This window comes from Muntiacus reevesi, chromosome X, assembly GCF_963930625.1.
Source record: "Muntiacus reevesi chromosome X, mMunRee1.1, whole genome shotgun sequence".
In the NCBI taxonomy this organism is placed as follows: Eukaryota; Metazoa; Chordata; class Mammalia; order Artiodactyla; family Cervidae; genus Muntiacus; species Muntiacus reevesi.
Window position 1 is genome coordinate 29,190,298 of NC_089271.1, and position 72,089 is coordinate 29,262,386.

Sequence of the window (72,089 nt, forward strand, 5' to 3'; positions counted from 1 at the left end):
GGCTATCCCAATCTCTAATATAGGTAAAAGTCCTCCAAAGTTCACAGCTAAACTTTGTTTCTCCTGATTTTTAAAATCATGTATTTTTTTTTTCTGTCATGTTATAAGAATCCGTTATGTTTTCCTTTTCTGTAAGGGCTGAGTGAAACTTTAGATTTTGGGGAATGTAAAATTTAAATGTATAGTACACTTGCTACCCAGAAATTGAAGCCAATTGACCAGGCCAACCACCTGCTCCCTCCCTGTTCAATATCCGAAGGTATTGAACCCCAATGTCTTGGCCTCCCACAATGTCGTTATTCAACACATGTATCCACTTACCTTGTATGTGTATCAGCCCTAACTGTTCCTTCTAGTGTCTGTTTATGAGATGTTTCTTTCTCCAATCTAATCCAAACCCTTGTGCTATGGATTTTATATTTTCCTTCTTCCTTAGTGATCTCACTTTAGTTAATTCTCTTCTTCCTCCAGTTACTTAGATCTCTAAAAGACTATTTTTGTCTTCCATCTTTAAAACAACAAACGGAAAACGATCAAACAAGTCATCTCTTTTGGGTCCTAAGTTTTCCTCTTGTCAGTCTTAGCCTTTCTCCTTCCCTTCACTGCCAAAAATAGTTTAAAAAGTAGTCTACAGTAGATACATTTACTTTCTCACCACTTTATGGTCTGACCTATAACAACTCTTCTTTACTGAAACTGCTTTGCAGAGGTTCCCAGTGACCTCCCAGTTGCTGAAACTAAATGTTCCTCTATCTGATGTCCTCCTAACAAAAGTAAATAGTTTTACTTTCTCTCCCTTTGAAACCAACTCCACCATGTGGAGTGATATCATTTTCTTGCCTCTCTAACCATTCTGTATCAGTGTCTTTTACAGGCTTAACTCTACTCTGGCCTTAAACATTATTTTATACTACAGTCCCAATCTTCATACTCATCTAGACTTTGTATATTTTCCATGAGTTAATTCTTGCATTAACTCATGTTAATGTTCTTGTAAACGGGGCAGAGTGCCAAAGAATTGATGACTGTGAACTGCGGCGCTGGAGAAGACTCCTGAAAGTCCCTTGGACAGCAGGGAGATCAAACCAGTCAGTCTTAAGGGAAATCAACCTTGAATATTCATTGGAAGGATTGATGCTGAAACTTCAGTATTTTGGTCACCTGATGCAAACAACTGACTCATTGGAAAAGTCCCTGATGCTGTGAGAGATTGAAGGCAGGAGAAGAGGGTGTCAGAGAATGAGATGGCTAGATGGCATCACTGATGCAGTGAACATGAACTTGGGCAAACTCCGGGAGATGGTGGGGGACAGGGAGGCCTGGTGTGCTACAGTCCATGGGATTGCAAAGAGTTGGACATGGCTGGACAACTGAACAATTCTTGCATATTGTTGATCCCAGGATCTTTATATCCCACACAAATATCTTGTCCAAATTCCAGGTCTGTGTTTTCAACCTCCTTTTGTGTGTACCACGAGCACCTCAAATTCATCCTGTTGGTTCTCAAGCTATTGCCCCTGGCTACTATGTCTACCACTCTGTTGAACATGCTTGGGAAAAGATCTCTAATGCTCTCCTAGTTGAAAAGTCCAATTGACATTCTCTCCTTAAAACATCATTTTGACTTCCAGGGTTCTGTAGTCTCCTGTGTCATATACTTCTCTCTAAACATTCCTTCTCTCTCTTTTTTAAAAAATGTATTTATTTATTTGCTACTCTGAGTCTTAGCTGTGCCACATGGGATCTCCCATCTTCATTGCAGCACATGGGATCTTTAGTTGCTGCTTGCAAACTCTTAGTTGCATCGTGTGGGATCTAGTTCCCTGAGCAGGGATCAAACCCAGGCACCCCACATTGGGAGCATGGAGTCTTAGCCACTGGACCCCAGGTAAGTCCCTCTTCTCTCTTTTTTACACACTTCTCTCTTTCCAACTTGCTTTGTAGATCTTGACATTATTCCAGACTCTGGCGTGGTATAGTTAACAGTTAAGTAGCATCCTCATGCCTGGTATGATGGAGAAAGACCATGTGTAATAGAAAGAACAAGATGGTTGAATGGCATCACTGACTCAATGGACATGAGTTTGGGCAAGCTCTGGACGATGATGAAGGACAGGGAAACCTGGCGTGCTGCAGTCCATGAGGTCACAAAGAGTCAGACACGACTGTGACTGAACTGAATGGAAAGGAAGTTAAGTTCCAAGATATTAATTAAGGAAGTGGTAAGAGAATGTTGCTAGCATGACCCATGATGAAGAGATGCAGAGTTCTCTGTTTAGGTTCAGTACAAGTGAGAACATTTTTTTGAATCAAATGTAATGACTTTAAGTCAGTATCTCCAATCTTCAAGTTTTTGTTGAATCACACTAACTCACAGCTATTTAAGGAAGACTAAAGACAAGAATGAAATATATTATAATTTACTGTTTCTTTGTGAGTTACTTGAAGACAGAACTCATTCTTTCATCTCTGAATTGCTAACATTTAACACACTACCTGATCATGTTAACACAAACAAAACTTTGAAAACAAAGGAGTGACTCAGAAGCCCTCAGTGCCCAGCTAATGAGATGTTTGTACTTTTCAATCTATATAGCCTTCAGAAGTTCATTAGCAAGAGGAGAAAAATAGGGTGGTGGATACATGTGCTGATTAATCATTTGCAAGGTAGGCCCAATGGAAGGTGATGAAGTAGAACCAAAAGGGATCTTTTTAAAGAAGATGGATTGGATTCCAATGATAGAGAAAAATGTACATCTTGTAGAAACATGTATGGGGTAGGTTGTAAGATAGTAGGCTGTGATCAGATGGGAAACTTCAGAGTTTCCAATCTTGGGTGAGGGTAGTTCTGAGTAATGATAAGCCTCAATTTGTGACTATTCCAGAGTCAATTAAAGCTGTGAGGACGCGAGGTAGGGCAAAGGTCTGTGATACGAAGTGGTAGGAAACAGGGGCAATAGGGATAGGGAAGAACACTGTGATCCAAGTGCCAAAGAAAGTGAGAGAAGTTTCTATCCCTGAGAGGGAGTATGGCTCAGTGATTAGAAGTGCAGATTGTGGATTCAGAACTAAGGTTTAACTCAAACTTCTATCATTTACCAGCTATATGACCCTCAGTAAGTGACCTTGGGCACGTTTTTTGACCTAACCAAGTCTAAGTATCATCATCTGTAAAACAGAGATAATAGTATCTGTCTAATAAGGTTGTTATCTTGATTAAATGAGATAATGCAAGCAAGATACTTAACATATGGTGGCTAACATAGATTAAGCTTTCAGTAATTTTTATCTAAAACACATAGATAAGGACTTTCCTGGTGGTCTGGTGGTTAAGACTTCACGCCCCCAGTGCAGGGGCACGAGTTAGATCCCTGGTCAGGGAACTAGATCCCACATGCCGCAACTGAGACCTGGCACAGCCAAATACATACATAAACAAGTAAACAAAAAACCCCAAAACATAGACATTGGCTTTGAAGACAGGGCCATAATGATATGAGAATTGGCTTGATTTTCAAACATTGAAAAGTGAGAGTAGATACTGAAATTCTTTCTAGTCACCGAGTCCAAATAATAAATTCTTTACAGAGAGTTGAAAAACAAGATCTCTCAATGTGATCATGGAACACTTTCTAGTAATCTTTGGAGAGCAACTTAATTTAGCCTGGGTTTCACAGAAAATCAATCTTGCCAAAGCGAGAACAAGCAAGTCAAATATTTATTGTGAATACTTTATAGAGGCATGTACTCTCAAGAATCAAGAGCGAGAGAAAGGGGTGCTGAGGCACAAAGTGAAAGCAAATATTGGGTTGGCCCAAAAGTTCGTTCAGGCTTTTCTGTAAGCTGTTCTAGAACAAACTTTTTGGCCAACTCAGTGTAAAGAACATGCTACGTGATTGGGCATAGCTTCATAATAAGCTAGCTAGCTTCATCTTGACAGATGGCTTGAGGGCAGTCCTGCCCTTATCCCAGGCAGCAGAGGTTACTTGCCTTGAGCCATGTTTAATACATGGGCTTCCCGGGTGGCTCAGTGGTAAAGAATCTGCCTGCCAATGCAGGAGACATGGGTTCAATCCCTGATCTAGGAAGATCCCCTGGAGAAGGAAATGGTAACCCACTCCAGTATTCTTGCCTGGGAAATCCCATGGACAGAGGAGCCTGGCAGGCTACAGTTCATGGGGTCACAAAAGAGTCAGACACAACTGAGCAAGCTTGATGTACAACACACAGGCACAGACACACACACACACACACACACACACACACACAATTAAAGAACACATGTATGCCTGTTTCACTAGAGACAGAGCACTCAGGAATTCTGGGAGTGCCACAATTCATGTTGTAAACATCTGCTTTTGTGACTTACACCATGGAGACCCCAGGGAAATGTCTCTTGATATCTCTTGCCTTATGTTATCTGATGCCAATTACGAGTCAACCCACTGCTATAGTTGGAAATGGAGTTGTGCCCTGCTTCAGATTGCAGGGAAGATTTGAGTGGCAGAAGCACTAAGGTAAGAGAAAACACAACAATTCACTTATTGTGAATTCTTGCATTCCCTCATTAGGAAGTAGCCTGATGAATATTTTTTTTTAACTTCACCTCCGTGTTTCTACAAACACCCCCATTATCTTTCTAAAACCTCCAAGAAACTTAAAGGAAACTTTTTTACATAAGGAAAACATTATATGCTTCAGACCTTTCTTGTCTCTTATCTTCTCCAGTAGCTCATACTTTAGAGATGTGTTTCTGTTTACATGAGGCGAGTGACAGGAGCAGGTGTCTCCTCGTTTCAACATCCCCACCAGTGAGAACCTTACTGCAAATGCGTACTCAGTCATTCTGTCATGTCCAACTCTTTTGCGACCCCATGGAGTGTGGCCCAAAAGGATCCTCTGTCCACTAAATTTCCCAGCAAGAATACTGGAGTGTGTTGCCATTTCCTTCTTCAAAGGATCTTCCTGACCCAGGAATCCAACCCGCCTCTCCTGCATTGCAGGCAGATCCTTTACCACTGTGCCACCTGGCTACTTACCTTAGAAGAAAACTTACCTCGCTAAAGAAGTGCTAAACTTTTTGCCCTCTGAAGACAAGGTAAATATCTTAAAAGGAAAGCACTTTCTTCCTGTTACTATGACTCTGTTCCTAGCAGAATAATAATAGTGATAAAATAGTACTTACCAGCATTTGATCCTTCTAGAACTTGATTTATACAATAGGATCCACATCTCCTGTCTCCTGCTGTCTCACATTAGCTGTGAATGGCTCCATCACACTTACCCTGAATGGGTGGTGTCAGCCTCAAATGAATTCTTTCAGATTCCACCTCTCTAGATTGGATTGAGCCTGGTGGTCTGCACTCCATGGGGTCACGAAGAGTTGAACATGACTGAGCGACTAAGTCAGCCCAGCACAGGTTGATTGAGAAAGGAATGTGGAGGGAAATGTGAGGGGTGCAGGCTGCTGAGAGGTCATTCAATTCATTGTGCATGTGGGAAGAGAGACATAGTTGTGATTTTCTAACATTAGATAGATTTCTAAATGACCTTTGCCCAGAATTTCTATTAATTCCTAACAGTAGAGTCTCTGTCTCTCATGTTCCACACTGTTATCCCTGGCACCCAGAACAATACATGGTATGTGGGAAATGATAAAGACTGGTTAAATGAATCAGTAAATTAATGAGTAAAAACTGATTATAATTCTGTTGGAGTAACAGTATAGAAATAGAGCCAAATGTAAAGGTATAATGAGTTGTGTTGTGATCATGTGAAGTCCTCCTCAAAGGCTTAATGACTCAGTGGAGGTAATTTAGAGAAAATTTTATTAAATTATAACCATTAATACCTATTGTCCTTTTTATGTCAAAGAAATTCTTCTTAGGAAACAGAAAATAAAGTGCTACCAACATAATAGCCATATATTTTTTTCTTTTATAGTTTTCTCATTTTATGTTACCATATTTTTTGTTCATTTCTTCGTCGTGTGCACTTATTTTAATAGCATTTATCGATTACATAAACATCTTGATATAAAATAAATACACATTTCCGCAATGAATATTTTCATTTCTGTACCAGAACAGAGACCAAAACAGCATGATAGAATATATTTTATCAAGAACATCCTAGAAAAGATCCATCCTTCTGTTTTTTTTTTGTTTGTTTGTTTAAAGCAGGTACTATATCCAAATTAAATAACTGTAAATTGTTTCCATTTGGGTAAAAATAGATTTTAGATATGTGAAAACTATTCATACTTCTTAGCTACAAATGGATAAATTATTAAGAACTTCTTTATGTTCATAATTAATCTCCTTGTTCAAATAAAATCTTATAAGGTAACCCAATATATAAGATCAGTAGAAGGCATGTCACTCTGGTTGAAATAGGGGTGCAGCCCTGACAGCCACTCATTACCTCTACCACTGAGGCAGCTGATCTTGGAGGTGAATTCTAAATTCCCTAGGACTTCACTCAAAGCAGTTAATCCACATTTCTCATGGTTTCTTTTTCTGTACTGTTCCAGGGGGCTGACAAAGCAGTCAAATTTTTGAAAAGTAACTGCACTACTTTGTGACTTATCATTCAGTAGCAAGTAATTTCTTGAGGAAACAATTTAATCTTAGCAACAGAATCTAAATCATATGATTTCTAAACACTAATATCATTTTGACCCTTTTTATGAGGATAATTCTTACTGTTTAACAAACATGTTCATCTATCCTATAGTATTGTGATAATGAGATTTCTTGTAAAGAAAAAAAAAAATTCTTAAGTTCCTTAAGCCTGAAAAGAATACATGTTATTCAGGTTCAGGAATTTATTCTGTCTGCCACAGACCCTCACTGTCTCTTGCCATATAGCTAGACTAAATTATCAATTTTTATCCCTGTCTTCAAACTCTTTCCTCTACCAAACCATCCTACACTCATTACTTGAACACTCTTGAAAAACCCTTCTAATTGTATCATTTTCCTGCTGTAAACATCTGTAATGGCTACTTTTTTCCCACCAGAGTTTTAAAACTCTCAGAAATAAGTGGAAAATTCAGTCACCAACAAATGCTGATACATGACCAAACACGTCGAAGATGCCTGATCTCTGTCTGTGAATCTGTTTCTATTTTGTAAATAAGCTCATTTGTATCACTTTTTTAGACTCCAAATGAGTTATTTATATCATATGAAATTTGTCTTTCTCTGTCTGACTTACTCCACTTAGTATTAATATGATAATCTCTATGTTCATCCATGTTGTTGCAAATGGCATTGTTTTGTTCTTTTTTAAGACTGCGTAATATTCCATTGTGTATATGTACCACATTTTCTTTATCTATTCATCTGTTGATGGGCATTTAGATTGTTTTCATGTCTTGGCTATTATAAATAGTGCTTCAGTGAATATTGGGGTGCTTGTATCTTTTTGAATTAGAGTTTTCTCCAGGTATATATGCCCAGGAGTGGGATTGCTGGATCATATGGTAGTTCTATGGGCTTCTCTGGTGGCTTAGCTGTAAGTAATGTACCTACAATGCAGAAGACACAGTTTTGATCCCTGGATTAGGAAGATTCCCTGGAGAAGGAAATGGCAGCCCTCTCCAGTATTCTTGCCTGGGAAATCCCGTGGACAGAAGAACCTGGTGGGCTACAGCCCACAGGGTCACAAAAGAATTGGAGGTGACTTAGTGACTAAATAACAATGGTAGTTGTATTTTTATTTTTTAAGGGACCTTCATCGTATTTACCATAGTGGCTGCCCCAGCTTACATTTCCACCCACAGTGTAGGAGCACCCTTCCCTTTCTTAATGTCATGCTGTTCTGGATGCTTCAGTTATGTCCCAGAAATGTCTTGCTGTGGCTCTTGATCCCACATTATTTAGGCAATGCAAATTTTAGCTGGTTTACACCTGGAAATCTTTTCTCCCTGTTAGCCATAAAGTAGATCTGTTGCTTCCCACTCCCATGTTCTTTTTAATGTGGTGACCATATGACTCAGTTTGATGGATTAGTCCCAGTTATGCATGTTCTCCTGGAATAATTATTAAAACTGCCCTCTTTATGGAGCTTCAAGGAATCAGAAGGTACTAGGGGTCCTAGGGCACTAGCAGAGAGGAAGACAGTATGGAAGACATACTGTGCTCATGGAATGAAAGGCTCAATATATTAAGGATGTTAATTTTCTCTAAACTGTTCAATATTTTAAAAACAATACTAATAAAAATTCCAGCAGTATTTTTGGTAAATATAGGCAAACTGATTCTAAAGTTTCTATGAGAGTGAAAATAAACTAGAATAGATAAAATATTTTTAAAAAGAAGAATAAAATGAAAGGAATCATTTTAATAGATATTAAAAGTTACTGTATAACCAGGATAATCAGAAAAGGAGAGATACACACATAGAACAATAGAATATAGAGTCCAGAAAAAGACAAATGTAGTTATTTAGTTTTTACAAAGGTGTAAAAGAATCTAGTGGAGAAAGGATAGTCTTCTCAGCAAATGTTTTTAGAGTAATTGATCATTCAAATGCAAAAACAGACCAACACAAACTTTTAACCTACCTCACACTTTATACAAGGCTTACTTCAAAATGGATCATAGATTTAAATATATACATAAAATTATAAAACTTTTAAGAGGAAACATAGGAGAACATCTTCATGACATGAATTAAGGTGAAAAGTTCTTAGATATGATACCAAAGATACAATCTATTACAAAAAATTGATAAATCAAAGTTTATCAAAATTAAAATTTTATGCTCTGTGAAAGATGCTTTTAAGAGGGAAAGAAAGTTACCGACTGTGAGATCACATTTTCAAATCATGTATCTAGGATATATGTATACAAGGATATGTATCTAGAACACATAAAGAACTTTCAAAACTCAGCAATAAGAAAATGGAAATTTTTATTAAAAATGGGAGAGAACTTGAGCAGACAATTCACCAAAGAGGATGTAAGGATGGCTAATAAGTATATAATAAGATATAAGTATATAGTAAGATGTTCAATGTCATTAGTCATTAGGGAAGTGCAAGTCACAACCACCACCACAACTCTTAGAATGGCCAAAATAAAGAATAGTGACATTATCAAGTGCTGATGAGGATGCAAAGTAATGAGAATTCTCACATAATTCTGATGGGAATACAAAAAGGTATAGCTGCTCTGAAAAAGTGACTTGATACTTTTTTTAAAAGTTTGTTATTGTTCAGTTCCTCATAGTGTCTGACTCTTTGCAACCCCATGGACTGCAGCACACCAGGCTTCCCTGTCCTTCACCATTTCCCAGAGCTTCCTCAAACTCATGTCCATTGAGTCGGTGATGCCACCCAACCATCTCATCCTTTGTCATCCCCTTCTCCGCCTGCCTTCAATCTCTCTCAGCATCAGGGTCTTTTCTAATGAGTCACCTCTTTGCATCAGGGTGCCAAAGTATTGGAGCTTCAGCTTCAGCATCAGTCCTTCTAATGAATATTCAGGTTTGACTTCCTTTAGTGTTGACTGGTTTGATCTCCTTGCTGTCCATTATGTTTTTTAAAAATGAGTACAAATGTGTTCCAATGAAATCTAACGAAAACAGGTGGTAGAACAGATGTGATATGAATGTTCTATGTAGTTTGCTGACCCCTACCCTAAAGAAATGAAAACTTATGTTCACACAAAAACCCGTACACTACTGTTGAATGCAGCTATATTCATAATTGCCAAACATTCAAAGAACCTAAATGTCTTTCAGTATGTGAATGGGTAAGCAAACTGTAGTGTAGTCGTTCAGTGACTTACTACTCAGTAATAAAATAACTATCGATAAACTCAAGTTGGGTGGATCTCAAGGGAATTACGCTGAATATAAAAAGTCAGTATCAAGGTTACATACTTCATGATTCCATTTATATGACATTCCAAAACACAAAACTATAGTGATGAGGAACAGATCAGTTATTGACAAGGGGTTTTTGGGGCCAATATAATTATAAAGGCATAGCACAGGGAGTTTATTAAGGTGTTCTCTATACTGCTTGCAATGTTGTTAACACAAAGCTATGTGTATATTTAAGTTCAAAGAACTTTTCACATGTCAGAATTTTTAGGAAAAAAAGTCAATTTTACTTTATGGTAATTTTTTAAATTGCAGAGAAAATTAAAAGTATACCCTTCCTCTCTTAATGGGATCCTAGTTCCCCGACCAGGGATTAAACCCATGCCCCCTGCATTGGAAGGACAAAGTCTTAACTACTGGACCACCAAGGAAGTCCCCATTCTCTCTTAAGTCATCCCATCTTGGATGATAAATTATTTGGTCAACCTACTTATCGACTCTTTCACAACAGTAATATCTATCCCTAATTTTATTCCTCATTTACAGATGAGAAAACTGAGGCCCATAGTTATTTAGTTATTGGTGATTGTGCTAAGCGCTGAACCTATGAGTTCTGAATGCAAAGCTTGAGCTTTATGTATAAGATTACACAGCTTTAATCAGATGGCTGTTCACCAGGTGAGCTGCCTCTATGCAGTCGGTCTGATTACACCAGGTCATCCTTTTTGCTGAAAGTTATCAACAAGTTCCGAGATAGGGTGGGCAGAGAGGACCTTTCTGGGGAGTTAATATTTCAGGCCTGCATGAAAGGAGGAAGTGAACCATGTAAATTTCAATGATAATGTACATTACAAGTATAGGAAACATCAAGTGCAACATTAGAAACAAGATCAGATCCATGTGTTCAACTAGTAGTAAGAAGGTCATTGTGACTCGGGTAGAAGGTCATTGTGACTTGGGCAGAGAGAGTAAAAGGGGAAATAGTAGGATAAACACTCAGAGAAGTAGACATTGCCCAAATCATGTAGAGTTTAGCAAGTCATAGTGGAGACTAGATTTTAATGTAGGTATTAGGTTGGCCAAAAAGGTCATTTGAGTTTCTCTGTAACAGAGGTCAGTAAAACCTGGACAAACTTTTTGGCCAACCCAATATATTGGAAAACCAATGAAGAGTTCTAAATAAGGAAGTGATTCATCTGATTTATGTTTTTGAAATATTACTCTGCACTCTAGGGGAGCAAGCATGAAAGTGGAATGGAGGAGGATCAGTCAGGAGATTATAGCTGTATTCCAGGGTAGAAATGAGGATTGCTTCAGCTAGAGTGATAACAGAGAGTTCATGGCAAGCAGTGAGATTCAGATAGGTGTCTAAGAAAGATGTTATTCAGGTTCTGGGGTAAGCACTGTAGAAGTTTTAACTCAGTGCAGCGGAATCAATGAGAAGTGGTCAGATGGAGGATGTATTTTTGAAGAAAGATGCACAGGGCATGATAACTGACTGGAGGAAGGGTCAAAGGAAAAGGGAAGAACAAAAGTTGACTCCTAAGTTTTAAGACTGAGAAAATGGCAAAAGTGAGTTACTTATACAATAAGATAGGAAATACCAAGGAAGCAATAACTTTGGGAGGGAACTGAAATTTGTGCTTCTTAATCCAAGTGAAAATGGCAAACAATGGCAAATGGTTCCATGTATGAATCTGGTGTTTGGGAACGAAATCAGAGCAGGAAATATAAGTTTGGAGTTATCACCGCCTGGGTATTATGTAAACGTCACAGAACTGGATGAGATCACGTAGGGATAGAGTGTACACAGAAAAAAGAGGGACAAAGACTGTGCCCTAGGTCATTGTATTATTTAGACATTGGGAAAGGAAAGGTGCATTAGCAGATGAAATTGAGAAGGAGCAAGCTGACGAGGTAGGAGGAAAATCTGGAAACCCAAGTGAAGGAAAGATTTTAAGGAGGAGAGTATCATCAACTTGTGTAAAGTGTTGCTGAGAGGTCAAGGAAGGTAGGGACAGAAAACCGATCATAGGGCTTGGTGTTAAGTAGGTTGGTTACTGGTGACCTTGATAAGAACCTTTTCAGAGTAGAGGGAATAAAAGTCTGAGAGTGGGAGGTAAGAATGTGGAGACTAACTCTTGCATGTTAGTTCTCTTTTTTAAGTAAGAGTGAGCATGACTTCAAGTGGATGATTTTTAAGTGGGTCCAAATGTAATCTAGTTCACGGTTGATAAGAGTGTCTGGGTAATTACCATGTTTCAAGGACACATTGTTAGGGAGCTCTGTTGTAATTAGAGTTTTTTAAAAATCAATAAAACTTATTTTCTATCTTAAAATATAAATGTCGTATATTAAATGATGGAGCAGAACCAAGTTAATATTTAATTCAATATGAGGATAATCTTTGAGGTCAATTCCATACATTTAAATGAAGCAAAAGACTAACTCTGAAGATAGCTTAATAACTTTACATCTTTGAGAGGCATCTCTAAAATCACCATAGCTGATAAAGCTATCTTCGGAGCTAGTCATTTAATACATGGCATTGACCTACTTTCCTCTTTAATTATTTAAGAGTTAGCTGTTCAGTCGGATCTTGTCCTTGCAATGTGAAGAAAAGGACTATAATTTGTTGTACATTTTTTAGTCAAAATTACGGAGTTCATATAACAAAAGGGTCCGTTGCAAGTAAATGTAAAATAAATTATAGGATACTGAACTTGTTTTTAAAAACAGTGGTTTTTCAGTATGAGCAATTTATATTAGCATTTGATTACCATTTGTTCCCATTTCTTTTTCATGTTAGACAAATTGACTTCCAAATAATTAATTGAGTAGTAATTTACATTTCGTAGATGCATAGGCAGTTTTGAAGATTGAGATGTTTCTTTTTTTTGCTTTCCCTCAGTAAATAAAAAGTGGGGTTTATGGGGATGAACAGCAGGGCCGTGTTACCTGTCCAAATATGGTAAATCTCCTGTATGATATTAGGTGTTTTGATTTCCATATTTAAAAGCCTCATTACTTTCCTCTTCTACTCAAGATTATACACCTCTTAATTCACTGGCAGGTTATGACAAAAGCATCGCCCAAACTGCCATATTGGGTCTAGAGCAAGAGTCCCACTAGAAGCACAAGCCTCCTCTTTCCCCCTGCCCAACACTGACTCTGACTCATAAATTAGCATAATGAATGATGGATATTATTCGCAGTGAGAAACCGAGTTTTGTTAGAACCCAGGAATAAAGGAACTGATTCAAACTTTTGCAAGCCACCAGGAACACTGATCACAGAAACCACATAACAAACTTTATAAAGTTGTTTCCACTTTGGCTCTGAAGACAAAGCTAAGTAGATATGTGTTGTTTTTTTTTTTAAAAAAAGAATCATTAAAAAGCAAACAAAATCAGACTTCTCTGGAGATCCAGCGGTTAAGATTTTTAAAATGGTCCACATCATAAAAAAAGAATCTTTAAAACTCAACCCAGGACAGGTGAACAATAGTCAATTTATGATCAGCATGTCACAGACTCACAGATGTTGTGAATATTCATATTTTAAACCACTCTTGTACATTTTCCTAAGTGGTTCCTTTTCTAAAACAAACACCCACAATCTCAGCCCTATGGGACATAATTTCTTGGTAAAACTCGAGGTCTTCATAAGCATATATTTATATGAAAGTTTTATAATATCAAAATTTCTTAGTAACAGAGCAAGTATAATATTGAAATGAATAAATTAAAATCTAACAAATTATGTTTAATATTATCCTCCTTATTCTCATGTTCATCTCTAGATTTTTTTAATTTTTATTGGGGTATGATTACAATGTTGTGTTAGTTTCTGCTGTATAGCAAAGTGAACCAGCTAAATGTATACATATATCCACTCTTTTTAAAATTTCCTTCCCATTTTGGACACCACAGAGCATCGAGTAGAGTTCCCTGTACTATCCTTGAGTGCCATAGGATCCATAAGAGATCAACAATTGATATGAAATATATAGCATTTGGAAATAATTTAGAGAAAAGCAAAAATAATGATAAGAATGCGATCTTGGGGAGTCAACAGTCTGAACAAAGAATGAATGTGTTTTTCAAAAAAAGAAGACAGGGTTTTAATTAACTTTTGTTCTGCTTGCTTGTAGAAAAGAAACACGATTATAGTACCAATAGTTAGTGTTTAAAATAAGCAAGAAAATCAGCAAAGAGGGTATATAAGAAAAGAAAAAATAAGACAAAGAGATTAAAAGTAAAGTAAGCACACAGGACACAGCCCAAGAGGCTCTATATTGTATGTGCTTGCAAGAGGTGGACAACCTATTTGATTCTGTGCTTCCCCTGAAGCAAATGTAAAAATGTTAACAGAGTAAATTACATCATCATCCAGAGAAAATTTTTAGAACAACCACACCTTTTCCTAGTACTAAAACCAGACAATAAAAGCTATTGTGTTACACAATTACAGGATCCTCAACAACTGCCTTTCAATCATAAAGCAATGTATTTCATAGGACTGCTTTTTGAAGATTTTCTTAATGAATGACTAGCGTAATATCAAAGAACATTTAAGAGAAGCATTTCTAGGAGATAATAAGACAGTATACCCAGGGCTGTCGCATGGTCAGTCTGACATCATATAGAATAAGACTTTAGTGCTGAGCTGTTGAATACAGTAGCCACTAGCTACATGAGGCTACTTAGATTTAAATGTAAATTAAGTAACATTAAATTCAGTTAATAACTTCATTTCTCAGTCACACTAACCCCAATCCACGTCATCAAGTGGCCATTTGTGGCTGGTTCCACAGTGTTGGACAATGCAGATAAAAAATATTTCCATCTTTGTAGAAAGTTCTGTTGGACAGTGCTGGTTTAGGCTTATAAAAAAGAATGTACCAAATATTTTTCAGACAAGCTACTTGTTTTTTTAAAATAATATTTCACTGAAGTATAACCTTTTTTCCAGTGTTGTGTTAGTTTCTACTATGGAGCAAAGTGAATTAGTTATATGTATACATCAGTTCAGTTTAGTTGCTCAGTTGTGTCTGACTCTTTGCGACCCCATGAATCGCAGCACGCCAGGCCTCCCTGTCCATCACCAACTCCTGGAGCTTACTCAAACTCATGTCCATCGAGTCGGTGATGCCATCCAGCCATCTCATCCTCTGTCATGCCCTTCTCCTCCTGCCCACAATCCCTCCCAGCATCAGGGTCTTTTCCAACGAGTCAATTCTTTGCATGAGGTGGCCAAAGTATTGGAGTTTCAGCTTCAGCATCAGTCCTTCCAATGAACACCCAGGACTGATGTCCTTTAGGATGGACTGGTTGGATCTCCTTGCAGTCCAAGGGACTCACAAGAGTCTTCTCCAACACCACAGTTCAAAAGCATCAATTCTTCTGTGCTCAGCTTTCTTTATAGTCCAACTCTCATATCCATACATGACTACTGGAAAAACCATAGCCTTGACTAGATGGACCTTTGTTGACAATGCACTGTCTCTGCTTTTTAATATGCTGTCTAGGTTGGTCATAACTTTCCTTCCAAGGAGTAAGCGTCTTTTAATATCATGGCTGCAGTCACCATCTGCAGTGATCTTGGAGCCCCCCAAAATAAAGTCTGACACTGTTTCCACTGTTTCCCCATCTATTTCCCATGAAGTGATGGGACCAGATGCCATGATCATAGTTTTCTGAATGTTAAGCTTTAAGCCACCTTTTTCACTCTCCTCTTTCACTTTCATCAAGAGGCTTTTTAGTTCCTCTTCACTTTCTGCCATAAGGGTGGTGTCATCTGCATATCTGAGATTATTAATTTTTCTTTTGGCAATCTTGATTCCAGCCTGTGCTTCTTCTAGTCCAGTGTTTCTCATGATGTACTCTGCATATAAGTTAAATAAGTAAGGTGCCAGTATACAGTCATGACATACTCCTTTTCCTATTTGGAACCAGTCTGTTGTTCCATGTCCAGTTCTAACTGTTGCTTCCTGACCTGCATATACGTTTCTCAAGAGGCAGGTCAGATGGTCCGGTATTCCCATCTCTTTCAGAATTTTCCAGAGTTTATTGTGATCCACACAGTCAAAGACTTTGGCATAGTCAATAAAGCAGAAATAGATGTTTTTCTGGAAATCTCTTGCTTTTTCAATGATCCAGCGGATGTTGGCAATTTTATCTCTGGTTCCTCTGCCTTTTCTAAAACCAGCTTGAACATCTGGAAGTTCACGGTTCACATATTGCTGAAGCCTGGCTTGGAGAATTTTGAGCATTACTTTACTAACGTGTGAGATGAGTGCAATTGTGCAGTAGTTTGAGCATTCTTTGGGATTGTGTTTCTTTGGGATTGGAATGAAAACTTACCCTTTCCAGTCCTGTGGCCACTGCTGAGTTTTCCAAATTTGCTGGCATATTGAGTGCAGCACTTTCACAGCATCATCTTTCAAGATTTGAAATAGCTCAACTGGAATTCCATCACCTCCACTAGCTTTGTTCGTAGTGAAGCTTTCTAAAGCCCACTTGACTTCACATTACAGGATGTCTGGCTCTAGGTGAGTGATCTCACCATTGTGATTATCTGGATCCTGAAGATCTTTTCTATACAGTTCTTCTGTGTATTCTTGCCACCTCTTCTTAATATCTTCTGCTTCTGTTAGGTCCATACCATTTCTGTCCTTTATCGAACCCATCTTTGCATGAAATGTTCCCTTGGTATCTCTAATTTTCTTGAAGAGATCTCTAGTCTTTCCCATTGTGTTGTTTTCCTCTATTTCTTTGCATTGATCGCTGAGGAAGGCTTTCTTATTTCTCCTTGCTGTTCTTTGGAACTCTGCATTCAGATGGGAATATCTTTCCTTTTCTCCTTTGCTTTTTGCTTCTCTTCTTTTCATGCTATCTGTAAGGCCTCCTTAGACAACCATTTTGCCTTTTTTGCATTTCTTTTCCATGGGAATGGTCTTGATCCCTGTCTCCTGTACAATGTCACGAACCTCCATCCATAGTTCATCAGGTACTCTGTCTATCAGATCTAGTCCCTTAAATCTATTTCTCACTTCCACTGTATAGTCATAAAGGATTTGATTTAGGTCATACCTGAATGGTCTAGTGGTTTTCCCTACTTTCTTCAATTTAAGCACTGTCACAGTCTGGCGCTCTCCGTATGTATACATATATCCCCTCTCTTTTGAATTTCCTTCCCGTTTAGGTCGCCACATAGCACCGAGTCGAGGTCCCTGAGCTATACAATCGGTTCTCATTAGTTATCTATTTTACACATCGTATCAATAGTGCATGTTGTCAGTCCCAATCTCCCAATTCATCTTCCCCTCTTGGCCACCGTGTGTTTGTTCTCTATGTCCATGTCTCTATTTCTGCTTTGCAAATAAGATCATCTGTAACATTTTTCTAGATTCCACATATATGTGCTAATATATGATATTTGTTTTTACAGACAAGCTACTTGTGATAGTCACTGAGCAGTTGTGAGTTCACAGTTGTAGTATCACTGCCACCAGTAGGGCACCAATATCACATTGTTAAAGCCAGAACAATAGCTTTAATAGGCAGTGCAGACGTCTTACTAATTTCCTCCCAGAACAGAAGGAGTGGTAGTGGGCTTAATGCTTAATTGAACCAGGCTGGAGAAAGGCAGTGTATAGTAATAAAAAGATGAAGGTGGGACAATAGGAAACACTTTGAAGAGTTGGGGAGGATCCTTTATAGTTGTTCCGAGATATGAGAATGCAATGAACAATTATTTTTCAGTTTTGAATAAGTGGCCTCCTGCCCCTTGAAATGCTATGAGCTTGAAGATTTGACTATATATCTAATAATAGTTTTGAACAGTGAGCATTATCTTCACTTGTGAAAGTTTTATTATCAGCCTCAGCAAAATATCTTGGGAATATAGAAAATGATGGTCTTTGGCACCTGATTTTGTTACAAGCTCAGAATTCAGAAACCTAGATAATATTGGAAATTATTCACTTCTTCCCACACATTGCCTGCAAAACACTTTTGCAGTCCTTTTGGTATTAGCTTCATAGGCATTTTACAAAATATGTAAGCAAAAAGGGCATGGTCTCACTGCCCTTTGTTCCCCTTTGTTCCCCTGTAAATGTTCTTAATATAGGTGATCCTCTGTAAATGTAAGAACACAGCCCTCCTCCATTCAGTTTCACAATGGCTGCCATGTCACTTGGAATAAGTACTGAAGTAGTACCCTGTTACCTCCCTCACCTCCTCTCCTACCACTTGCTAGGCTCAGCAGCGCCAGCCACACTGGTGTCTCTGCTCTTTGTCAAACAAAACATGTATGATCCTTCCTCAGGGCCTCTGCTTTAGCTGGGCTGTGTGTCTAACCCATTCTCACACAAGACATTGTTTAGTTGACTCCTTCATCTTCTCCTTTAGGTTTTTGCATAATCCTCACCTTTTAAATGAGATGGTCTCCAACTACTGTATTCACTACTGCCACCTGCCCACCCCTTCCCAGCCCCCTAACCACTGCGTGTCCCATATTGCATACCTCACTCTACTTGTATTTTTCTCATTGCACTTACCCTACAGTATATTGTAGTGCTGTATAATTGATTTGATTTCTTACCTTCATTGTTAGTTATCTGTCTCATCTGTCTAGAATTCAAGTGCCACAAAGACGAAGCTCCTTATTTTGTTAATTGTATCTCTAACTCTAAGGAGATTGCCTGGCACACAGGAATTACTCAAAAAATATTTGTTGAATGAATAAATGACTTCATGAGCATATCTCTTTCTAAATACATAAAACAATAGCTCTCCAGTTTCAACACTGATTTCTGGCTGTTTCCAAATATCAGATCACTAAATTGGGCAATTTTCTAGTTGGAAAGGCCATTGACAGTAATGTAGCATAATCATGCTTGTATGTATATAAGTAAACCATGACCCAGAGAGATTAAGTGACAGTACAAGGTCAACCAAATTTACAGCAGAGCTAGAGGAATAGGGAGTCTCAATCCAACTACAAAACATGACTTTTAACACTCTTAATCGCTCAGTCATGTTCGACTCTTTGCAACCTTATGGAGTATAGCCCACCAGGCTTCTCTCTCCATGGGATTCTCCAGGCAAGAATACTGGAGTGAGTAGCCATTCCCTTCTTCAGGGAATCTTCCTGATCCAGGGATCGAACCCAGGTCCCTTGCATTGCAGACGGACGCTTTACCATCTGAGCCACCAGGGAAGCCCTATACCAGTGTCTCTCAGAGTTATACCAGAAAAGAGATGCTCACGTATTTTCAGCTACAGCCTCATCATTGAAATAAGTGTATATCCTAACGAACAGCATGAACTTGAATGAGTACATTAGAAGGACTTCAGATAACCCCCTCACCAAACTACAGTTTTTAAATATAGTGCTTTACTTGGAGTAACAATTAAGTGTTTCTAGAAAAAGAATTAGGATCTCATCATAAATACATAAATTAAACCTTGATCATTTTCCACTTCCTTTATATTTTCTGTCGCCTGGGCACTACTTTATTCCCTTGCTGACAGCTGCAGTCTTAATGTGCATCTTTGAGAAAATAGGTGCTTTTTGGTCCAAACCACTTTTATCTTTGGCTTATTAGAAGCATCCATATATCATAGCCTGGGGAAAGAAGATAAAATAGGGCATCTTTCTTGCATATAAATCATGGCTTGTGGATCATCGCTGTTAATTAAAAATCCTTGCAAGGCTAAATTCACCATGATGGAAGTTTAGGACATCCTTGCTAAAGGACAAACCTGGAAGGAAAAGTATCTTCAAATTTCTATGAGAAAGAAAATAGGGTCGGGTCTATGTCAGTCCCTCTTTGGGATTTAGGGTTAAAATTTCTTACACATACTATATGGTACCATAATTTGTTGCTGATTGGATGTGAACACACTATTCTTTGATGTAATTTGATTACTTTTTCGTCTCGGTGACGTTTGCTTGTTTTGCTAGTGTCTGGCAACAGGATAATCTTGGTATTAACTGGAGATAGGAAATACACAGCCATGATCATGTAATGTGTAAATTTCACAAGGTCAGAACAAAATAAGCAGAATTTTCAGCATCCCATTTTAGTGACATATTCAAAAAAGAGGCCCATTAACCTTGAGTCTGGTTTGCATGGTTATTTGATACCCTTAACGCCTAAAGGAGAATGGTTAGTGTAGGTGCCTTTTCAAAGTATGAACGGATGTTTATTTTAGGGTTGTGCCTGGTTGGTGCCAGTCAGGTCAATAGGATTATATTCCAGAAATTGATTTTTCCCCCAATGAGTAAATAATGAAGTAATTTAACCTCATCTGCTTCCTAATCTAAAACCTTTCACTTGTACTGTGAGGAAAGGCGGCTGTTTTCGCTCGCAATATGCTTGTGCACAAGGCCAGTAAACACCTTTGGGTTTTATATGAAGGTCATGCTGCGCTGATCATTCGGGAAATGTGTACAGTTGAAGTGCACCTTCTGCCCCTTGCTGCCATCAATCCTGGCTTTCCGAGATGTCTTCACCTATGTTAAAGGGTGAGCCCAAGACCGCATTAATCATGCCCAGGGGATTTCTGTCTCATTTATTTTAATTTAAGTGTTTATTCGGATATGAGCCAGGAAAGAAAACAGCACTTAGCTGGAAATAAAAATAAAAAGACAAGTGGAAAGTAGTGATTGTTGAGATTATGAATTATCTGGGCTTGCTGTATACAGTGCCTGTTATTTTATTACTGTACAATCCATGGCTTCTTGAAGGATCCTAACACACCCAGAAATCACAGTTAGGTGAAAGATTTGACCCTAGTGTTATAGATGGAAACACCTAGTGGTCAAAGGAATCCCATTTGTCATTCTTCACGATTCATGAAGCTAATAATAATGATGGTATCTGACATTAGCATGCACTCACTACTTACCAGTAGTAAATGTACGCTAATACTGTACTTGTATTCTTTCATTTCATCCTTTTAGGATCAGAAATCTAGCTAGCCCAGGTGGGATGCATGAGTCAAGTGCTCGGGCCTGGTGCACTGGGAGGACACAGAGGAATCGGGTGGAGAGGGAGGTGGGAGGGGGGATCGGGATGGGGAATACATGTAACTCTATGGCTGATTCATATCAATGTATGACAAAACCCACTGAAAAAAAAAATAGATGAATGAATAAAAAAGATAAGATAAAAAATTTTTAAAAAAATCAGCAGAACCGTGTCTCTGGTTTTGGAGCCTGTTATACAAGACCCCAGGAGCAGAGTTATAATCAGTGGAACTACAGAGAGACTGAGGGTTGTCAGTATTTGTCTTTGCATTTGATGGTGATCTTGGCTGATTGGTGGGGCTGGGACCAGATAGATCTGGTTGTCTGAAATGAACCGCTGTATAGCTGACAAGCTGGGAAGTGGGACTCTACTCATGAGACAAGCAGCCGGGTGAGTGAGTGACTGTTCTCTACTCCTGGATTGAGTGCAATTGTAGATGACAGTCCGCCTCAGCTTGTAAGTTCTTGTCAAGGAAATGATCTCAAGCAAAATCACACTGGAAAACATGTACCAATTGGGAAGTCTGTCTGAAAGGGACTGTGTTCTGTACTAGAAAAGGAGACAGTGTGAGGCAGAGTAAGCATCCTTAGGGGTAAGAAAGCAACATAAGAAGCTACAATGATTGCAGCTCTGCTTCACATTTAGTTTTTCCATGTAGTTTATTTTCTTGGCAAAAAATTTGGAATATTACATTATCCAGAGAGAGGGGGACATGATGTGTCCAGTATTCACCTGGATATTGCATAAGCAGTAGCTGCACTCTCTCTGATTTCTTGTGCCCTGTTTACCAAGTTCAGGAGCCAAGAACTCTCTCCCTTTGTACTTCTGGTAGATTTCTCCAACAGGTCTAATCCTGCCATTTTTTCCCGATATACTGGACAGTGTTTCTTTCAGTCACTTCTCTTCCATCTACCTCCACAAGTTAAATAACGCCTGTCAGGCAGTATGGATTTTGGAGATGTCAGGGGAGGAGTTCTGACTTTAACTGACCATGAGATTGTATCAACCCTCTTTGAAACACTAGCCTAGCAATGTGTGGGTAATGACCCAGTTACAGTATTACTGGATATGGTTTTAACACTAAGTATTTGAAAGACATTTGGCAAAGACCAACTCTTTCTGTAGATAGAGCTCAACTGGAAATAAAGCAGCAGTCACTTCTCCCATGGCCTTGTTCACTCCCGGATCATTAAACATTTTGCTACTTTAAAGAATGTCTTTTGTTGTGGCTGATGTGGTTCTATTCCTATAGGCAGCATCCCAAAGAAGTAGAAGGGGAAAAAAAGCACTTTTCTCTATAACTTGGAGTCTGGTGCTGGAATCCATGGAAAAGGGGAAGATTTCATGAAACAAGTTGGTATGTTGCTGTGAGATGCTTCTCAAACTGATTCCACTCCAGGAGTGACCTATAGACCTCATCACGTTAGGGTTATTTGGTACTTGAAAACTGGAGTTTAAAAACATCTCTTATTTCTCTTTGCTAGCCAGACATTGTCTGAGAATGCTAGTAGGTCTGTGCGTCTATTTAATGGCAATGATGTTAAAGTAGATTGTAGTTTTCAAAAAAGTCCCTTCCAAGTAACGGTGGTTATTTGACTCTGAGTAATTGTGTCAAAGAAGTGGTTCTAACTCAGTTACTTTACAGAAGTTGGAGCTAAGAGAGTTTGTAAGTTTTGAGCTTCCCTGGAAAACTCTGGAACAGAATTCATGCTCTGATGTATAGAAAGCAGATGGTTACCTTGATGTTCCTAGACTGGTTTTCTCCTAACTTAATGATTTGCCTACATCTCCATGTTACCTTTTCTGTAGAGCAGAGCCAAGATCACTATTCTTGCACATGTGAATCTGATACCAATTATGTGGCAGGGAGAGGAAGATGTAGAGGAGATGGAACATGGATGAGGCAGTAGCTGCTTTACTCCAGGGCTAGTGTGTGTGGTCATACACGCACCATTCATACATTCAGCACTGCCCAAGGGCACCAAGCCCAGAAATCAAGCCTGTACTTCTCTTGCCACATCATGCACATATTTTTACACCAGACCAGCAATTCCGCTGTCTAATAGGGTTACAGTGCCCTGACAACCCTGGGTTACACAGGATGCAAGGGAACACCTTAGATCAGATTCTTTAGAGGCAGAGCCTGAAGCAGAGCTTCTTGTTTAAGTGTAGAATGACCAAGCATTGTTGGTTGTCCAGGACTGAGGGATTGCCCAGGATGTTGAGCTTTCAGTCCCTAGACTGGGAGAGTCTTGGGCAAATCACAGTGATTTGACCACACTCTCAAGTGACATATCACGGGAGTTTTCAAGACAAAGAAAGTGAAGGAAACAGGATGGGGTAAGGGAAGTAAGCTAAGCAAGGAGGTAAGCTCAGCTGGAGAATTGTTTTAGCCCAGTCCACGGGGAACTCTGAGGCATGGATTGGTTCATCCCATCTTGAGGTAAGGGCGTCGGGTTCTGTAACCTTGTGTCAGTCAGTCATGGAGGATGCGGAACTTCCTGGATGTCACAGCACTCTTTAGGCAAACAGCACTGCAGGCAGTTCTCTTGAAAAGGGGGCAGTGGTGTGGGCTTACCCTCAGAGAAGCTGGGTGCAGCTACCGTGAAAGAAATATGAGAGGAGCCCAGGTGTTCACACCTACAGTCTGTGCATAACAGTGACTCCAGGGAGAGTGGTAGAGGATAACACAAGAGTTATATCACTTAGTACCAAAGAGAAAGCATGCTTTGGAAGGGCGGGTAGTTCTTGGTGGCCAGATCAGGAGTAAGAACAGGGGTTTTTTGCTCTTAGGGCAGCAAACCCGCCATATTCTTTTGTGGAGAAAGAATAGTGATGTCATCTCCTCAAGCACCATAACTCTCTACCCCACCCTTGGTGTGTCTCTGTCCTCACTGTGTAAGAATGAGAGCAAAAGAGTTCATTGTATTCTCTCAGAATCTCGGAAAATCCTGGAAGCAGCATTTTTGCCAGTGTCCCAGGTTGGGTGTCCAACTTGTTCTGGTTTGCTTGGGAGTCCCCTGGTTTTAGCAACAACAACAAAGAAAGGTCCCACATCCTGGAAGACCCCAGTCCTAGGCAAACCAGTACCACTGGGAAACTCTAGTTCCTAGAGTTTAAACCACTAAATGGTTCCTCAGGGGTCAGGATTTTCATGCCCCAGATGGTCTCCAAAGTAAAAGAGCCAGTGGATTGCATTCAAATCTAGAATCCTTTTAAGCCTTATAGTACTAATAAATGTTGAATGCCAATAAAACTTTACTATAGCTACTGGAGGGTAGAGTAAAAATGAAAAAACTACAGATAATTAAGAAACACAAGGCAACAGATTCCAAACTGGGCACTTGGATTGTTGAACTAGATAAATAGGAGGTCATTGGAAGACTGAGTGGTGGCTGACATGATTGGAGATGCACTTGAGGAAGACTGAGCCAGAGGGAGGTGTGTAAAATCTAGAACAGAGAAGTCCCAAAGTAAATCAGTGTAAATTATTTTCTCTTTGGGGAACTTTCATCTAGTGGGTTGGCAGCAGTATCAGTCACACCCTGTTTTTCTTGGCCTCACTCTGATTTCATCTTTGAAATTTCACTTACACTCTAGAAGCTGGATGTATTTGCATAATATACCACTAGAAGGAAATATGAGGAACTGGGCCCCCCCAAAAAATTCCTTTGGGGAGAATTACATGGCTAGAGAACAAAGTGCTGGGGAGATAGTTAATCATATGCCCTTTGGAACTTTTGAATCTTGAACAATGTGAATGTATCACCAATGCAAAAATTAATGATATCATTTAAATTTAATAAGCAAGAAAAACAAAAAAGAAGCTAGGAAGGAGGAAAGAACCTGGATTAAACAGGCTGAACTGCATTTTTGAATTCTGCATCTAATTTTCCAGGCCAAATTGACTAATTCTGAGTCTCATTTAATTCCATCTGTATATAGCAATCAGCAAATAATTGATAAGTTTAATTTTATTTTGTCAGTGATGTAAATATGAAATTACTTGAAGTAATCATCTATATTTCCATGTAAAACAGCAACAACAAAAATAAATATAAAACACATATGTACATGGGGAAGTTAAAGTTCAGTTTAAGCAGCATGATATGGTAGAAAGTGCATGGGTTTGGAATGAGTCAACTGAGTTCAGATCCTAGTTGTATCACCTAATAGCTATCAGCTAGGGGGGTAGGTTAGTTATCCTAATTGAGCCCATTTTCTTGTCTGTAAGTGATCATGCAAATAAGTTCAATAAGTGATAATAAAAAAAGTTCATTTGGATTTTTAAGCAAGATGTTACAGAAAACTCCAAATGATCTTTTGGCCACCCCAATAATAGCTACCTCAAAGGGCCACTGTAGAGATTAAATGAGAATCTATACATCAAAACTCACAAAAAGAGGAATGTTCTCCTCCCGCTGCCAAAGCATCTAGAACCATGCTCTACACACAGATGGTGATACATAAATATGAGCTAAGTAATTAAAGAAGTGATTGTTAGATGATAAGTAATTTGGCATCAATATCATAGCCTATTCGGAGAAGGCAATGGCACCCCAATCCAGTGCTCTTGCCTGGAAAATCCCATGGACGAAGGAGCCTGGTAGGCTGCAGTCCATGGGGTCGCTAAGAGTCAGACACGACTGAGGGACTTCACTTTCACTTTTCACTTTCCTGCATTGGAGAAGGAAATGGCAACCCACTCCAGTGTTCTTGCCTGGAGAATCCCAGGGACAGGGGAGCCTGGTGGGCTGCCGTCTATGGGGTCGCACAGAGTCGGACACAACTGAAGTGACTTAGCAGCAGCAGCATCATAGTCTATTATTTTAAAGATGAATCCAGGCTTTAGGATATCTGGGTTCTGGCCTCGCTACTCTTTGACCTTAAAAGAGTTCCTTAATCTCTTTAATATTGAGTTCTTTCTCCCTGGAATGCTTTTTTCCTCAAGCTGCATGACTCACTTATCCTTCAAATCTTTATTGAAGACTTTTCAATGAGGACTTTCCAGAACACCTGTTTAAATCTGCAAATCTTTTCTTCTCTGGTTCTCTAGATTACTTATCACCACCTGCCATGCTATTTATCTTACTTGTTAGTTTAGTATATATTTTCTCCCCTCTTTAATAAACCCCATGAGAGCAGGGGTTTTGTTTATTGTGTTCCCTCCTCTCTTGAGGATCTAGAGTAGTGCCCTGTACATGGGAGGCATTAAAAGTTTTGTCAAGTTAATGTATGTGTAAGTGTGTAAGTTGAGAGGCTGGAGTAAGAGAACTTCAATTGTCCTCATCAGTTCTACCATTCCATAGCAAATGCTTCCAATTTATATTTTGTTCCAATATTAACCTATCTTTAAAAAGATTTTAGATCTGTGTTACTAGAAGAGCTAACTTTACCAATAATGACATGCTACATGATTTTAAAAATGAGACCAGTAAATACAAAGATGTCCTTTAATAGTGTCATATTTAATTAGCAAAAGAGTTTTATTCTTTGAAAATCAGAAAAGCTCTGAAGACTGTGAGGGAAAAAAAACAACCCAAATAACCCAATGTGATTATTAAATTATGAGAGGAAGATGGGAAATTTTTCATGTACTCCTTAGAAATGTGATAAACATTAACAATTCAGGGTTTTTTTTTTTTTTTTTTTTTTAGGAATTATTTACTTTGGCTTCTTTTATTTTGTTGTCATTGTTCAGTGGCTAACTTGTGTCTGACATTTTGTTACTCCATGAATTGCAGCACTCCAGGCTTCCCTGTCCTTCACTGTCTCCTGGAGTTTGCTCAAACTCGTGTCCATTAAGTCAGTGAAGGCATCTTTTATTTAAATTTCATTTACTACGTAATTGACAGAAGCTTAAATTATGACAGTAAAATTGCTAGGTATACTTATGGTTTTTCAGGACAAGATTTAAACACTCTCTTTTTTATTATTTGAGCCTAAAGTTTAGTTTGTTTCTGTGGAGTCCTTCCTTCAGGAATTACAGTCAATTTTAGCACTGGTGGTATAGTCATACAGGAGTGACTTAAATTTAGTTTTCTCAGAAATACACTGGAAAGCAGCATCTCTCTTCCTAACTTGCACAGATATTTATTGACCTTTGTCCACTTAGGTCAGTGAAAAGTCAGTTATTGGTCTAGGAGACTAGAAGGCTGGTACTCTAGGTCAATGGAGCTTTGTCCTATAGTGCCTCTGACTTCTTTTTTTTTTTTCATTTATTTTTATTAGTTGGAGGCTAATTGCTTTACAATATTGTAGTGGTTTTTGTCATACATTGACATGAATCAGCCATGGAGATACATGTATTCCCCATCCCGATCCCCCCTCCCACCTCCCTCTCCACCCGATCCCTCTGGGTCTTCCCAGTGCACCAGGCCCGAGCACTTGTGGGAGAAGGCGAGGGTGGGATGTTTCGAGAGAACTGCCTCTGAATTCTGATTCTTTAACTGTAATAAATATAGAATGAATATTTTAGAAAATGACCTTCATCAGATTGTCATCACCTTGCTGTCAGTGAAAGAGGCCATTGCTTGGTCTTTCTTGACTCTCTCTCTAGAGACCTTATAGGCCTCTAACATGCTACTTTTAACTAGAAGAAGGAAAAGCATGGCTGACAATAATTTGGGACTCTGCAACCAATTGACCACAGTAGAAACATAGACAATAAGTCATTATTTCAGCTCTATAATATTTGCCTACTGTGGCAGAAACATCAAGCTACTTCATTTTTTCCTGGGTACACAAAAATACTATATTTTTTGTATGTAGATGAAGACATATAACCAGTTCTGTACAATGGGTTGTAAGCAAGGTTATGTATCCTCATAAGGCCCCTTAAATCTTCAATGAGATCTTCTAAACTCTCTTCTCTTGTCTCCTATGTGGATAGAGAGCATTCAGTGGAGGATTCCAAAGATGGTCTATGAGAGAAGATGCCTTGGTCCTAAAGTCACTACTTAGGGAAAGTTGCCCAGTGTAACTGCATAGTCAGAAATAGCTACTCTGAAGCTTGTATGGACAAGAACTGAACTTACTGTCTTTAAGGTTTACTGTTGATTCTTATAGCACTTGGAGGGCTTCCCTTATTTCAGTTGGGAAAGAATCTGCCTGCAATGCAGGAGACCTGGGTTTGATTCCTGGGTTGGGAAGATCCCCTGGAGAAGGAAATGGCAACCCACTCCAGTATTCTTGCCTGGATAATCTCATGGGCAGAGGAGCCTGGCGGGCTAAGTCCATAGGGTCAAAAGAGTCAGACACGACTTAGTGACTAAACCACCATAGCACTTGGACCTATGCTAAATAATATACTCCCCTTCATTCTGCAAATAGCCAGCCAGTAATTATTCATCATGGTTTGGTTTCGTTCCAATTAAGGAACTAAACAATAATTCATGTCAACAACTGATTTGACCATACAGTCAGATTTTGAAATGGTTAGATTTGGGGCATGTGTTAATGTGGGCTGAAACTTAGCTCCAGGATTCATGTCCCTATATTGCTAATACATTTATAGATGAGCATAGAAAGAAAAGATTAAAGAACCACTACATATTATTAAAGACAATGCCTTATCTTTCATCCAGAGGCACATAGGAAAGTATTTAAAATATAGATTCACTAGGGCAGCTTACCAATTCACATATAAGTTTAAAAATTAGTGTTGCCCTGATAATGTGAGCTCTTCTAACCTGTGTATTACCTTTGGTTCAAGGTCAAGTGGATGTAGCTAAGCCTCAAAGAAGAAATTTCCATAAAATTATGGGAAACTGAAAATAGTGGTTTATACTAGAACCCTGAAGAAACCTAAATTATGGCTTTTAACTTCTTCTGGAAAGGGGGGAAATATTTCTTATTAGAAGAAAGTGTGTTTTATTCCTAAAAAAAAATTGATGCATGAGTTTATATACTTAAATGGGCTTATTATTTTTTGTTATGAAATGAGAATGCTTATTTTTAGGAGTGTTTGTTGAGTCTCTAAATATTGGGGGTTTTCTATGTTTCTATTATTGATTGTTAGTTTAATTCCATTGTGATCTGAAAGCATACTTTGTATGATTTCTATTTTTTAAATTTGTCAGGTTGTGTTTTATGACCCAGAATGTGGTCTGCCTTGATGAATGTTCCATGTGAGCTTGAGAAGGATGTGTATTCTGCTGTCTTTGGGTCAGGTATTCTTTAAATGTCAATTAAATCCAGTTGATTGACAGTGCTGTTCAGTTCAATTATATCCTTAGAGATTTTCTAGCTGATTCATCTGTCAGTTACTGATGGAGGAGTATTGAAATTTCCAACTATAATTATGGGTTTGTGGATTTCTCTTAATCAGTCAGTCAGTTTTTGCCTCATGTATTTTGATGCTCTGTTGTTAGGTACATACATATTAATGATTGTTATGTCTTTTAAGAGAATTGACCCCTTTACAGTTAAGTAATACCCCTCTTTTGGGGCTTCCCAGGTGATGCAGTGGTAAGGAATCTGCTTGCCAACACAGGAGATGCAAGAGATGCAGGTTCAATCCCTGGGTTAGTCCTGGAAAAGGAAATGGCAATCCACTCCAATATTTTTGCCTGGGAAATTCCATGGACAGAGAAGCCTGACAGGCTATAGTCCAGGAGTTTGCAAAGAGCTGGACATGACTAAGTGCGCAAGCACACACAAACACACACACACACAATGCCCCTCTTTTTCTTTGATAAATTTCCTTGCTCTGAGGTCTGCTTTGTTTGACACTAATATAGCTACAAAGGAAACAGTGACAGATTTTATTTTCTTGGGCTCCAAAATCACTGCAGATGGTAACTGCAGCCATGAAATTAAAAGACACTTGCTCCTTGGAAGAAAAGCTATGACCAACCAAGACAGCATATTAAAAAGCAGAGACACTACTTTGCCTTCAAAGGTCCATCTAGTCAAAGCTATGGTTTTTCCAGTAGTCATGTATGGATGTGAGAGTTGGACCATAAAGAAAGCTGAGTGCCAAAGAATTGATGCTTTTGAACTGTGGTGTTGGAGAAGACTCTTGAGAGTCCCTTGGACTGCAAGGAGATCAAACTATAGTCCATCCTAAAGGAAGTCAGTCCTGAATATTCGTTGGAAGGACTAATGCTGAAGCTGAAACTCCAATACTTTGGCCACCTGATGTGAAGAACTGACTCATTGGAAAAGACCCTGATGCTTGGAAAGATTGAAGGCAGGAGAAGGGGATGACAGAGGATGGATGGCATCGCCGACTCTATGGACATGAGTTTGAGTAAACTCTGGGAGTTGGTGATGGACAGGGAGGCCTGGTGTGCTGCAGTCCATGGGGTCACAAAGAGTCAGACACAACTGAGCGACTGAACCGAACTAAACTGAATGTAGCTACTCCAGCTTTCTTTTGATTAGTGTTCCAATTGTGTATCTTCTCTTCCCTTCACTTTTAATCTATGTCTTTATATTTAAAGTGAGTTTCATAGAGACAAAATCTAGTTGGGCCTTATGTTTTCTTGCTCCATTCTAACATTATCTTTCAGTTGATGTATTTAGTTCACTGGCATTTAAAGTGATTGTTGATATAGATTAGTAATGAGCATATTTTAAGTATTTTAATTGTTTCTTTGCATGAGTGTGTAGTCAAATTTTATTTCTTGCACTCATTGGTTTTAATTGAGCATTTATATGATTCCATTTATCTCTTCTCATGGTGTGTCAATTGTGCTTCCTTAAAAAATTTCTTTTTAGTGGTTGCTGTAGAGTTTGCTGTATACATTTATAACTAATAGAGTACACTTTCAGATAACACTATATTACTTCATGGGTAGTGCAGATACCTTATAAGACAGTATGCTCAGTTTCCCCACCCTGTCCCTTTCTATACTGCTGTTGTTAATTTCACTTATCCATAAGCTACACCAAATACATTGTTGTTATTAGTATTTTGAACAAACTATTGTATGTTAGATTAATTAAGATTAAGAGAACTAAAAGATTTTATTTTACCTTCACATATCCCTTTCTTTTGGGGCTTCCCTGGCGGCTCAGTGATAAAGAATCCACCTGCCAATGCAGGAGACGTGAATTCAGTCCCTGGGTTGGGAAGATCCCCTGGAGGAAATGGTAACTCACTCCAGTATTCTTCCTGGGATAATCCCGTGCACAGAGGAGCCTGGCAGGCGCCCATCCATGTGGTCACAGAGAGTCAGACACGACTTAGCGACTAAATGACAACAAATTCCTTTCTTTGTTCCTGGCCTATATAATTTTCTTTTCTGTGAATAATTTCTTGTAACATTTCTTGCAAGATAGGTCTACTGGTGACAAATTCTCTCCATTTTTACTTGATTGAGAAAATCATAATTTTGCAAAGTGCAGATTTTTAGTTTGGTGGATTGGTTTTTTTCTTTCAAAACTCTAAATGTTTCATCTCACTCTCTTGCTTGCATGGTTTTAAAGGAAAGTTTGATAAAACGCTTATTCTTGATTTCTCTTTGTACAGGTTGGTCCTTCTCCCATCTGGCTCCCTTCAAATTTGTCTTTGTCTTTGCTTTTTTACAGTTTGGATATAGCACGCTGTTATGAATTGAATTGTGTGATTCCTCCCACCCCTCAGTAAAGCTATATTGAAGTCCTGATTCCCGGCACCTCAGAATGTGATCTTGTTTGGAAATAAGATCATTGTAGATATAATTAGCTATTACATTAGTTAAGTTATGATGAGATCGTATTGGAGCAGGGTGAGGCCCTAATCCAATATAACTGGTGTTCTTATAAGAAGCTAATTATGTGAAGACACCGAGATGCACAGGTACCATGCCATGTGATAATAAAGGTGAATGTTGGAGTTATCCAGTTGTAGGCCACAGAATGCCGAAGATTGCCAAGAAACCACCAGAAACGAGGAAGAGGTAAGGAAAGTTTTCTCTATAGGTTTCAGAGAGAGCATAGCCCTGCTGACACCTTCATTTCAGACTTCTAGCCCCTAGAACTGTGAGACAATAAATTTCTGTTGGTTTAAGCCACTCAGTTTATGGTGGTTTTGTTATGGCTGTACTGTGCTGGGCTTAGTTGCTCAGTCACGTCTGACTCTCTACGACTCCATGGACTGTAGCCCGCCAGGCTCCTCTATCCATGGGTTCTCCAGGCAAGAACACTGGAGTGGGTTGCCATGCCCTCCTCCAGGGGATCTTCCCAACCCAGGGATTGAACCCAGGTCTCCCGTATCGCAGGTGGATTCTTTACCATCTGAGCCACCAGGGAAACCCTTTGCTATGGCAGCCCTTGGATATTTAACACATATGTGTAGGTGTAGATTTTTTAATATTTTTCCTCCTTCATGGTCATGGAGCTTCCTGGATCTATGGCTTAGTGCCTGTCATAAATTTTGGAAAATCCTCAGGCATTATTACTTCCTGGAGAATCCCATGGACAGAGGAGCCTGACAGGCTACAATCCATAGGGTCACAAAGAGTTGGACACAACTGAGTGACTGAGCTCACACACACAGAGTCTCTAGCAATTATATAGTTATCCTTTCAGTAGGAACACTTGAAGCTTACGATACTCTTGTAGCAGCTTCTGTTCCTGGTAAACTGTGATTCTGTGTATCCTGTGTGTTTCTAGTTTCTGGGGGCAGCAGTTTACCAATTCTCTGATGGATATAAGAAGAGTTCTAGTGTTTTAGTTTATTTATGAGCATTTTTCCTGTTGTAAAGATGGAAGTGATGACTTCCAAGCTCTTTATATGTTGGACTAGAAACCAGAAGTCAGAAGTGTTTATTTTTGAAATTTAAAGAAACAATGAGAAGAATAAAATCACCCATAATCTCATCACCATGAGATTAAAAAGTTAGAATAATGTTAAATATATTTCCAATTATTTTTCTACCTATATAATTGTTTTATAAACATTCAGAGAAGACATAGAATACTATAATTACCTGAATATCCATGTTAACTATTTGTTTCATTGTTTTCTGGTTGATGGCTCTTTTGATCCTTCTCAGTTCTTCACTCTCACTCCATAAAGATAATCACTATCCTGATTTTTTATCTGTATTTTTGCTGATACTCTCTTTGTTACTTCTTTATAAAATAGGTTATATTATTAAACATTACCTGAGCAGAATCATATTGTACTTCATCTTCAACAAGTTGCTATTCTCAATCTACCTTTTTCTTTAATGATTTATTCATATGGAAACGTATACATCTGGTTCATTTATTTTAACTATTTCTGATCCTTGTACTATGTGACCTTACCTAACTTACTGATCCCTTTTTCTATTAATGCACATCTAGATTGCTTCCAGTTTTTTGGGCAGTGCTGACATGACCATTCTTTTGTTTTTAGAGAATCATACTATATTTGTGAACTGCAAATAACAAAACAAAACAGAGGTCCAAGGAGGCTAAAGTCCAAGCTGTAATTTACACACAAAGTGTATGGTGAAAGCAGTTACAATGTATGAAAATGTGACAAGTAAGCCAGATGTTTAAAAAAACAGAGCCTGTCCAAAGAACATCCCGTTCTTATTCTGTAGGTTTCTGAGGAGCCTGTTCCATAAGGTGAATTCCCCTCCTGCTGATAAGAAGCAGCTTGCCAACACCCATATATTTCTTACTGGGTGAATCTACTTGGCAATACTGATAACCCGAGAGCTCCCTATTACATTCATTGGTCTGAAAACAACTCATAACCCAACTGTTCTTCCAAGTCCTTTACCAGTTTTTCAAACTTTCTATCAAAGGAAAGTTGGAATGTATTTATTGCTTCTTGTCGTCAACAGGCATTTCAAAAAGAGGGTAATTAACCAAAATCAAGAGTTCTTTGGTCGAGTTAGTAACAGGCTTCCCCTTTGTTATAAATCCCTTCATAATCCCTTCTTTCCCAATTTTTCCAGTGTGGCCTGGATTTTACAAACCACCTCTTTCCTGACCTGCCAGATGGAGTCCTGGCCCCCAGTTTCAACTGAATCCAGTTCCAGGAGTTCCTTGGTTAGCATCTCTTCCAGAAACCAGTATGCTTTGTCTGTCTTTTTTCCTACGAACTCTTCTACTTCTTGCTCAAGATACTGGACCTTCTCCAGCACATGTATGGTTTTTTTCATGCCTGGGGGAGTCCCTTGATCTGAAGATAAACACTCTTCAGCAAGATGATTACCCTGGTCTTGCATGCTGGGATGTTTGTGAGTGGCATTACCGTACAGATGAGGCTCAGCACTATATTGGACCTGGGAATACAAAAGCTCTGAACTGTCATCGTTCACTGATCCCAAGGACTCATACTGATGGACACTGCAAGGAAAGTTGTGCCGGCTCATGCCTTGATCTGCTTGGCTGTAGGCATAGGAGGAGTGCTTAGGCTGTGGGGGTGGCGGTGAAGGAAGTGGCTGAGAAGAGCCACTGCTAGGCCACAATGAAGTGCTTTCGTTCCTGTGGAGACCCCCCAGTGATGCTGAGGGTGCAGCTGAAGGTCAGGGGTACCAAGTTCCCATTTCATAAGCACCTGGAGGAGCCCATGAGTCCTCCTGGGGTCGTGTGGTTGGTCCTGGTTGTGGAACACTATCAGGTTGTGATATTACCATCCCCATAAGGGTAACGGGGTACATTCATTCCAGGGTTCTGTGAAGCAGGATATCCTGGAACCTGCCCCCTAAGAGGGGGTGCTTCAGTCTGGCAGTCCTGCTGAGGGTACATCCAACAGGAGACTGGGGCTGAGCTGTTGCCAGGTGAAGGGTAAGTGCTTGGAACCTCTGTGGAGTAATTGGTCTGAGCATACCCAGGTGTGTAATAGGCCCCAGGGTATGAGGCAGTATTTCTCCCCGGGCCAGTGGGGGATGGTGGGCCATATCCCCCATTTGTATAAGAATTCAAACCGGAAATTTGCATTTCCGGTACTTGGGTAAGGAGCCCGAGGTCGGGCAGCAGAATTCCAATAGTTAGAATTGTAACTAGGATATGGTGGCTGCTCCTGGTGGCCTCCACCTGCATGACCTGGTTCTGACCAGGCGCCTCCAGATGCCTAGTAGCCATTGCCTCCTCCTCCTCCGCACCCCCCCCCCCAGGCCAGGTGGTCTCCGCTGGGCCGCCCCCGCGCCCCGCCAGGAAATGGGAGCTGGGGAGGCTCAGGGCGGGGGGGGGGGGGCTGGTAGATGGGCGGAGGCGGGCGCACAGGCGCATCTCCACCCCCAGGCCCGTAGTAGCGGCCATAAGACAGGCGGTCACTGGGGCGGTAGCCCGAGCGCCTCACGGCCGACATGGGCTCTGCCGCCCCAGGCGCTTCCTGCCCCGCCCCTCACGGCAGGCCTGCCATGACCATTCTTACGTGGATTTATATGTGCACATGTGAGTTTCACATGAGAGGCTGTGTGTATTGGATGAAAGAGCCTAGTCTTCAAAGGCAATGCCACTTCTGTTTAAATTTCCACGTTAACGCTTACCAGTAGTGTAACCAAAGGCAACTTAGATGTTGAATCCGTATTATTCAAGGCCCAGAATATCAGGGTGAGGATGTAATAGTTAATTGAATAGGTATTGAGGAGCCACTGGAGGCTTTGAGGAGGACGTGATAAGATCAGATTGACATTAGAATTTATTTGGAAATAGTGTAAACCATGAATTGACCTAGGAAGTTGAGAGATTAGAAAGTCAGTCCATTCTATTAATACCAGCATTTCTGGATCGATTGCCCAAGTTTTCAAACCATGAATTATTTCAAATCAGATGGAATTTTGAAGGAAACATTCTAAGTAAAATAAGAATCTTTGTTTACCATTTATTTTCAACCTGATAGTGATCTTTTTTTCCCCTTAACTTATCTTCCTCAATTTTCTTTTCTGGCTTCCCAATTTCTGGATCCCACAATGCATATTCATTCTCATTTAAGATTCTCTCTTTTATTTCTTCTCTCTCCAAAGTAAAAGCTAGAATCACTCACAGCAAGACAATTATACTTGATTATCTCCCCAAATAAATCTTACTTTTGAAACTTCATTCTTTTATAGCTAAGTAACATTGGGTTGGCCTAAAAGTTCATTGGGGAACAGCTTATGGAAACCTGAATGAACTTTTCGGCCAACCCAATACATACAGATGGTAGCAAACAATTACATAGTACAGAAAAGTTTACAATGAAAAGCAACCATCTCTAGGCCTTGCTTGTCACACCGTCAGGGCCATTATCCAGGTGCAACCTCTTTAACCTTTTTTAGTTCTTTGGGTGTTTATCTTAGTAAGTCTGAATAATATGCTTATGCATCTGTTCTTGCTTTATCAACTTTAAATTATGTCTATTTACAACTTTCCATGAAAAATGTAGATTTTATTCAATATTATTAACTCTAATTCCCTATCTCTTATTTCTGTTTTTTATTAATTATGCAAACTGTATGATTTCCTATTGATTGCTATTATAACTTTCAATAATATACATAAAACTCCACTTTCTCCATATATTCCCCTTGTTATTATTATTGTTTTTATTGTTTGCTTTTGCAGCTTTAAATAAGGCACCTTAATCTCTATGTAATGCCCTATCAAGTTTTAACTGTCATCTTTCTACTTTCTACATTGTGAGATGAATATATCCCCCTTTTTTCTGTTTTTTTCTTCCACTTCTCACCTATCATCAGCTTTTCCTTTATTTTACATTGTCAAGGCTGCTAAAGCTTTCATTCCAATTTGTAGTCCTATTTAAGGATTTCATGCTTCATGTAAAGATTGTAAAAGGTAAATAGTAAAAACTTAATCATGGTGATGAAAACGTTATTAACTCTTCCATCAACTAGTATTTACTTTTCCATGGACTGAATGCCATCAGTCTTGGATGCTTTAAAGAGAAATGTTCCTCAGAGCAAGGTAAATTCTAGTCTCATTTCATACAGTTCATCAGTTGTGTCAAACATAAAATAATTTTTTTTCCGTTTCCTATTAGCTTGACTAAAATGTTAAGACCTAGTGGAGGAACCTAGACCCTATTACACAGAGTGAAGTAAGTCAGAAAGAGAGAAACAAATATCATACATTAATGCATATATATGGAATCTAGAAAGATGGTACTGATGAAGCTATTTGCAGGGCAGGAATAGACATAGAGATAGGCATAACAGACTTGTGGACACAGTGGGGGAAGGAGAGTTCAGTTCAGTTCAGTTGCTCAGTCGTGTCCGACTCTTTGTGACTCCATGGACTGCAGCATGCCAGGCCTCACTGTCCATCACCAACTCCCGGAGTTTACTCAAACTCATGTCTATAGAGTCGGTGATGCCATCCAACCATCTCAATTCTGTTGTCCCCTTCTCCTCCCTCCTTCAATCTTTCCCAGCATCAGGGTCTTTTCCAATGAGTCAGTTCTTTGCATCAGGTAGCCAAAGTACTGGAGTTTCAGCTTCAGCATCAGTCCTTCCAGTGAATATTCAGGACTGATTTCCTTTAGGATGGACTGGTTTGATCTCCTTGCAGTCCAAGAGACTCTCAACGGTCTTCTCCAACACCACAATTCAAAAGCATCAATTCTTCAGTGCTCAGCTTTTTTTATAGTCCAACTCTCACATCCACACATGACTACAGGAAAAGCCATAGCTTTGACTAAACGGACTTTTGTTGGCAAAGTAACGTCTCTGTTTTTTAATATACTGTCTCGGTTGATCATAACTTTTCTTCTAAGGAGCAAGTGTCTTTTAATTTCATGGCTGCAGTCATCATGTGCAGTGATTTTAAAGCCCCCCAAAATAAAGTCTCACACTGTTTCCCCATCTATTCGCCACGAAGTGATGGGACCAGGTGCCATGATCTTAGCTTTCTGAATGTTGAGTTTTAAGACAACTTTTTCACTCTCCTCTTTCACTTTCATCAAGAGGCTCTTTAGTTCTTCTACACTTCGTGCCTTAAGGGTGGTGTCGTCTGAATATCTGAGGTTATCGATATTTCTCATGGCAATCTTGATTACAGCTTGTGCTTCATCCAGCCCAGCATTTCGCATGATGTACTCTGCATATAAGTTAAATAAGCAGGGTGACAATATACAGCCTTGACATACTCCTTTCCTGATTTGGAACCAGTCTGTGGTTCCCTGTCTAGTTCTAATTGTCACTTCTTGACCTGCATACAGATTTCTCAAGAGGCAGGTGAGGTGGTCTGGTATTCCCATCTCTTGAAGAATTTTTCACAGTTTGTTTTGATCCACACAGTCAAAGGCTTTGGCATAGTCAATAAAGCAGAAGTAGATGCTTTTCTGGAACTCTCTTGCTTTTTCTAGGATCCAACGGATGTTGGCAATTTGATCTCTGGTTCCTCTGCCTTTTCGAAATCCAGCTTAAACATCTAGAAGTTCTTGGTTCACGTACTGTTGAAGCCTGCCTTGGAGAATTTTGAGCATTGCTTTGCTAGCGTGTGAGATGAGTGCAATTGTGCAGTAGTTTGAACATTCTTTGGCATTGCCCTTTTGGGGGGATTGGAATGAAAACTGACCTTTTCCAGTCCTGTGGCCATTGCTGAGTTTTACAACTTTGCTGGCATATTGAGTGCAGCACTTTCACAGCATCATCTTTCAGGTTTTGAAATAGTTCAGGTGGAATTCATCACCTCCACTTGCTTTGTTTGTTGTAATACTTCATAAGGCCCACTTGACTTTGCATTCCAGGATGTCTGGCTCAAGGTAAGTGATCACACCATCGTAATTATCTGGGTCGTGAAGATCTTTTTTGTATAGTTGTTGTGTGTATTCTTGCCACCTCTTCTTAATATCTTCTGCTTCTGTTAGGTCCATACCATTTCTGTCCTTTATTGAGCCCATCTTTGCATGAAATGTTCCCTGGTATCTCTAATTTTCTTGAAGAGATCTCTAGTCTTTCCCATTCTGTTGTTTTCTCTCTTTCTTTGCACTGATCGCTGAGGAAGGCTTTCTTATCTCTCCTTGCTATTCTTTGGAACTCTGCATTCAAATGGGTCTGCCTTTCCTTTTCTTCTTTGCCTTTCGCTTCTCTTCTATTCACAGCTATTTGGAAGGAGAGGGAGAGATGAATTGAGACAGTAGTATGGAAACATATGCATTACCGTATGTGAAATAGAGCCAGTGGGAAGTTGTTGTATAACACAGGGAGTTCAACCTCGTGCTCTGTGACAACCTAGAGGAGTGCGGAGGTATCGAGGGAGCTTCAAGAAGGAGGGGACATATGTATACCTATGGGTGATTCATGTTGATATATGGCAGAAACTAGCACAGAAACTAGAAAAAAGCAGTTATATTCCATTTAATTTAAATTTATTAAAAAAATAAACTGACAATGTCAAGAATGTTGAGCAACTAGAATTCTCAGATACTGCTGGTCAGAGTGTTCGTTGGTATAGGTACTTGGGAAAATAGTTTAGCATTGTCTGTTAGAACTGAACATATGTGCACTCTATGATCCAACTCCTCCACGCTCACATATATGCTCCAGAGAAGCATGAGTCTAAGAATATCCATCACAGCACTATTTATAATAACCAAATCTGGAAGTGGCTGAGCTTTCCTGGTGGCTCAGACAGTAAAGAATCTGCCTGCAATGTAAGAGACCGGGGTTCGATCCCTGGGTCAGGATGACCCCCCAGAGGAGGAAATGGCAACCCACTCCAGTATTCTTGCCTGGAGAATCCCACTGACAGAGGAACCTGGCAGGCTACAGTCCATGGGGTTGCAAAGAGCCAGACACGACTGAGTGACTAAGCATGCAGGCTGGGGTAGGGCAGGTGTTGTCATTTATAATACAAAAATCTGGAAGTAATCCAAATATCTGTCAACAATGGAATGAATTAATACATTGTGATACACTCATAAAATACTATACAACAATGAGAATGTGTTGCCGTTTGCAACACATAAGTAATATTGAATAAAAGAAGACAGATATAAAAGAGTAATATACTCTATGACTCCTTTATAAGACAGGAAGAGAAATTCTATAGAGGTTAGAAGTCAGCATTGTGGTTGCCCTCAGGGATTCAGGTAGTACTAGGATCATTGTTTAGTCACTCAGTTGCGTCTGACTCTTTGCAACCCTGTGGACTGTAGCCCACCAGGCTCCTCTGGCCATGGGATTTCCCAGGCAAGAATACTGGAGTGAGTTGCAATTTCTTACTTCTTAAAATAGTTCTTTTAGTGGTCAAATATAAGTGGCTTATTTTCTATTGGGTTCAAAAATAATTTTTAAAGATAACTTTTTATTTACTTGTCTACACCGAGTGTTAGTTATGGCATGTGGCATCTAGCTCCATGACCTGGAATTGAACCAGGGCCCCCTGCATTGGGAGCACGGAGCCTTAGCCACTGGAGCACCAGGGAAGTTCTCCCAAATAGTTTTTAATTAAATTACATCTTTTATTCTCTTCTTTGTAACTTTCTTTGTAAAGTTTGTACCCACTTCCTACTTTGCCTCTCTTTTGTGGTCTCTTTAGTCTTCCATAACCCATTGGACTATGAGTCAGCATCAAGTTAGCAGTTTGTCAAAGTAACAGCTGTAAGCATTTCAACTTTCCCATCCCATGCCACATTTGATCATTTTCTTTCTTTTTCATGGCAGTTGATAAGGCCAGTCAACAGAGTATATCTCTTCTCCTAATTTGCTTTTTACTTAGAATCCTAATTAGCATAAAGGCAGTTAAAAAGTCGTTTCTAAGTGGAATACTTACTATCAAGGTTGAGAGACACTATGTTTAACATTTAATTGGTTTATAGTGCTATGAGGCTAGTCTTCAAGGTCATAAAAATCTTACTTATGAACATACACATAAAAATGCTAACAGCTGTTTTAAAAACATCAAAGTTGCATTTTCTTCTTGAGCAATGAGGAGTTGTTGCTTGCACAAAATACCAAGTCTAATGTATCTTTAAGTGTTCTTTTGTTTAGCAGAAGCAAACTTAACCCTGTCCCCAGAACAGATAAGTTTCCTGCAAATGTGACTTCTTTTTATTCCCCTAACATCACCCCATGCACAAACCAATTTGCCAGTCGTTCAGATTATGTTGAGAAGACATTAAGACTGCCTTGTGAACCTGCTATAGCCTCACAGCCTCCTCTCATACAAGAACTTGTTGGCTCGGTGCTCTGTATTGTCTCCTAACTTTCTCCCTTTCCCTAATCTCCTATCCACCACAACTCTTTTTTTGTTTTTGTTTTTTTTAACATAAGCCAGAGTGACCATCTAAACATCTAAAATGCAATGTTCTACTCTGTGTTTAAACTCTGTAAAGGCTTTCTACTGCCTTTAGAATAAAATTCAAACACTCTACATGATCCACCCTCTAGCTCATAATCTTCTTATTCCTAGCTTAGCACTGGCTATTCTTTCTGTCTACAGTGCTCGGCCCACAGATTTTCCCATGGCCAAATCAGTGTGAATTCTCATCAGTGTGAATTCAACTCAGTGGTTACAGGTTGCAAGAGACTTTCAAAAGAGATGCTTCACTCCCATGGCCAGGGTGTCTACAGATTGTAACTCAGTTTTATTTTGCTCGAAATTATTAATCACGTGTTTCTGGACTTGATGTTTGTCCTCATCACTCTCACCCAATGCTAGATTATAAACTCTATTAAAGTAGGTATTTTTTTTCATCTTGAATTCTGTCGCTGAGTTGCTTCTAAATATAATAGTTCTGGTATGGATGAATAAATACAACTAGTTTGATAAATGCTATTCTGCCTGCAATGTGGGAGACCTGGGTTGGGAATGTTCCCTGGAGAAGGGAATGGCTCCCCACTCCAGTATTCTGGCCTGGAGAATTCCATGGACTATATAGTCCATGGGGTCGCAAAGAGTTGGACATGACTGAGCGACTTTCACTTCACTTCTCTTCTTCACTCTGGATATAGGTCCTCACTCAAAATTATCACTAATTTATTATCTGCTTTACATTTCCTTAAAGAAGTAGTCATATATGCAATCATGCCTTTTACTGTATGTCCATTGTATTTATTATTTATGGATTAGTAACAGAGTGCCCTCAAAACTTACGCTTTAAAATAGCATTTTAATAGTTATCTCAGATTCTGTGGATCAGAAAACTAGGAATGGCTTCGCTAGGTCCTCTGGCTCAGGGTCTCTCAGGCTGCAACCAACCAAGGTAATGGCCAGGGCAGCCGTCTTCTCAAGGCTCCTCCAAAGTGTAAAGTGTGTGCTTCCAGGCTTCCTCTGGCCATTGGAAGGATTCTCCTTCTCATAGGCAGTCAAACTGAAAGCCGTATCAGACTGCCTATTTATTAGTATTTATTTATTTATTTATAGTTGCTTTATAATGTGTTTCTGCTGTTCAACAAAGTGAATCACAGGGGTGTGTGTGTGTGTGTGTGTGTGTATCCCATATGTTTACGCTATGTATATACATATGGCCCTTCCCCCTTGAGCCTCCTTCCCTCCGCCATCCCACCCCTCTAGGTCATCACAGAGCACTGAGCTGAGCCCCCTGTGCTCCACCAAAGCTTCCCACTAGCTGTCTAGTTTATTCATTGTAGTATGTATACATCAACGCTACTCTCTCAGTTCATCCCACGCTCTCCTTCCCCCTCAGCTGTGTCCATAAATCCATTTTCTACATCTGTGTCTCTACCTCCAGCCCTGCAGATTGGTCCCTCAGTACCATTTTGCTACATTCCAGATGGACTGCCTGTTGGTGGAGGCTTATTTCCTTGTCATCTGGGCCTTTGCATGCAACAGTTCATCATGTGGCATTTTGCTTCAGCAAAGTGAGAAGATGAGAGAGAAGACAGGTTGAGCAACATAGACAGTAGATCACCTGGTAGCCAAATCTTGGAGATGACATGCCATCCCTTTTGCTCTATTCTATTTGTTAAAAGTGAATTACTAGGTCCAGCCCAAATTGAGGGGAAGGAGATTTCTCTTTAATCCGAGGAGGCAAGGGTCCCTGGAAGTCATTTTAGCAGCTGCCTACCACAGCTCCATACATCCATGTTTGTATACATTTTTGTCCCATTCCTTTTACTCTGTATTGTTCCCTGGAATTTTCTCCACTGGTCATTATGCTCACTTTGTGTCACTTGTCTCTGAGTTTATTCTTTCCAACTTAGAAATTTTGAGGGAAAAGTGTTAGTTTAAGATATATAGGAAGTTGGGGAAAATACCCCAGTCATAAAACTTCAGTAAAATATGGATATGAGAACAATGTGTCCCAAGAGCTGGTTGTCATTAAAAGGCAAATATTACTTTATTCTTTCAAGAAATATTTTTTGAGTGACTGTGTGCTAGGCACTGTTCTAGATGTTAAGACACATCAGTGTAGGAAACAAACAAACAGAAAAAAGCTTGCTTTCAAGAACCTTTATAAACTGATGTATTGGGTTGACCAACAAGCTCATTTGGGGTTTTCTGTACCAGCTTCTGGTTAAAGCCAAATGACGTTTTTGGCCAACCCGAATAGAATGAAGATAGTAACACGACATGGTAAGTGTTAGGGTGAAAGTAAGGGGATCTAATGTGCTAGGTTGAGAGGAGGGTGACATTTTAGCTACCCTGGACCACCCTTCTTCCAATACAGCAAATTATATCCCTTCCATTTTTCTCCTGAGCACATATCACTCTATTCTCATTGAGAAGATGCCCTTTGAACAAAGACCTGAAGAATGACCTGCAAATATCCCGGGAAGATTACCCAGGCAGGTGAAAGAGCAGGTACAAAGGAGAGACCAGTACTGCTGTGTTAAAGGACATAAAAAAGTTTAGTGTAACTGAAATGAGTGAAAAGGAGAAAGTGGAGAAAGAGATAAGGTTGGAAAGAAGGACTAGATCCTTCAAGGTCTTGCAGAACATTGTCAGAACTTCTATCTGTTTTTCCCTCTGAGTGATGTGGGGAGCCCTTTGGAGGATATTGAACACAAAAGTAGATATAATCTATCATAACATTTTAACAGGGTTGTGTTGACTGCCATGTTGAGAAAACACTAACAGGGACTTGAAAGAAGAAGACAGACCATTTAAGTCAGATAAGAGATGCTGGGGACTCAGACTGGAGCGGTAATAGTGGGAGTGAAGAAGTGATGAAATCTTGGATTTATTTTGAAAGCAAAGTTAGCATTCGTTAGAAGATTGGAATTGGATGGTATACGTTGGAGAAAGGGAAGTCAAGTATGACTCCAAGAACTTGGCCTGAACCAACAAAGTTGCCATAAACTGAGATGGAGTCAGTCAGTCCATGGAAGGAACATGGTTAGGGGAAGATCATTTAGGGGCTCCATTTTAGACATGTTATCTCTGAAAAGCCTACTAGCCATCTGAATGGAAATGCGGAACAACAATAGTCTGAAATTCTGGACTACTGGACTCCAGGACTTCTGGAATTCTGGACTCCAGACGTCTGAACTTCTGGAAAAGAAGTTCACTCTAGGAATATATATTTGCAAGGAGTTAGCATAAAGCAATAAGACTAGATGAAGGTACACGGAAAAGACAAGAGGTGAAAATAAAAGCATCAGAGTGGAAAGCACAAGTCTTCAGTCAGCTCTGTGCTCAAACTAGATCCAGTGACTAGGAGCATGGGAGCCCTTTCCTGTGAAATGGATAGCTGGGCTGCTCCTAGGAGGAGGGTCCTCCTTGTTGAGATTTCTTTTCACCAGCATCAAGATGACTTAAATCAGAACTCCTCCTTGTCTTCAACCAGGGAAGCCTCAAGGTAAGTTCTGCTTCACAATTGGATTTCAAGAAAGCCTCCTCTTTCCTTTCCCCAGCATGGGCCATCTGCTTCCTCTGTAAGAAGGTTCTCAGGCCTTAGTGTACATAATAATCCCCAGGAAAGCCTGGACTCGCTTACCTCCAGAGAGTTTCATTCTGTAGGTGAAGCTAAGAAGCTTCGTTCTTAGCGAGTGCTGCAGTTAATGAGCATGCTTCGTGTTGAGAAAGCTAAATCAGCATAAAAAATACTAAACATTCTGTTACTCTAGAAAGCTTAAATATTCAGAGGCTATTGACCTTACCTTTCTGATGATTCTGTGGTTACTTCCTAAAAGCTGTCATAGATCTTTAAGCTTCAAACTGTACAGAACCGGTTAAGAAGCTACCTGAAAATCCACATAGAAAACTTAAATATTCTGACTCTATTCTTTTTTTAATCTTTTGAAAAAATATCCACTATTATTTTCAGAGAGTTAAGTCTTCGAGCATGTAGTTCCTGTCTAAAGACAGTTGTGATAGAGACATCTCTGTTCTTCCATATCTAAATTTCCTCTCCTTCAAATATAGGAAAATATTCCACCTTGGGTTTGGCCAAAACTAATTTTGGCCAATTAGTTTTGGCCAATGAATTGTGAGCAGGCATATTAGGTGTCACTTTCAGACCAAAGTATTTCACAGCCAGTGTTTGACTTTCTAGGATTTTCTTCCTCACCACAGCAGTTATAGAGAAAGTCTTGTGTTGAATTGATGGAGATGGAAGATCAAGACAGCCTGCATCTCTGCTCATCTCATGGCATTGTTTACCATGGAGAATCTCCAGATCCTCGTCAGGTTTTGTGAGTGAAAATAAATTTTGTGTTAAGCCACTGAGATTTTTCTTTTTTTGTTTGTTACCATGGCCTAAGCTTATGCTATCCTGACTCATCACCTGCCAGTATATCATAGGGTCTCTATAAAAGTATTGAACTGGAAGAGATTTGATTACTGCAGGTTTCTAACTCTGATTTTCAGACTTCTTACTCCATATTGAAGTGCCTTCCTTGCTATAGAAACAAGTAACTCAACTCTCATGTAACAACTCATCATCTCTCTTAAGTCTGCAATTTCAAATTATTCTCTAAATATAAAAGGAGACTTGGCTGCATGCATGTTCCAAATAATTCTACTTTATGTATATTAGGAAATAGAAACAGAGTGCATCACATTTTTCAGACATTACTTTCTTTAGGAGTTCTTTCCTGACATTTTCTCCTCCACCACCCCTCAGTAAGCCCATTCACCTCCTCACCTTCTTTCTTACTTTTCGTTTTGCACTGACTGGACTGTAAAACATCTTCCTTTGCTGCCCCCATATCAGTTCAGTTCAGTCACTTAGTCCTGTCTAACTCTTTGTGACCCCATGGACTGCAGCATGCCAGGCGTCCCTGTCCTTCACCAACTCCTGACCTTGCTCAAACTCATGTTCATAGAGTCAGTGAGGCCATCCAACCATCTCATCTTCTGTCGTCCCCTTTTCCTCCTGTCTTCAATCTTTTTCAGCATCAGGGACTTTTCCAGTGAGTCACTTCTTCACATCAGGTGGCCTAAGTATTGGAGTTTCAGCTTCAGCATCGGTCCTTCCAATGAATATTCAGGACTGATTTCCTTTAGGATGGACTGATTTGATATCCTTGCAGTCCAAGGAGCTCTCAAGAGTCTTCTATAACACCACAGTTCAAAAGCATCAATTTATCGGCACTCAGCTTTCTTTATGGTTCAACTCTCACATCCATACATGACTACTGGAAAAACCATAGCTTTGCCTAGACAAACCTTTGTCGACAAAGTAATGTCTCTGCTTTTTAATATGCTGTCTAGGCTGTTCATAGCTTTTCTTCCAAAGAGCAAGCATTTTTTTTTTTCAAATTTCATGGTTGAAGTCACCATCTGCAGTGATTTTGGAGCCCAAGAAAATAAAGTCTATAACTGTTTCCATTGTTTCCCCATCTATTTGTCATGAAGTGATGGGACCAGGTGCCATGATCTTTGTTTTCTGAATGTTAAGTTTTAAGCCAGCTTTTTCACTCTCCGCTTTCACTTTCATCAAGAGGCTCTTTAGTTCTTCTCCACTTTCTGCCATAAGGGTGGTGTCATCTGAATATCTGAGGTTATTGATATTTCTCATGACAATCTTGATTCCAGCTTGTGCTTCATCCTGCCTGGCATTTTGCCTGATGTACTCTGCATGTAACTTAAATAAGCAGGGTGACAATATACACCTTGACGTACTCCTTTCCTGATTTGGAACCAGTCTGCTGCTCCATGTCTAGTTCTAATTGTCACTTATTGACATGCATACAGATTTCTCAAGAGGCAGGTGAGGTGGTCTGGTATCCCCATCTCTTTCAGAATTTTCCAGAGTTTATTTTGATTCACACAGTCAAAGGCTTTGGCATAGTCAATAAAGCAGAAGTAGATGCTTTTCTGGAACTCTCTTGCTTTTTCTAGGATCCAACGAATGTTGGCAATTTGATATCTGGTTCCTCTGCCTTTTCTAAATCCAGCTTAAACATCTAGAAGTTCTTGGTTCACGTACTGTTGAAGCCTGCCTTGGAGAATTTTGAGCATTGCTTTGCTAGCGTGTGAGATGAGTACAATTGTGCAGTAGTTTGAACATTCTTTGGCATTGCCCTTTTGTGGGGATTGGAATGAAAACTGACCTTCTCCAGTCCTGTGGCCACTGCTGAGTTTTCCAGATTTGCTAGCATATTGAGTGCAGCACTTTCACAGCATCATCTTTTAGGATTTGAAATAGCTCAACTGGAATTCCATACCTCCAACCAGCTTTGTTCATAGTGATACTTCCTAAGGCCCACTTGGCTTCACATTCCAGGATGTCTGACTCAAGATGATCACACTATTGAGGTCATCTGGGTCATTAAGATCCTTTTGTATAGTTCTTTGTATTCTTGCCACCTCTTCTTAATATCTTCTGCTTCTGCTAGGTCCATACCATTTCTGTCCTTTATTGAGCCCATCTTTGCATGAAATGTTCCCTTGGTATCTCTAATTTTCTTGAAGTGATCTCTAGTCTTTCCCATTCTATTACATTCCTCTACTTCTTTGCATTGATCACTGAGGAAGGCTTTCTTATCTCTCCTTGCTATTCTTTGGAACTCTGCATTCAGAATGGTAGATCTTTCCTTTTCTCCTTTACACAGCCTCTGTGACTTAAGGCTCAAATCTGATATGTACAGAGCAAGTTTTAATATCCCATGGTGAGAGGTATACATAACTCATGTCTCATTTGTGCCTGTTACCTCACACACTGAAGGCATTCAGTGAATATTGTTGAACTGAACCTAACTGCAGTTAGGTATTGTATGCAACAATATTGTATGCAACAATAACAGCCTTTCACATGTGTAAAGGCTGTATGCAGCTCCCCAAATGGCATCTGCTTCTAACTCATACCCTAGATTGCATGCTTAAAATTTTTTTAATTGAGATATAGTTGTTTTACAATATTGTGTTAGTTTCTGCTGTACATCGAAGTTATGAGCCGTAAGTATACATATATCCTTTCCCTCTTCCTGTCCCACCCCTCTAGGTTATCACACAGCACTGACCTCAACTTCCTGTTCTATGCAGAAATTTCCCACTAGCAATCTGTCTTACCCATGGTAAGGTATATATGGCAATCCCAATCTCCAACTCATACCCTTGAGAAAGGAGATACTTCTCTGGATTCACAGTGGCAGCTCTCATTCCAGACCTCAGATAAAGTCCCAAGTTTCCCTGGTGATACTCTTAAGATACCCTTGTTCTCGAAAGGAATATTAGCAGTTGTTAAAGACAAGTGATCCTGGTTAATTGCTCCAGAGCAATGTGTCAAAAGATTCATAAAAGTATAGAGAATGCAGTCACATTTTAAAGCAGTCACTGTATGCAATAAATACTGTCTGATTGCTAATTCGGAAAATTTCTATTATCCATCTTCTGAAAATGAGTTGGAAATCAAGTTTTATAGGCATCCTAATTTTATTTGATTAGTATAAGAACCAAAAGCATGAGTTAATGGTGTATTACCATTCCCATGTACTAGAAAGATGTGTTAATGAAATATAATTGTCAAGTATTCCATACATTAATATGAACCACATGTGAAAATTTGATGTGCTTGTCTGCTCTATAAAACATCTTAAACAGGCCTTTATGGATATTTTACAGCTAATTCAGAGATCTCAACCATGGCCTAGAAGAGTAACTTAATTTTTGCATCACCATCTTCCTTTCTGCAAAGTGAGTATCATTGCACTTTGAGAGCAGAAAACACTTTTTTCTAAACTCTGTTTTATAGGACACTGCTGATCTTTGAGATGTTAATAGGACCCTGTGAACAATAATTTTGGAAATGCTAGGTAAATAGGTTTTCTCTTTGCAAGACTTCTGTGAGTCTTTACCATGTATTATGTACAGGGCTGATTTATGCACTGCTTCCCTGGTGGCTGAGATGGTAAAGAATCTGCCTGCAATGCAGAAAACCAGGGTTCGATTCATGGGTCAGGAAGATCCCCTGGAGAAGGCAGTGCAACCCACTCCAGTATTTTTGTCTGGAGAATCCCTGGACAGAGGAGCCTGGGCAGCTACAGTCCATGAGGTCGCAAAGAATTGGACATGACTGAAGATTTATCCACTAGGCACTATAGGCACAATGCCTGAGATCCACAATACTTTTAGGAGCACAAAAAACATTTTATGTCTTTTCAAATAAGAAGAAAAATGAAAACATAATAATGAATCCAGCCTGGATTACTTTACAATGAAGTGAAGTGAAGTGAAAGTCACTCAGTCGTGTCCAACTCTTTGTGACCCCATGGACTGTACAGTCCATGGACTTCTCCAGGCTAGAATACTGGAGTGGGTAGCCTTTCCGTTCTCCAGGGGATCTTCCCAAGCCAGGGATCAAACCCAGGTCTCCCGTTTTGCAGGCCGATTCTTTACCAGCTGAGCGACAAGGGAGGCCCACAGTCATAAGTGATATTTTAGTAATTTTCTATGGAGAAAGTAGCCCACAAAGGCAAAAGTGTCTTGAGTCCACAAACATCATACTATAGCTCTGGTTAAGATTCTCTAAAAGATGTAATGTGCAGGATTTTCCAGCAGTTACTCGTGCATGAGTATCTATTTGTAGAGTTTCTCAGAAGACAAGGGTTAAGAACATGTAGAAATATTTATGTACTGAAATGAACACTGGAACAAGAGTTACAAGAATTAATTTTAGTTATATCTGGTACTAAGTAACCATGCTTCTTTGAGTAAGTCATGAAACATCTCTGGGTCCTAGACTTTTTTTAATATCTACCTGTCTACCTACTTATCTACCTATTTTTCTGTCTGTCTCTCTATCTGCACTGGGTCTTAGTTGCAGCATGTGGGATATAGTTCCTCGACCAGGGATTGAACCTGGGTCCCTTTCTTTGGTTTCATGGAATTTTAGCCACTGCCCACCAGGGACGTTCCTCCTAGACTGTTAAGAGACAAAGTGATGGCATTCAACTGAATGTGTCGACTATGCCTTCCAGCTTAGAAGGAATATGATTTTATATTTTTTATATCCTCATATGGTTTGCTGATTTTTTTTTAAAGCTTACACACATAGGTTAGAACACACAACTTCCAAACTGAAAGCTTTAGCCCTACTTTTGGCCTTAAATCACTTCTACCAATAACAAAATCCTCCAAAGGTTTGTCTCTCAAACAAGAAAAAGAATAAGAAATTTGAGAATGTGTCTATCTTTAGTATGTTCTCTCCTCACGTACATGGCAATTAAATTGAGAATCTTCTCTTCTTGTGATGGGGCCTGTGGTGGGGAGGTTGACCAAGAGAGAAAAGGTAAATTTGTCTTCTGTGTTTCAAGTTTGTGTGACTCCTTGACTGGTTGTACTACCAGCTTATCTTTTTTTTCAATTTTGTTTATGTTTAGCTGTGCTGGGTCTTTGCTGCTGCAAGAGTTTTTCTCTAGTTGTGGTGAGTGGGGGCTACTCTAGTTGCAGTGCACAGGCTTCTCATTGCAGAGCACGGGCTCTAGGCCTGTGGGCTTCAGTAGTTGCAGTCCATGGACTCTAGAGCAGTAGTTGTGGTGCATGGGCTTAGTTGCCCTGCGGCATGTGGGATCTTCCCGACGCAGGGATTGAACCCATGTCTCCTGCGTTGGTAGGTGGATTCTTTACCACTGAGCCACCAGGGAAGCCCCCAACTTATCATTTTGACAGGTTGAATTTTGGGTTTTTTTCAGATAACAAAAAAGAGATGCAGTACAGGTGATTCTCTGTTTGCATGCTAAGTTGCTTCAGTTGTGTCTGACTCTTTGCGACCCTATGGACTGTAGCACGCCAGGCTTCCCTATCCATGGGATTCTCCAGGCAAGAATGCTGGAGTGGGTTGCCATGCCCTCCTCCAGGGAATCTTCCTGACCCAGGGATTGAACCCAGGTTTCCTGCATTACAGGTAGATTCTTTACAGTCTGAGTCACCAGAGAAAACTGATGGTTCAATGCATTAGGCTAAAATTCAGGAGAGAGGTCCGGTCTGGTGTCTTTTATTTGGGAATCTCTTGCCTAGTGGAAGTAGTTCAAACTAGGAGTAGAATAAGAAAAATCCTAGGGAATAAGAGAGAAAGGTAGTGAATTTAGGATATAAGTGTAGGGAACGTCAACTTTAAGGGGTAGTTATAGGTAAATAAAGTCCTAAATGTGAGATTAAACACACACACACACACACACACACACACACACACACACACACACACACACACACACACACACATGAAGCAGATAAATACAAGGAAAACTAGAAAAGGATATTATCAGGAAGTAGAACAGAGGATATTTGTGTGGTCAGGCCCCTCAAGATGGGTATTGTCTTGCTCTCTGTGCACTACCGCCCCCTGCCCAGCTAGTGCCTGCTTCACCTGTATCTAACTGCAAAGGTCTGATCTTCTTATATATTTGCCCCAGGCCCCAGCTGGAGATTGTTCTCATCAAAGGGGCGGTGAGGGGCGTGCCCTCTACTGGTTTCCCTGGTAACTAATGAGCCCATCTGAGGTCTATTCCCTTCTAACTGGTAATCTCCTCTCCCCCACCCCTGGGAGCAAAGACTGGCACCACGCTCTGCCTGGCGATCCTGTCTCCTGTGCTCGCTGGGCTGTCACTCCAGGACCTCGCTTCAGACAGGTAAGCTCCCCCATCCATTAAGCCAGTGATGTCTCTGTCACTGACTTCAGGCCATTTCTTTGGTCTGGAAGCTGGGCAAGCACAGCTTCAAGGAAGATTATAAACAAAGAACATTATAATGGAAATAGAGCAAAAAGTTTGAAAACAAGCCCTTATGTTCACTGCAAGTGAGACATGAGTCACTCCAACTTTGCTGGGAGTCAGCTCAGCATTGTGCAGCCAAGCCTAGAGAATATTTATATGCTTGCACACAGTAATTCTTTTTCAATAATTCTAATGAGATAATCCAAACGAAATGGTCAAAGACTTATATACTAGGAGGTATATAGTAATTTTAGTTACAATAGAAAATATTTAAAATATGGATGAAATATCTAGTAGTAGGGAAATAGCTGCTGCTACTGCTGCTAAGTTGCGTCAGTCGTGTCCGACTCTGTGCGACCCCATAGACGGCAGCCCACCAGGCTCCCCTGTCCCTGGGATTCTCCAGGCAAGAACACTGGAGTGGGTTGCCAGAGAAATGGCTAATATATGGCAATTCATCCACTTTATAGAATATTATGCAGCAGTTTATAATCATTTTCAAAAATATTTAAGGATATGGGTTATATAAAAAGCAGGTAAAAGCTCCTATACAGAATTATGTCTGTATATATCTATATCTATGTATTTATATCTGTATCTTTGTATATTTATATACTTCAAAATATTAACAGTGGTTATCACCAATTAGTGCTATTACAGATGATATTATTTTTCTTCTTTGTACTTTCCTAGATCTTCCACATATTCTGTAATTGCTATGGTATGAATGATGTGTCCCTTCAAAATTCATATGTTGACATTCTAACCCCCAAAGTGATGGTGTTAGAAGTTGGGGCCATTTGGGAGGTGGTCAAGTCCCAAGGGTGGAGCCCTTGAGAATGGGATCAATGCTTTATATAATAAAAGAAGTTTCAGAGCTCTCCCTGCTGCTTTCGCCAGGGGAGGATCCAGTGACAAGTCTGCACCCTGGAAGAGGGTCTTCATCTGACCACTGGGCACCTTGATCTCAGACTTTCAGCCTCCAGCACAGTGAGTAATAAATTTCTATTGTTCAGAGTTGACCCAGACTGTGGTATTTTTGTTATAGCCCTGAGTAGAATAAAACAGTAATGAACAAGCACTGCTTTTATTATCAGGAAAAAAAAAAACACAAGATTACACTTTGAAAGGAGAAAGCAATTAGCAGAGTCAAAGACAGAGTGAAGTTTGGTTACATAAAACTGGAAGATGTGTGTTAGATTTGGCAATTAGGTCATTATGTATCTTAGGGAAAAGTTTCAGTAGAGGAATGTGGAAGGCGGATTTCAGAACTCAAGGGGTAAAACTGAGGTGAAAAGCTTTTTTAAAAAATCCAGTTTTTTCTGTGATTTCAAAAGAGCTGAAAATGGAGGAACAGAAGCTTGATGAGAGTTGACTAGGATGCAGGTGTGAGGGCCTTTTAAAATGAAAAGGTCTTCCGGTGTTTATGGGCTGAGGGGAGGATCCAGTAAAGAGGCCGAGGAAGAGATGACTGACAGGGCAAGGACGGGTGGATAAGAGGGAGATTGAGGTGGGCCACTGGCTTGGGTTGGCCTTGAACCGGGAAGGGACGTTGCCGACTTCCAGAGTGAAGGAAAGAAAGTAAAAAGCAATGAATATAGATATGTTTACAGAGAGATTGAGTGAGACCTCCCTGATGACCTCAATTTTTCCACTGATGTAAAGACAAGGTCACCTGCTGGGAATGAAATCAGCAGTTGTTTGGAGGAAGGACTTAGGGTAAGTTTGGGGACGTTTGCTGATGGGAATTGAAAAGAGAGCTGACCAAGACTGAGTAAAGTGACCGGAAGGTGCCCTGGGAAGCCACCCCTTCTGCAGACAGTCAATGTGTGTGGAGCCATCATGTGTGAAAATTGAAAAATTGAACAGAGTGAAGCTACCAGATGGGAATAAGTTGATGTGGAAGATAGAAATCAGGAAGTTGTGTTCAAGTGGAGCAGTTACTAAGCCCTGACAAGATTGAGGGTGTGGGTTTTTGAATAAGGCGCTAAAGGCATTGCAAGGCCTTTAGGTTGGATGATCTATGTCCATGAATGTTAAAATCTCCTAGAATTATGTGAGGAGAGGAAGACGGGGAGTTGGGCCTTTGGTGAGCAAATGGATAACCAGTTGGCCAAGTGGATTGGCCACAAATTAGAATGGCTCAAGGATGGAATATGAATCGTAGTGAATCTCTAAAGAGAATGCAATTTTCAGGGAGCTCAGCTCAGTGCTGTCTGATGACCTAGATGGGTAGGATTGCAGTGGATGAGGGGAGTGTGCGTGGAGGTCCAAGAAGGAGGGATATGTGTATATGTATAGCTATACAGCAGGAACTAACACAACATTATAAAGCATTATACTCCAGTAAAGTTAAAAAAACAAAACATAGAATGTGATTTTACAAGAGGATGGGAAATCTTGTTCAGAAGCAACATTGACGATCTGTTGAAATGCCAGCTCACCTCTTGGATTCACTGCTCACGGGGTGACAGACCTGGCAGCCTCTACTGAAATGAACTAAACAGGAGAAAGTAAGGCGCTTGGGTAGGGGCTAGATATAATTAAGGCAAAAAGAGAGAGAGCTTGTTGCCCCCAAATTTAAGATGGATAGGAGTTTGATAACAATAGAATGAAATTTTCAAAAGGATCCCACGGTTGAATGGGGTCAGTAGTTACAGGAATCAGGAAAAGAAAACAGGTAATGTCAAGATGGTAAAGATATAAGAGAGAACAAGAGAGGCTTATTGTTCAGAAGTTAACCAAGGAGTATATAGAAGCAAAGGACTGGCCTTAGATGCTCTGAATTTGTACCAAGTGGTTTGGGGGCCAGAACTAGGTGACTCCCAGGCAATATCTGCCTCGGTGAGATGGTGAGTAAAGCCACATATGTATATTTTTAAAAACTATGATAAACATGGGGGGAAGAAAGTGTTTCTCCTCATTATAAAAGAGGCTCTGTGTGTGTGTTCATGCTCAGTTGCATCCACCTCTTTGCAGCCCCATGGACTGTAGCCCACCAGGTTCCTCTGTCCTTGGAATTTTCCAGGCAAGAAAACAGGAGCGGGTTGCCATTTCTTCCTCCGGGGGATCTTCCCAACCCAGTAATCACACCTGTGTCTTCTGCATGGCAGGTGGGTTCTTTACCACTGAGCCACCCGGGAAACCCAAAAAGAATGCTGGTATAGTCTAATTCTAGATTTCTGCTTACTAGAGGCTACAGAATCATTAAAAGTTGTTTTAGAAACCTCAAATGTGTGTTCAGGATTGATACAGAGGTCATATTTATTAAATATGTAGTCAAGGAAAATACTCATGATTTTTGAAGAGCTGAATTTAGGTGGTGGTTTTATTTCCTAATGGAATGAAATCAATACCTGTTTGTTTTTCCCAAGATATTTAACTTGGGAAGAAATAATCAGTCTTATAAACAGGTTTTTATGCCCAGTAGCTGCACCGTATTCTATTCTTCTGTTTGGAAAGTGCCTGCCTCACTTTTCCAGGCTCCCTTTCAGCTGTTACCTAGACATGTGACCTGGGCCTGGCCTATGGTCTGTGTACACATCAGACTTCAGATCAGTAGCTAGAGATGTGAAGAAGCTGTGACAAAGGCATTTCTCTCTGGCAGTAATAGGGGGATGCAGTGTTATGAGTCTGCTCGCAAGAGTTCAGTGTTGACTGTGCAAACTATGGGGTCTGGTACACAGCATGACTGAAACAGTGTTCTCCTGGTACTAGTTTCATAGTGTGATGTTGGCTTCATTTCAACCCATGTGGTCCTCCATTCTCCTTGCCTTTTCCTGAGCCCATTACTCAAATCCTCCCAGTGATTTTATGGCCTACTAAATGGTCTTTCAGTAAATTTCTTTCTTCTTAAATCTGCCAGAATTGGCTTCTGGTACTTTGAACTGTAAACCCTGGTTGAAGCTTAAATTCCTACCACCAGTCCTGAGTATTCTGAATGCAAGCTTACCCCGTCACCCAGCAATTCCACTCCTAGGTTTACCTTTTACAGAAATGCATACATTTATTGTGCTGGAATGTTTATAGCATTATTATAATAAAAGATAAAAACTGAAAGCAATGCAAAAACATCAACATTTAAATTTTTGCATTTTATACAGGGGTATAGTTGATTTACAATCTTGTGTTTCAGGTGTATAGCAAAGAGATTCTGTTATACATAATCTTTTTTTTTTTTCAGATTTTTTTCCCATATAGATTATTACAGAGTATTTTGTAGACTTCCCTATGCTACACAGTAGGTCCTTGTTGATTATTTTATATATATTAGTGTGTATGTTAATTCCAGACTCCTGATTTATCCCTCCCCCCCGACCTTTTCCTTCTGATAACCACAAATTTGTTTTCAAAGTCTGTGAGTCTGTTTCTATTTGGTAAATGAGTTCGTTTGTATCATATTTTTAGATTCCACATATAAGTGATATCACATGATATTTGTCTTTCTCTGACTGAGTTACATCACCGAGCATGATAAAGTGTGGGTCATCCATGTTGCTGCAAATGTATTTCGTTCTTTTTAATGTTGTTGTTCAGTCACTAAGTCGTATCCAACTCTGTGAATCTATGAACTGGAGCATGCCAGGCTCCTCTGTCCTCCACTATCTCCTTGAATTTGCTCAAATTTATGTCCATCAAGTCAGTGATGACATCTAACCATCTCATCCTCTGCCGCCTCCTCCTCCTTTTGCCTTCAATCTTTGTCAGCATCAGAATCTTTTCCAGTGAGTCAGTTCTTCTCATCAGCTGCCCAAAGTATTACAGCTTCAGCATCAGTCCTTCCAGTGAATATTCAGGACTGATTTCCTTTAGGATTGACTGGTTTGATCTCCTTGCAGTCCAGGGGACTCTCAAGAGTCTTCTCCAACACCATAGTTCGAAAGCATCAATTCTTTGGCACTCAGCCTTCTTCCTGATCCAGCTCTCTCGTCTGCACATGACTTCTGGAAAAACCACAGCTTTGATTATACAGACCTTTGTTGGCAAAGAGATGTCTCTGCTTTTGAATATAATGTCTAGGTTTGTCATAGCTTTTCTTTCAAGGAGCAAGTGTCTTTTAATATCACGGCTGCAGTCCCTGTCTGCAGTGATTGTGAAGCCCAAGAAAAGAAAATCTGTCACTGCTTTCACTTTTCCCCTTCTGTTTGTCATGAAATGACAGAACCCGATGCCATGATCTTAGTTTTTTGATGTTGAGTTTCAAACCAACTTTTTCACTCTCCTCTTTCACCCTTATCAAGAGGATCTTTAGTACCTCTTCACTTTCTGACCTTAGAGTGGTATCATCTGCATATCTGAGGTTGTTGATATTTCTCCCAGCAGTCTTGATTCCAGCTTGTGCTTCATCCAGCCTGGCATTTCACATGATGTGTTCTGCATAGAAGTTAAATAAACATGGTGACAGTATACAGCCTTGTCATACTCCTTTCAATTTTGAACCAGTCAGTTGCTCTGTGTCTAGTTCTAACTGTTGCTTCTTGACCTGCGTACAGGTTTCTCAGGAGACAGGTAAGATGATCTGGTTATCCCATCTCTTTAAGAATTTTCCACAGTTTGTTGTGATCCACACAGTCAAAAGCTTTAGCATAGTCAGTGAAGCAGAAATAGATGTTTTTTCTTGAATTCCCTTGCTTTCTCCATTATCTCCACATATGTTGGCAGTTTGATCTCTGATTCCTCTGCCTCTTCAAAACCCAACTTGTACATCTGGAAATTCTCAGTTCGTGTACTGCTGAAGCCTAGCTTGAAGAATTTTGAGCATAAACTTGCTAGCATGTGAAATGAGTATAGTTGCAGAATAGTTTGAATATTCTTTGGCATTGCCTTTTTTGGGGGATTGGAATGAAAACTGACCTTTTCCAATCCTATGGCCACTGCAGGATTTTTCAAATTTGCTGGCATATTGAGTGCAACACTTTAACGGCATCATCTTTTAGAATTTTAAATATCTCCATTGGAATTCTATCACCTCCATTAACTTTGTTCATAGTAATGCTTCCTTAAGGCCCATTTGACTTCACACTCCAGTATGTTTGACTGTAGGTGACTGACCACACCATCATGGTTATCCAGGTCATTAAGACCTTTTTTTTTATAGTTCTTTGGTGTATTCTTGCTACCTCTTCTTAATCTCTTATGCTTCTGTTAGGTCCTTACTGTTTTTGTCCTATATCATGCCCATCCTTTCTTGGGTAACTCAATGAAGCTATGAGCCATGCTGTGCAAGGCCACCTAAGACAGATGAATAAGAACTATGGATGGAAGTTTGAAACATTGTGTAGGAGGCAGTGACCAAAACCATCCCAAAGAAAAAGAAATATAAGGCAAAGTGGTTGTCTGAGGAGGCTTTACAAATAGCTGAGGAAAGAAGAGAAGTAAAAGGCAAGGGAGAATGGGAAAGATATACCCAACTGAATGCAGGGTTCCAGAGAATATCAAAGAGAGATGAGAAGGCCTTCTTAAATGAACAGTACAAAGAAATATAGAATGGGAAAGACTAGAGATCTTCTTTATGGCTGAGTAATATTCCATTATATATATGTTCCACATATTCTTTATTATTCCTCTGTTGATGTACATTTAAGTTGCTTCCATATCTTGACTATCATAAATAGTTCTTCTATGAACATCGGGTTGCATGTATCTTTTCAAAGTATGCTTTCTTCCAGATATGTGCCTAGGAGTGGGATTGCTAGATCATATGGTAACTCTGTTTTTAGTTTTTCAGGATCCTCCATAGTATTGTCCATAGTGACTATACCAATTAACATTCTCACCAATAGTGTAAGAGGCTTCTCTTTCCTCCACACCCTCTCCAGCATTTATTGGTTGTAGATTTTTTGATGATGGCCATTCTGACTGCTGTAAGGTGATAACCTCATTGTAGTTTTGATTTGCATTTCTTTAATGATTAGCGATGTTGAGAATCTTTTCATGTGCTTTTTGGCCACATGTATGTCTTATTTGGAGAAATGTCTATTTAGATCTCATGTTTTGAGGATTGTTTGTGTTTTTGATATTGAACTTTATGAGCTGTTTGTGTATTTTGGAAATTAATCCCTTATCTGTCATTTTGTTTGCAAATATTCTCTCCCATTCTGTGGGTTGTGTTTCAGTTGGTTTCCTTTGCTGTGTAAAAGCTTTTAATTTGAACTAGATCACTTTTGTTTATTTTTGTTTTATTTTCATTACTCTAGGAAGTGGATCAAAAAAGATTGCTGTAACTTACGTCAAAGAGTATTCTGCCTATGTTTTCCTGTAGGAGTTTTAGAATATCAGGTCCTATATTTAGATCTTTAATCCATTTTCAAATTTATTTTTCTGTATGGTGTTGGAGAATGTTTTAGTTTCGTTCTTTTACATGGAGCTGTCCAGTTTTCCCAGCACCACTTATTGAAAAGACTGTCTTTTCTCCATTGTATCTTCTTGCCTCCTTTGTCATCAATTAATTGACCATAAGTGTGTGGGCTTTCTGTGTTTGTAAAAGTAAATCAATATTTGTTCATTATGTAAAACGAATAATTTCTGCCAAATTCTTACAACTCTACAATGACATTGAAGAACTACCACTATTGCAACAATATGGATGATTATCAAGCCAAATGTTGACCAGAAGACAGCAAAACTTACATACCTATTCATTCTATTTATATAAAATTTAAAAACATGTAAGATTATACTAGAAGTCAGGATGCTGTTACCTTTGGAGAGGTAATAGTAATAGCACAAAGATTGGGCTTCTAGGTTTCTCGTCATGTATTGTTTGATCTATGTCAGGATCATGTGATTTTGTTTCTTTTTTGATAATTTGAACCGTACTCTTAAGATCGGTGAACTTTTCTGTTTGTGGTTGTTTATGGAAGTGCACATGGAACAAATAAAACTGAGGCTGCAAGAGATCACATAACTGCCCAAGATCATATAAATGTTCAGTTAGCCAGGCCGCCTGACTACAGTTTCAAGCTCTTAGAATTCCCACAGCTATCCTGTGAGGAAGGCATTACCATCGTTAAGTGAAGAATCTGAGGTTCAGAGAATTAGGTGCCTTGCCCAATCTCGAAGCTAGTTGGTAAGTGATGGATGATCTGCATAAACCCAGTTTCTATGTGCTTTTATTTCATTTGGCCACGTGGCATGTGGGTTCTTAGTTCCCTAATCAGAGATGGAACCCACGCCCCCTGCATTGGAAGTGCCAAGTCTTAACCACTGTACCGCCAGGGATGTCCCGCTATGTGATTTTAGTTCACCACATAATGCTCCTGAAAATGGGAAAAATAGATGATACTGGTGTCATACAAATAGCACATATAGAAACTATATTGTTGATCTGGAATGATGTCCATGTTATACTTAAATCAAACCAACAGGGTACAGAGTCTCGTGTATGGTATGCTGCAATTTGTGCCAAATTTGAAAATCTTTGTATGTGCATTTGTGTATTTTCTCTCCTAAATATCTCTGGAAGGATCCCCAAGAAAGTGGTAACACTAAATTGCCTCTGGGAAGGTGAGCAAGGTGGCTGAGGGACAGAAACAGAAGAGAGAATGTTACTGTCAACTCTTTAAATCATTTCAATTGTTTTTTCTTTTTAAAATTAATTTATTTTTTATTGAAGGATAATTGCTTTATAGAATGTTGCTGTTTTCTGTCAAACCTCAACATGAATCAGCCATAAGTATACATATATCCCCTCCCTTTTGAAGCTCACTCCCATCTCCCTCCCCACCCCACCCCTCTAGGTTGTTACAGAGCCCCTGTTTTTTTTTTAATTTTTTTAAATTTTTTTTATTTATTAGTTGGAGGCTAATTAATTAAATCATTTCAATTTTGAAACATGGGAATATATTACGTATTAAAAAAAATCATTTAAAAATCTTAATTCTGCCTGCAACCGAAGTTAAAGCTTCCCAGGGTAACGCATGAACAGTGCTTAGAGATCAGGAACTCAGGATTTTCCGGGACTCAGTTTACATGTTCATTTTAGGTGAGCACTTATTTTTCTTGTATCTCAGGTTCTTAATCTTATTGAAGTGAGATTGTGTGTTAGCTCCTTCTTGGCACTTTCAGAATGTCAGTGGCGTAAAAGCTACAGTTTTTTATGATTAAAAGCACTTCTCCCACATGACATCTCATTAAAACATGATCTTATGCTTTCTCTCTCTTTCCTAAGTAAACACACCCACCATGGCTCTGTCTAATCCCTCCTCATTCCAGATCTTCCAAGCACCTTATCCACAATGTGAAGTCCCTGCCACTTTCAAAGTGTGTTGCTCTGGGCCTAAAATTTTGTGTGTGTGATCAAATTTTAAAACATTCAGAGACTGGCCAGTAGGGCCTTAATATGTTCATAATGAAAGAGAGTAAGTTACATGAAGTAACTTACGCCTTTTGTAGGAGAAATGTCTTAACAGAATTCTAAATATAATGAATGAATAGATGGAGTAAAATAAAACACTCTGCCCAAAAACAGTATTTGGAAGGACTCTTGGCTTTAATTTGCTGTGACATTTGGTCTTCAGTGCTATCAGAGTCAGAGGGATAGTGTCTCTTTTTGTAATATTTATTTATTTAGTTGATCTTAGTTGTGGCATGTGGCATCTAGTTCCCCAGTCAGGGATGGAACCTGGGCCCTTGCATTGAGAGCATAAAGTCTTAGCCACTGTACCTACAGGGAAGTCCCTGGAGGGTTAATGTATTGATAATCTATTTTGTTATGGAACTCAAGGAATAGCCTATACCTTGGAAAAGTCAGTATGCATTATTTTTATTTTTCAGACATCAGTTGATATAACCATATGTATGGAGGCAAATCATTAGCACCATTTACAAATTAATCATCCTTATTGAGCATTTGAGCATTAACTGGTTTTTCAGAGAACTCTGTCCTAATTGCATCAGGACTCCCAAGAACAAAGAGAAATTTTCCACCTTGTAGGTCTGTTCATAGCTCTCTTTTTCCATTCAACAATGCTGCAAGTAATCACCCAGGTTTTACATAATTGAATACAGCATAAATACATAAACATATGTTTGGAGAGAAACCAGTACACTCATCAATAAAATGTTCATGAAGATATTTTTTAAATGATGTTGAATGGGAACTGAAATGCTTCAAGGACATCAGAAATAGTTGGCAAGCCTGTTTGAATTGATGAAGCTTTTTGTGGGAAAGTACATGTGAAGATGGAATAGTCATACTGGCAGAGGTTTAAAAACTACCTTATCATTTTGAGTATTTGACAGTTTTTAGTATGGCTCAAAGATAGCACTAGAAATTTCAATTCTTTGTTAATATTTTGTACATTGTCATCAATTAACTTCTTTTTCTTTAAGTGATCTTAAAGATTTGCTCATTCTTTTAAAAATTTTTACTGATGTATAAAATATTACAGTAAAGCACACAAATCTTAAATTTTCAGCTCCAGGAACTTTTGCTCTGACACACTACACATACACACATACACTAGGATAACCACCACTCAGATCAAGATAGAGAACATTTCCAATACCTCGAAAGGTTCCCTCATGACCTTGTCATTCATAGCATATTCCCAGAGGGAACCATTCCTCTCACTTTATCACTGTACATTTTGTTTGCCCATTATTGAAACTTAGACACAAAAGAGTAGATTCTATTTGTCTAACTTTTTGTTTTAATCATTATGTCTGTGACGCAAATGCATGTTGTTTTGAGAATAGCAGTAGTTCATTCTTTTTCATTGCAGAGTAGTATTCCACTGAATGAATGTACCATAGTTTGTTTATTCATTTTACTGTTGATGGGTGTTTGAGTTTGTGGCTTGATGCTATTATGAACAAAGCTGCTAAGAACATTTGCATACCTGACTTTCACCCTCAGTTTCTTGGGAATAAATGTAAATGTGCAGTTGCTAAGTCATAGGGTCAGCCTTATGTCTAGCTGTAGTAGATATTGGCAAACATTTTTCCAAAGTGATTATACCAGTTTGCATTCCTGGAAGCAGTGTTTGAGAGTTCCAGTTGTTCCATATCTTGGCCAATACTGGGTGTTGTCAGTTTCCTTAATTTTCGATAGATGTTTATTTGGATCTCATTGAGGTTTTAATTTGCATTTCCCAGAGGAGTAAAAATGTTGAGAATTTTTGCATATGATTATTGTCCATTTGGGTATCCCCCCTTTCTGAACAAATAATTCACATCTGTTACCTATATCCTGACTTGCTGCATTCTTAATGTTTTTTAAATTGCATTTATAATCCAGTGGACTTCCCTCAAAAGTATAGCGGTCAATTGGAAAATAAATTTGGCATGCACTTTCTTTATGACATATTTACTGTACTGCATCGGTTGTTTTAATAAAATATTTGTGTGTATATGTGTGAGGTAACATGAAAGAGTATGTGTATCACAAGAAAGTAATTGATCAAAGAACTTGCATTATCAGTTACAATCATTTGTTCTTTTAAACTAAAAGCCTATTCTACCATTATAAAAATGAGCCATATGCAGTGACAAAATTAAATCCTGATGAGGATGTGAAACATCAGGAACTCTCATAAATTCCTGGTGGGATGACAAAATGGTATGCCTACTTTGGAAGACAGTTGGGGAGATTCTTACAAAACTAAATATATTCTTACCATCACAATGCAGCAGCCATGCTCCTTGGTATTTATCCAGAGGAGCTGAAAAGTTACCTCCACACCAAAACCTGCACACAGATATTTATAGCAGCTTTATTCATAATTGCCAAAATTTGGAAGCAACCAAGATCTTCCTTAGTAGGTGAATGGATAAATAAACTGTGGTCCATTCAGACCACAGTCCATGGAGTCTTACTCAGCACTAAAAAGAAATGAGCTATCAAACTATGAGAAAACAAGAGAAAATATTAAATCCATATTATTAAGTGAAAGAAGCAAATAAAAAAGGGCTTCATACTGTATGATTCCAACTATGTGACAGTCTGGAAAAAAAAAAAACTATGGAGACAATAAACAGATTAGTAGTTGCCAGGAGTAGGGAGATGGTATGGGAGAGATGAATAGAAAACAGTGGGTTTTTAGCACAGCCAGAATTTTCTGTATGATATATAATGATGGAAATACATATCATTGTACTTTTATCCAAAGTCGTAGGCTATATAACACTGAGAATGAATCCTAAAATAAACTGTGGAATATGTGTGATTATGATGTGTCATTGTTGGTTCAGCCTTGTTTTAAAACAGTGTACCATTCCAGTTAGCAGTCAGTGATGATAGTAGGGGAGCCTGTGCACGTGTGGGGACAGCAGCTATGTATGAACTATCTATACTTTCCTTCCAGTTTCAGTGTAAATGTAAAACTGGTCTAAAAATAGTCTGAAAAGATGAACCAAATTCTTCCAGAACTTCCTGCCTTGCATTTTGCTTCTAGAGCCTGATATCAAGACATAGAACCTTAATTTGATAGTCATTATTCACATCAGGACAACTAACAGAAGCTCTGCTAATATGACTTTGTTAAATTGCATTCTTGCCTCACCAGATTTATAGAAGGTGGTGGTGTTTATCCGCTCAGTCATGTCAACACTTTGCGACCCTATGGACTGCAGCACGCCAGGCTTCCTTGTCCTTCACCGTCTCCCAGAGCTTGCTCAAATTCATGTCCATTGAGTCGGTGAGGCCACCCAACCATCTCATCCTCTGTCGTCCCCTTCTCCTGCCTTCAATCTTCCCCAGCATCGGGGTCTTTTCTAATGAGTCTGCACTTTGTGTCAGGTGGCCAAAGTATTGGAACTTCAGCACCAGTCCTTCCAATGAATATTCAGGATAAAGGTATAACGATACACAATTTGTAAAGTAAACTTTGCAAAAATGACTTAGTTACATTTTGAAATAACAATGATAGTAACAGAATGAAAAAAAAAAACCAAACCACTTTTGATCCTTCAAACCCCATTTACATGCATTATTTTCACCAAGACTGGTGACAACCTGTGAGAAGGGTGAGGTGGGTATATTCTGTACCATGTAAAATTGAACATTGAGGAAGAGAAAGGTTAAGTGTGTGTATAAAGACGTGTTTCTCAATTTCAAAAGTACTGATACATATCAATAATGAGCTATTGATCGGCCACCTCAATTTACTTTGCTATGGAAATGATAGAGAATGTTCTTTCTTGTACTCACCCCCTAGCATTCGAGCCCAATCAATGGACAGTTGATTCAAGTATTTTCTTGAGTTAAATCCATCTCAAATTGAGCGCAAGATTGACTGTTCTTTGGTGGCTTGTGACATCAGCTGAGCAACATGAGTGAATTACAGCTGCATGTCTCCTCTAGGGCTATCTATTATCCAATATGTCTTATTTAATTTTCAGTTTCAGGCAGGCAAATTGACCATGTATACTTGCTTGTGTCAGTAGCTAATTTTAGATCGCTAATCTAATTGGAAATGGCATGCCCCTTTAGCTTGTCATGTAAAAATTCACATTTTCTGATTAATGTGATTCATTTATATTAGATTTGACTTGACAGAATGGCAGTGTATAATATAGAAGGCAAGTATGACAGGCTTTTTCTCTCTCCCACTCAGTCACACTCTTTATAAATGATCCAGTCAAGGCATCAGCCTAGTGTCTTCCCTTTAATGAGAGAAATTGTGAACTTGCACCTATTCTAATGGGACTTTTTTTGGTGTTTTCTCACAAGCAGGCCAACCTTTCTCAGAAGAGCAACCGTTTTATTCAGAGTCCTATGTTTACATTCATTTATGGCAAATGGACAAACTGCTATGAGATGAAGGCAGCTATTGCATGACTTGGGGGTGGTGTCTAAATTACTTGGAGGTTGGAGAAGGCTGGGCATTCATGTTTTAAACGCAATTTTAAGGAAATGATAGGAATTACGAACTGTATCAGTGAGAAGTGATGTTGCAGTCAATCTGGGAAAAGTAAGAACTGGTAAAAATAAAAGGAAATGTTTTTTAAAAACCTAAAAAAGGAAACAAAACAGGTTAGGATCTCTGGTTAAAGAAGACAGCTTTACTGTAAATGACTTATATGAGTTTTATATAATCTATGCACTTCTATTTTACAACTTTTTCTTACTATAATAATTAGTAGTTCTCAGAGGAATTGAGGACTTCATTTTACCTATTTTTCTTTCAGTTGGATTGGAAAGAAATGGTCTGCCTGGGTAGCATTGCTCGGATTTAATCTTTAAAATATCTGTAGGCCTCATGTCTGTCTTGTATTCGTAAATAAATTTCATTTTTAGAAATCTCAGAAACCTTTATTGAAATATAATTTACCAATCAAATTATATATATTTGAGGTATACAGCTAGATGATTCAATATGTGTATATATGATTACTGCAGTCAAGCTAATTAACACATGAATCACCCCACATAATTACCATCGAACACTTAAGATCTACTTTCTGTAACTAAGAGTCATTTTTGCAAAGTTTACTTTGTAAGTTGTGTATAATTACACCTTCTATACATCTGATGAGGCACTAATGCACAATTAACAGTCATATTTGCAGAGTTTCTTTTAACAAATTTCAAGTATACAATACACTGTTACTAACTATAGTCACCGTGCTCTATATTAGATCCTTACAACTTACACATCTTATAACTTAGAGTTGATACCCACTAACCAGTATCTTCCCATTTCTACCTCCCAGCCCTCAGCTACCACTATGCTACTCTCTGCTTCTGTGAGTTTGATTTTTTTAGATTCCACATATTAGTGAGATCATACAGTATTGGGTTTTCTGTATTTATTTCACTGAGCATAATGTTCAGGTTCATCCATGTTGTCACGAATGGCAAGATTTCCTCTTTTTCTCAGGGCTGAAAACTACTCCATCACCTGTATATACCACGGTTTCCTTATCCATCTACTTAAGTTGTTTCCATACCTTGGCTATTGTGAGTAATGCTGCCGTAAGCATGGGAATGCAGGTGTATTCAAGGTATTGGTCAGACTGATTGCTTTGGTCCTCTAATTCTACCCGGAAGTAAAATCACTCATTCAGCAGTTCAATTTTTAATTTTTTGAGGAAACTCCATGCTGTTTTCCATTACAACTGCACCAGTTTACATTCCCACCAGCAGTATACAGGGGTTGCCTTTTCTCAGCATCTTTGCCAACACTTGTGTCTTTTTGTTTTCATTTCATTGTCTCTCTTTTTGATGATAGTCATCCTGACAGAGGTGAGGTGATTCCTCCTTGTGGTTTCAATTTGCATTTCCCTGATGATGAGTGGTGTTAAGAACCTTTTCATTTTTGTGTTGGCTATTTGTATGTCTTCAGAGAAATGTCTGTTCAGAGATGCTATAGGCAGCTTTGTCTAAAAAGAACTGTGGGTCACTGGTGGCCTTCTACCAAACAAAATTTCTTAAAAGACATTTCTATTCCTTCATGAAGTTTCTTTGCTCATATATCTGCCCCATTCATCCCTGGAAGCTACTTTGTCATGAAATTAGGGTAAATACCTAGATACTTAGAATAAGAAAAATGAGGACTAGTTCCATGGTTATGTGTGGTCTTTATGCAGAAGACCTAGAACTCAAATATATTTGCTTTGTGGGAAGCACAAAACTCTCAACTGGAGTCACAGGGCCAGTAAGTAGTGAAACTAGGTGTTTTGATTCCAAATTTGATGGTGTTTTAAACAGTCAAACCCCCCAAATGTACCATAAGTATCCATTGCACTTTTCCACTCTTGACCAAAGTTCGGAGTGCTAAATGGGAATTAGAACATAAATATTCTCTAATGTAGCTAGTTGTTCTTATACATCTAAAAGGATTTCATTACTCAGTATAAAATCAGGTGTTGCTTTAAATATTCTTTACAGTTGTGTATTTCCGTGAATGTAGGTGGTCACTGCATTCTGTAATTTCACTGGCCAGTAACTGATGTTCTGGTTGATCATAGATGATTAGTGAAATGATTTCAGCTGTTTTGTCTACAAAATAAAGGAAAATTATTCACAACTAACTCTAATGTGTATTATATCACAACATTTAATATTTTCTGTCTGAGAATTTTATCTTTCATATTAGCTACTAGACTTTGGATCTATCAATACTGTTAACACACTGTGAGTATGTGTGTGTTGATATAAACTAAGTGCTTATTGCTGACCCTGAGATTAGAAAATATATCCTCTCTGTACTCTGTGCAAGTTAGTGCCTGTCATTATATCTTGTATATGCAAGCTCAATAAGGTGCATTTATTTAAATGGAATTATTACTGTCTACACTTTAAGACTAGAATAAGATCATCAACTTACAGCCCCAGAGAGGGTTCCTATCCATCTACTTTTAAATACAGTTTTTGTACAAGGTCGATTTCTTATGCTATTGAAATATCTATGATGAGGAAAGCCACAATAATGGCCAGCACTCCAGAACTTAGAGGCCGACCCTTCTTCATTATTCCTTTGCTACTGCCATAATCCAGAATTTGATATCTCAGCCTGGGACTTCTATAGTAGTTTTATGGCACACTTTCCTAAGTCTGCTCTCCAGACAGCCAGTTTGTTTTGTCACTTAACAGGAATAATTTTTCTTACGGGCTACTATAATTTTGCTCCTTTCCTGCTCAACAAATGTCTTACCACACAGAGGCTCAGTCCTTCTGGGCTGATACCAGTTTTCCATCATCAGAAGAATTCTGCTGTTGCATACGAGCTCACATATGTGCATTTAATCCTCAGCAAAGGGACCATTTTACAGATGGGAAAACTGAGACACTCGAGTGGTCAGTGACATGCAAGACATCACAACCAACCTATGTTTGGCAGAGAAGGTGTATGACTTCAGGTTGTCCCTGTGTAAGCCTGTCAGCTGCCTCATATGCCTATGTTTAGTTTTCTAACCTTATTTCTTCTTGCTTTTCTACACATAAAATTGGCGCTGGTCATTCTGATATCCACAGTATCTCTACAAATACAACATGCTGGTACGTTTGTTCACCCTAGCCCTTTATTGGAATACCCCGTCTCCTTCTTGGAGACTCAGATCCCACTCATCTTCAGGGGTCCCACAAGCCCCTTTCACTCTGTCCTCACTGCCCTTCCTCTCCTTTCAATCTTTCTATCATACAGTTCCCAGTATTAGCATATTGTCGTCATTATTTGATGGATGTTAATCATACCTACCAAAACATATTTTGAGCTGCCTGAGGGCAAGTACCACATTTTATATGCCTTTGATAATTCTTAGCGCAGTCATAAGCCCATTGTAAATGACAATAAATGCTGGCTATTTAACCGTTATTTTTGCTTTAAACGAGCTTTTCCTTTTTTTGTCCTTTTCCCAATAAGTACTTGCTCACAGACTGAAACTGAATTTTAGCCATCAGTCATTCTACATTTCAGCTTTATAATATAATAACAGTAATTCTTATTAGGTTAATTTCCCTATTCACCATAAAACAGTAAATGTAAAACATGGGGGAAATAACAAGTTGCTTTAAGACATTTCAGATGCCATTTGGAATTTTCAGGTTGAGCTGATGAAATGATTTGAAAATGCTGGTGTCATGCATTTTCAAATATTCCTTTACTTTTGGCTGCGCTTGATCTTAGTTGCTGCGTGTGGGCTTTCTCTAGTTGTGCTGCATGGGCTTATCGTGGCGGCTTCTCTTTGCGCAGCACAGGCTCTAGAGCTCACGGGCTTCAGTAGTTGTGGCTCCTGGGTTCTAGAGGGCTGTTTCCGTGGTGGTGGCTGACGGGCTCCATTACCCTGCAGCATATGCGATCTTTCCAGACCAGGGGTTGAATCTGTGTCTCCTGCATTGGCCGGTGGATTCTTGACCACTGGGCCACCAGGGAAGCCCATATCATGCACTTTTATAGACCCCCCCCCACCGCCCAATGGTCTATTAAAATGGAATAACCAATTTGTTCAGGTTTTTCTGTAAATATTTATTTAATTGTTTATTAAAAACAAACAGATCTAAAGAATGTAGTAGGCAAGGTAAGATGAGACCCTCTAGTTCTTAATGTCACTTCACACTGTCTAAACAACATACTGATGAGGAAACAAGTCTTAATAAGGTGCTGGCTGCAGTGTATACCCCAGCTTGGTGCTTCTTCCTTTATCAAGAGCTACATTTCTCTCCCATATTCCTCCTCCTGTCTCTTGTACCCTCTCCTACCACCTCCTCTTTCCCTGCCCTGCCAAATATCTGACCATTGTTAGGACTCATATAGTCTAAATAATTTTCTTTGCATTTTTCTGATTTAGTACGAGTCTCAGAGCCAGAGAGAGAGAAATAGAAACAGGTAGGCATGGGGAATCGCCATACTAACTTGATATAACATTTCTGTACAAATTCCTAGTGATAAATACTTGTATGTAATCTTTGTATCCTTTTTGTATCTTTTTTAAAATGTCCACATCGCTCTTTTCTCAACTTTTTGCACATTAATGATCCTGGTATAGACATTTTCTAAGATTGATGGATAACTAGCTAAAAGGTTTCATAGCCCAAGGCAAGGGAGAGGTCCATTAACTTCACATGGTCAATAATTTCCCTAGGTAATGCCCTCTTCTGAGACTTTATTACTAATAAAACCCATGTTTTAATGTTCAGAAAAATTAAACATCATTGTAAGCTGTTCATTCTTAAAATTATGCCTGTCCTTGCCTTTTTGCTGTGTCTTCATTCCTCAAATACATTGTTACACTTTTCTTATCTATTTCTTTAAAACTTAAACTTTTTCTTTTTATATATTGAGTCCCATACCTAGAAACTCATGTTCATTTTCAAGAGACACATTTGTGTATTCCCTTAAATACAGGAATTAAGCATGGTATTCTGGAAAGGAGTATCTGTAACAAGTAGCTTTAGTCAAACTATATATTTATATCTGATGGGTCTACTAGGATTACTGGGATACAAAACCACCATCTGAAAAAAAGAAAAAAATATATACAGTCCATTGGGGAAAATAACAGAACTTTGTTTTGTTGCCCTCTTGTTTAATGGATTGATTGACTCGGACTGAATATGAGGCTCTCTCTTCTGCAGACCTTCCTCTTTCATCCAGAGAAACCTTCTGTGGACTATTACTGACCTTTTTGTAATTTGTCAGCCTGTCTGAAATCTTTCATCGTTTTCATGGCTTTTAATTTTTAAATCTCTTCCAGTCACAAAACTTAAAATGTCCTTTGTATTTTCTGAAATAAGTTCAAATGCGCTTTCGTTTTCATTTAAGATAAGCTTAAGGCATTAAATGATCAACTACCTGAGAACATCTACCTATATTTTTAACTCACGCTAGTAAATTGTCAATAATCTATAGTCTTGGGTGCATACTGTCTCATACTATTTCCAATCCCAGTTTTTTTTTTTTTTTATTTCAGTGATCTAAAAAACACAGAAGGAATAGGCTGGGAATCAAAAAAAAATCTTATTTCGAGCTCACCCTTACCAGCCAAGTGACCTCCAGGAAATATAGTAGTACATTAGTTGTACATTACCTCTCAGAACCAATATTGAAAAGCAGTGATACTTGGCTTGCCTTGTTTACAGGGCATTAGTAAGAAGGAGTGGAGGCAATGTGGATGAAAATGCTTTCTGAAATCTAAAATCCCCCCCCCAAAAGTACTATTGCGATAACTAGCAAACTGGAATAGATGTAGCTGCATTTCAGCCTTTCTGCTTCTCTTGGCATGGAATGTCTCTCTATAAATTACTTTGTCTGCCATTGGCAATTTGCAAAAGGGAAAAAAAATCAAGGTCAAGAAAATATGCTCATGGGTTATTCTTCTGCATATTAACAAGTGAAAATGGTCCCCATTATTGCCCTATAAGTTATAAAACCTGGGGGAGCCATGTTGGCTAATTATGTTAATAGTTAGATGCTGGAGGATGTTGAAGATTAATTCCTATATAGAATTTGTCTCATCATTCATTTCTTACCTGCCAATCTGTTCCAACTACTAGTCAATCAGGCAGAAAGCACAGAACTCCAGCCATTAGAAAACAAATGTCCACACATATTTAACTACCAGTATGCCTGGATCCTTCATCTTTGATGAAAATATATTGCCAGTGATGAAATTATATTGTAAATATTTGCTTGACCTTTTCAAATGGATTGGATTTACCATTCTCTATAGAGCTGTGTAATATAGGCATGCATAAAAATGACTGTTCAATCAGATCAAATAAATACTTCCAGTCGTATTTTCTGTATAATCTGCTCTAGAAAAACCACTCCATTTTCTAATGGATTCAATAGAAGACTAAAAGAAGCTACTGATTTGAGGCAGCTTAAAATGGGCAG

At 39.2% G+C, this 72,089-nt stretch overlaps 1 pseudogene; it reads right to left on the reverse strand.

The window, feature by feature from the left end:
• Positions 1 to 33,726: 33,726 nt before the first annotated feature.
• LOC136153273 (BAG family molecular chaperone regulator 4 pseudogene) lies at positions 33,727 to 35,114 on the reverse strand (annotated as a pseudogene).
• Positions 35,115 to 72,089: the final 36,975 nt, after the last annotated feature.